Source organism: Pelophylax lessonae (assembly GCF_965119305.1).
Source record: "Pelophylax lessonae genome assembly, chromosome: 3".
Taxonomy (NCBI): Eukaryota; Metazoa; Chordata; class Amphibia; order Anura; family Ranidae; genus Pelophylax; species Pelophylax lessonae.
The window spans coordinates 46337237-46398184 of NC_138770.1; the positions used below are offsets into that span (position 1 = coordinate 46337237).

General features: G+C 46.1%; 1 protein-coding gene across 1 annotated transcript; it reads left to right on the forward strand.

Annotated features, from left to right (window-relative positions):
• The first annotated feature begins 24556 nt into the window (after positions 1–24556).
• LOC309551538 (uncharacterized protein) lies at positions 24557–58304 on the forward strand. The gene is made up of 4 exons (XM_082252162.1): positions 24557–24654; positions 40074–40241; positions 44395–44545; positions 58059–58304. The coding sequence occupies exons 1-4, from the start codon at positions 24591–24593 to the stop codon at positions 58078–58080; spliced, it is 405 nt and encodes a 134-aa protein (XP_082108288.1). The 5' UTR covers positions 24557–24590; the 3' UTR covers positions 58081–58304.
• The last annotated feature ends 2644 nt before the right edge of the window (positions 58305–60948 follow it).

The window sequence follows — 60948 nt, forward strand, 5'->3', positions numbered from 1 at the left end:
CCCCCCCCCCCCCACTCTCCCAATCCTCCTCCTGACCCCAATTCCAAGCTGAAGCCCTGCTCCAGATACTCTCTACTTACCAGCTGAATCTGGGTTCCCGACCTGGCCAGCAGGCGAGGTGTGGGGGAGCCGGGACAGCTCGGTTGGGGCTGGCTGGGGCAGAAGAGTCTCTAGTGGGGCATGGAACCAGCCTTCACTCAGACACAGTTTACACCATCCATCCTGGGGGGGGTTTGGGGAGGCTTGTGCTTTGTCCTTGTCTTCAACCTGCACTCAGTAGGTCAGCGGTAGGAACTCTTTACTTCTTTTCACCAGGAATCCATTAGACATGTCTTTGGCAGAAGTGGTGCAGCCTTTTTACAGGAAATCAGAGCGGCCCAGGGGGAAATTGCCCCCCTGCCCCCTGGCCCAGTCCTCCCCTGGGTGAGCTGATATATAAAAGCTAAAATTCTTACTTGTGACCTATAAGGCTTTGCCTCTTGGCCATGACTGCCTCCGATTATTCCTTTTGCTTCCCACCTAGTGCCATGGAAAAGGGATGGAAAATATGTGTCATTCTCTGGACTGCCTCTGCCTGAGCCACCAAGTACTATGTCTGCATATCACATATTGGGTCCATTAGAGGGGACATAGCAGGAAATTTGAGTCTGTCCAGGGGCGATTTTAGGTCACAGGTAAGTGTGACAAACCCACCTGGAAAAGAGGCTTTTGGAGGGGACTGCAGGCTAGCCTCTTGCCTATTGACTATGGTCCCTGGCTTTTAAGGGAACACTACTCTTTGTGAGGTGTATGCTGGGGAACCCTTAGAGCATGGGTGTCCAACCTTTTGGCTTCTCTGGGCCACATTGAGTGTAGAGAAATTTTCTCGGGCCGCATATAAAATATATACTATAGTTAAGGTAAATAAATAATAAAACGCCGCTGCGCCCTTCTCGAGCTGCTGCGCCCCACCCCCCTTCAGTAATTTAACACAACTAGTGGATGATCCCCTCCGAGGCAGCCTCTGCCTACAGTTCGTTAGAAGCCGTCGTGGCCGTGCCCCTGACTCAACTTCCTTCCTCCCCAGCAAAAACAAAATTGTCAGGGGGCAGTGGGCCGCATTGCCTGCGGTTCTGGGCCGCATGAGGCCCCCGGGCCGCAGGTTGGACATGCCTGCCTTAGAGTAATGTTACTTTGGATTCAAGTCCATTACGTAGCTCATATGGCCAATGTAAGCAGCAAAGTGTATGGTTATTGGACAGCACCAGTCGCCCGTATGGGGAGGTGTGAGGCGCAGTAAAAAGATATCATTAGGATCATATTCCTAAGTATGTCCACATTGTGTGAATCGCTCTGTGGTTTTAAAGTGCATCCACGGTGACCAAGTCATTGCGAAGGAGTGAATTAGTTCCTGCGAAATATGGATCAACTCCTCCATTTCCTCTATTTTGTAGTCTATTAAACCAGTCCGTGACAGTCGGAGATTTGGTAGAGTGCCAGAGCACCGGGATGCAGAGTCTCGCCGCTTTCACCATGCACATAGCTAGAGATTTACAGTAGGTCTTCCTAGGTAAAGATGTATGGTGCAAAAGATACTGGGCTGGTGTGTAGTCTAAAGAATAAGTCGTGACCTGAGCAAAAATGTCATGGATTTCCCTCCAGTAAGGCTGGATGTCTTCGCATTCCCACCATTTATGGAGCATGGTGCCATCTGCCTTTCCACATCTCCAACACGTCTTGGTGATAGAGGGGGAGAATTTGTGGAGCCGAGATTGAGTCCTGTACCACCTCGTCTCCACCTTATAGCAATGCTCCTGGATCGCGACATTAAGCAAACTTTTGTGAGAGTATTTGTGGATTGTGTCCAATTCCTCATCGGTCAGGGGAGTCTGCAGATCTCGTTCCCAGGCCACCCTGGCCGGGTCCACTGTAGTAGGAGTTGCGTCAGACAATAGAGCATATATTTGAGAAATCAGGTGCCGTTGCGGTTCTGTGCGGGTACACAGCGTTTCAAATGGCGTAAGGCGTCTCGTCCACATCGTTGAAGGTTGGGAGGAGAGGAAATGTCAAAGTTGTCTATAAGTCCAAAAAGAGAAAGACTTTGTAAGGGAGGCAGCTACCAGATCATCATGCTCTATTGTCGTACGCAACTCCTACTACAGTGGACTTGGCCAGGGTGGCCTGGGCATTAGTACCATTTATTACCCAAAAATGTCAAATGGAAATAAAAACACACTGTAAAAAAGTTCTTTAATAAAAAAAAAGTAAACAACGTGCTCCAATGTAACTCTATCATCAATCACATTGTCTAGCAATGTAAATCCCTGGGAATCATGATGCCCCAATGCCCAATGATGTTTCGTCACTTCCTAACTTCCTAACTTCTCCCTTCCCCTTCCACACTACCATTGCAATGAGACAGACCCCTGTCTTTTAGAATGTAAACCAACAGCCAGGGATAACCATTGACTGTATACACTATTTTACCAAAAGTATTGGGACACCTGCCTTTAAACGCACATCAACTTTAATGGCTTCCCGGTCTTAGACGTAGGGTTCCATATTGAGTTTGAAAATAGAGGGAAGAGGCCCCAAAGAAAGAAAGATCTATGTGGAGGAAGGGGACATCGCAAACTGCAGTATAAGACAAAATGAATACTTTATTGTGACAAAACTTCATAAGAAAGTAACATACATAAAAAAATGCAAATTGAGGGCAGACTATACACAAAGGGGGAAAGACAACATTGTCATAAAAAAACACGCAACCAAAACACATTGGGCCATCAATACTGAGCTAGCCCACCCTTTGCAGCTATAACATCTAGGGATGATCGAACGGTTCGGTGTGTATGTGTATATATACATATATGTGTGTGTGTATATATACCCCTACACAGAAGTTCAGATGTCATGCCTGCCTCCAAAGATGCCCAAAAAATGCACAATAAACACCTGCAACAAAAACGCCCAGGTGTGTTGTTGCAGGTGTTTATTGGGCATTTTTTGGGCGTCTTTGGAGGCAGGCATAACTTCATTAGCGCAGGGATAGGGTTCCGCTACTTTCACACCTATATGTATGTATGTGTATATATACATATATGTGTGTGTGTGTGTATATATACCCCTACACAGAAGTTCAGATGTCATGCCTGCCTCCAAAGACGTCCACAAAGGAGCCCAATAAACGCCTGAAACAAAAACGCCCAGGTGTGAAAGGTGCGGAGCCACATCCCTGCTCTACTGCAATTCTAAAACAAACAATCTTTTTTTTTTCTGGTTCTGGACATGCTACAGAGCTGAAGCTTCACAGGTACACTTTTTAGACCCCCCAGACAATAAATCCAAAGAAATCTCTTTTTTTTTTTTCAATAAGTTTTTCAATAATTGGCTCTCTATCAAAAATGAAAATTTTAAGAACTTTTTTTTGTGTGATTAAAAGTCCCTGGGGCATGACCCAGAACCCTAGGCACTTTTTAGGGGCATTTATTGGGTTTTAGGGCTTCAAAATGGTGTTTTTTGATTACAGAAGTTCGGGTCCCATTGATTTCAATGCGGTTCTGGAATCCGGACCCGAACTTTCGGGAATGTTCTGGTCATCCCTAATAACATATTAAACTTTTCTGGGAAGGCTGTCCACAAGGTTTAGGAGTGTGTCTATGGGAATGTTGGACCATTCTTCCCGAAGTGCATTTGTGAGGTCAGGCACTGATGTTGGAGTGTGAAGGCCTGGCTCCACTCTAATTCATCCCAAAGGTGTTCTATTGGGTTGAAGTCAGGACTCTGTGCAGGTCAGTCAAGTTCCTCCACCCCAAACTCATTCATCCATGTCTTTATAGACCTTGCTTTGTGCACTGGTGTGCAGTCATGTTGGAACAGGAAGGGGTCATCCCCAAACTGTTCCCACAAAGTTGGGAGCATGAAATTGTCCAAAATATCTTGGTATGCTGACGCCTTAAGAGTTCCCTTCACTGGAACCAAGGGGCCAAGCCCAACCCCTGAAAAAAAAAAACCCTACACCATAATCTCCCCTCCACCTCTGGTAAAAGCACCTCCCCCACAGTACACAAACACAGGCTAGGCACACAGTTAACCCTTTGATCACCCCTGATGTTAACCCCTTCCCAGCCAGTGTCATTGGTACACTGTATATTTTTAGCACTGATCACTGTATTAGTGTCACTGGTCCCCAAAAAGTGTCAGTTGGTGTCTGATTTGTCTTCCGAAATACCGCAGTCCTGCAATAAGTTGCTGATCATTACTAGTAAAGAAAAAAAATATTTAAATTCCAGTATATATCCCATAGTTTGTAGACACGATACATTTTGCGCAAACCAATCAATATACGCTTATTGGGATTTTTCTTAGCAAAAATATGTAGCAGAATATACATTGGTCTAAAATGATGAAGAAATTCGATTTTTTACATTTTTTTATTGTATATGTTATATAGCAGAAAGTAAATAATATATATTTTTTTTTTTTTTCAAAATTATCGGTCTTTTTTTGTTTATAGCGCAAAAAATAAAAACACAGAGGCAATTAATAACCACCAAAAGAAAGCTCTATATGTGTTGAAAAAAGGACATACATTTTATATGGGTACAGTGTCGCACCACTACGCAATTTTCAGTTAACCACTTTAATACTGGGCACTTTCACCTCCTTCCGGCCCAGACCAATTTTCAGCTTTCAGTGCTCTCATACTTTGAATGACAATTACACACTCATGTAACACTGTACCCAAACAAAAAAAAAATTAAAATGTACTCAAATATAACTTTCTTTTGGTGGAATTTAACCACCGCCCACCCGGCCACTGTACAAATACGGCCGGGTGGGAGTCTCCTCCTTCTGATCGGACGTTCCGGAACGTCCTGCAGAAGGAGAGAGATTGCGCCGCCGCAGGCACGCGCAGCGGCGCGATATTGATGTGCCTGTGTCCCTCGGACACAGAGCAACAAGCTGTGACAGGAGGGCCCTGTGATTGGCCCTCCTGATCACATGACGGCTGTGTCCAATCACAGCCGTCATGTAATGTAAATACAGCCGTTGTAACGGCTTTGATCTCTTCTTCTCCTCACACAGATCCTGTCAGTGAGGAGAAGAAGAGACAATCTGTGCTGCAGCCAGGGGGATCAGTGAGTTTGAAGCATTTTTTTTTCTAATCACACACTGATCACCCTGCTAGTGTCCCCAAAACATAGTGTCCCCAAACACAGTTTCCCCAAAACACAGTTTCCCCAAACACAGTGACCCCAAAACCGATATAAACATCTTTGGTGGTATTTAATCAACGCTTGGTTTTTTGTTGTTTGCTAAAAAAGAATACCAAACATTTTGGAAAAAAGAAACGTTTTTCTTAGTTTCTGTTAAAAATTTTTGTAAATAAGTAATTTTTTTCCTACAATGATGTGTGCTGATGAGACTGCCCTGATGGACACTGATAGGCTGCACTGATGGGCACTGATGAGGCGGCACTGAAGGACACTGATGAAGCAGCACTGAAGGGCACTGATGGGGTGGCACTGATGAGGAGGCACTAATATGCAGCACTGATGGGCACTGATAGGTGGCACTGACGGCCACTGATAGGCGGTACTTATGGGCAATGATAGGTGGCACTAATGGTCAGCACTGATTAGAACTGATGGGACCAGAGGCGTAACTAGAACCTTCAAGGCCCCGGTTCAAGAAACCATAAAGGGCCCCTGGACCCCTGGCCGGGGCCCTTCCCTTCAAGCCTGGGGCTCTTCCCACTGATCCTGGGGCCCTTTACTCTCATTGCGGGGCCCTTTATTACGGTCCCGCAGCAGGATCCTTTCACAAGTTCTGCAGTGGGCCCCCTTCCTGCCATCTTGGCGGCCTCCCCACGGTGGTGGAATGCCAGGGCCCGGTCCCAAGTGTGATTTTGCGATCCTGGAAGTTCACCCACCGGTGTCAGTAGTTTTTATTTTTTGGTATGTTAATTGTATTAGTTTTTATCATTTTATTTTACTTTTTTACAATGTCACTGACTATGACTCTGTCCATTCAGGAAAGGAAGGAGATGGTAAATTACATATTTGCCGACCCCTTCCTGGTTCTCTATTGTGACACATCCCCTGCAGCAGCCGGCAGGAGAGGGAAGGGAGCACAGTGGGGGGGGGGGGGGGCAGGGAAGCACACAGGGGCCCAGAGACAGCAGAACACAAGTGAACTGGATAGGAGGAGTGGCGGGGGCAGCATACAGAGGAACCAATCTCCTCCAGTTTCCTCCTGCAGCTAAAGGAGGAAAAAGGTGGACAGTGATTTCTCTACATGCTGCCCCTGCCCCCACCCCTATCCAGGTATCCAGGTGTACAGGGGAGCCACACGGGCCCCCTGGAGCATGGGGCCCGGTTACAATTGCAACCTCTGCAACCCCTGGATGAAACGGCACTGATGGGCATTGAAAGGCAGTACTGATTGGCTTCACTGATGGGCACAGACTTCTGTCACTGATGGGCACTGAGTAGCATCATTGATAACCATTGTTGGGGCTGCATTGTAACCAGGGCACTGATGATCAGTGCCCTAAATACCTTTACCGGCCGCGGCTCTTTGCTGAGATCACGGTCGCGCCGAGCCCCGGGAACAAGGTGCGCCCGCGATTGGCGTGCGTGATTGCGCCCTAACTAAGCGCCATCATAAAACTTTGTCCCAGAACGAGAGCTGCTGTCAAATGATGGCGGGGGGGGGGGGGGGAGTGGTTAATGTTAGATGCAGATTGCGGTAGTTCTTCTGCTCTCAGAGAATCCCCTTATGTTCACAGAGGTCCTGTCCTGGATCGAGGCACTGCCAACTTTATTATCAAACCCACTCTTCCAATTAGGGAAGGTACTTGTCCTTTTATTAACCTACAGGTTTAACGCAATATCTTGTTTGGGGAGGGCCATTTCTCATAACCCCCCCCAAAAGAGGGCTACACATACAGTAAATGGTGGTAATATCATCTTATATCCCAATATTCAACAGAAACGCACCAAACTATGAGGTATTAAATCAGACTTTATTTTGAAACATTACCTAACACATCATTTTTTTCTTTAAGAGAAACAATGCATGCATTCTTTGGTCAAGCACATGCTTAATGCAGATAGCATCTCCATAAGTTTCTACCTCTATACTGGTTATATAAACAAGCGCTAAAAGCAAAATCCTAGTTTACTAAACTGAACAAAAGAGTCACTCATCAATATTGCACAAGACAGACTCTAAATACACTTAAACCTGGGCATGCTGGTTATAGTAGGAAGTTACCTGGAGGAAGTTGGCCTGAACAAACTGAAGCCCCTTCGAATAAAAGACGACAAATAAACACACCCAACTTCTGCCAGGGTTGAGTAACACTCTGGAATGCTGTGTATCTACTTATCAGAAATGGGATACCCATTTCTGATTGGTAAGAGAAATTTCTCACAATCGAAAAGCAAGAATTCCCTTTTCTTATTCCTGTTACCTTTACATCCTCATTGAAGTACCCCATTTCCCCTTAAAACCCCCTTTTTCTATCCAAACCCTCCTGTTCTTCATCTTTTCCACTAAATGTTCTTCCCTCTTATTCTCTGTATTGATTCCCTCTCTTTCATTGTCCCCACCTTAAATGATTATCGCCTATGCCCTAAGACAATGATGAGGAACCTTGGCACCCCAGATGTTTTGGAACTACAATTCCCATGATGCTCATGCATTCTGCAGTGTAGTTGAGCATCATGGGAAATATAGTTCCAAAACATCTGGGGTGCCAAGGTTCACCCTCACTGCCCTAAGACTTTAAATATTTCATGCACCACTCAAGCAATATTGACTTTCAAAGCAGCACGCAACCACTTTGCATGGAGGTTGGACTAATACACTCTCCTATACTGAACAATAGGGATGATCGAACGGTTCGGGTCGACCATCGGTTCGACCCGAACATTGACTGTTCGAAATTCTGTCGAATTCCGAACTCTTTGCGGAAAAAGTTCGGAATTCGGCAACCAGAACCGACCAAAATGCAATGGGACAGGAACTGGTCTTTAAAAGCCCGTGATTGGACCAGAACCATCAGTAAAAGCCAATTGAGGGGGCAGGAGGATGCTAGGAATGTGATTGGAGTGACTAGGGGGTCCAGAGGCCAATCAGTAGTGAATATGCCCCCCATTATATAACATAGCCCCGCCAAATCTCTAGCACTGTAATACAGGGGCTGTGGAAGAGCGTGGAAGCAGTTCTGTTACTCCTGGTTCAAAAGTGTCATTTAGCAATTATTAGTGTGAGGAAAGGGATATGCAGTGTAGTTAGGGTACTATTTTCCACTATAGTTAGATTCAATAATCTAGTTTCTGTAGGGAAAGTGTTAAGTGTCAGGGTGACTGTAGTGTAGTGTAGGGTGAACTGCAGTGGCCGCCCCCCCCAATCATAAAAAAAAAAATCATCTTAAAAAAAATGTTTTTTTAATTTTATCCACTACAGGGCGCCAGACTCATTGCTGGCTATGGGGGGGGGGGTTGGCATAGGTGAGGTGCCAATTGGCGGCCATCCTGGGTGTCACCGGGGTGCAGAGCAATGCACTCCCCACTAGCCCCACTAGTCCAGACTCCAGCCTGGACCAATCATGATTCAGGAGTCAGGACATCCCTGGTGACGTAGTTGGGGGCGGTGCCAGTGCATGCATCAGTCACTGACCGTCACCGCCTGGTCACCTTCCCACCAAAAAAGAAGAGGAGTCTCAGAGAGGAGAAGCCACCCGCTCACCTTCCCGCAGCAGAAGAGGAGTCTCGGAGAGGAGAAGCCGCCTGGTCACCTTCCCGCCAAAGAAGAAGAGGAGTCTCGGAGAGGAGAAGCCGCCCAGTCACCTTCCCGCAACAGAGGAGGAGTCTCGGAGTCGGAGAGGAGAAGCCACCCGGTCACCTTCCCGCAGCAGAAGAGGAGTCTCTTAGTCGGAGAGGAGAAGCCGCCCGGTCACCTTCCCGCAGCAGAAAAGGCGTCTCGGAGTCGGAGAGGAGAAGCCGCCCGGTCACTTTCCCGCAGCAGAAGAGGAGTCTCGGAGTCGGAGAGGAGAAGCCGCCCAGTCACCTTCCCGCAGCAGAAGAAGAGTCTCAGAAAGGAGAAGCCGCCTGGTCACCTTCCCGCCGGTTCCCCCACCGCCGTCAGAAGAAGACTCGAGGAGGAGAGGAGCAGTGCGCTGTGGACGGTCGTCAGCAGGTAAGTGATTGAAGCTGCTGCCGCAATGCCATGACCTGTGACCTGACCTGTGACCTGACCTGTGACCTGACTGTGACCTGACCTGTGACCTGACCTGTGAACTGACTGTGACCTGACCTGTGACCTGACCTGTGACATGACTGTGACCTGACCTGTGACCTGACCTATGACATGACCTGTGACATGCCCGGTGACATGCCCTGTGACATGACCTGTGACATGACCTATGACATGCCTGTACCATGTCCTGTGCCATGACCTGTGACCTGACTGTGACCTTACCTGTGACCTGATCTGTGACCTGACTGTGACCTGACCTGTGACCTGACCTGTGACCTGATGGTGACCTGACCTGTGACCTGACTGTGACCTGACCTGTGACCTGACCTGTGACCTGACGGTGACCTGACCTGTGACCTGACCTGTGACCTGACTGACCTGACCTGTGACCTGACCTATGACATGACTGTGACATGACCTGTGACATGCCTGTACCATGACCTGTGCCATGACCTGTGACATGCCTGTGCCATGACCTGTGACATGCCTGTGACATGACCTATGGATTATAGGTTATACTTTATCAGCATGGTCTCTCCCAGGCAAAGATTTCAAAGCAGACTGGGGTTTCAAGATAAGGAAACAGATGGTTGGCACTCAGGACGACATCCAAAAATAGTATTCCATAATTCAAAAGACATGTACAACGCTGTGAATGTCTTTTCATTAAAGGAATGCTGTTTTTTGGATGCAATCCTGAGTGGTGGCCGCCCTTTCCTTATTCTGATATGTTGGAGGCGTTGGCAGCCTTGAGGTCTGAGCATTGGGCAGAGCTGTTTTGTAGGAGGGTTGTAGCGCCTACACACCTGTTTTCCCTTGGGGTTTCAAGATGTGCTGTTTAAGCTCTTTTGAAGAAACACAAAGGAACAGGCAACATTGAGGACCATAGATGCAGTGGTTGGCCAAGAAATCTTAATGCAGCAGATGAAAGACACATCATGCTTACTTCTCTTCCACATCAGAAGTCCAGCAGTGCCATCAGCACAGAACTGGTGAAAGCCAGTGGGACCCAGGTACACTCATTTACTGTCTGGAGAAGTCTTGCCAGAATTGGTCTTCATGGAAGAATTGTGGCTAAAAATACATACTTCTGACATGGAAACAAGTCTAAGCGACCCAACTATGCAGGAAAACATAGGAATCGGGGTGCAAAAAAATGGCAGTAGAGTCTCTGAACTGATAAGTCACAATGTGAAATATTTGGCTGTAGCAGGAGGTAGTTTGTTTGCCGAAGGGCTGCAGAGCGGTACAATATAGAGTGTCTGCAGGAAACAGTAAACCATGGTGGAGGTTCCTTGCAAGTTTGGGGCTGCATTTCTGCAAATGGAGTTAGAGATTTGGTCAGGATCAATGGTGTCCTCGAAATACAGGAAGATACTTATCCATCTTGCCATACCATCAGGGAGGCATGTGATTGGCCCCAAATTTATACCTACCTAGGAGGGTGCTACACCAGCAATCTGCTAGGTACCTCTATAGTTTAAACAGCTAAATGACCACCCATCAGGGATTCCACAAGTCCGGGCCCAAAGTTTTGATATAAATAGGTCCTGAATCTCATATAGCAGGGCTACAAACCTCATATTTTGTCTATATTCTGTTTAGATTGCTGAGGGGACTCTGGGCTATGTAGATCTGGCCCAAGACATTGTGCTGCCTGGGTCCAAGAATAAAATGCAGCAGACATTCCCCAGAGGAAAATCTTGGGCGTCAATTTTCTGCCCCTCTCAAAGGTCCGCCTGGGTCCAATGGACCCAGCGGGACCCATGGTAGGGCCGGCCCTGGGGCTATGATAAATATAGATTACAAACAAACCAACATTTCCCAGGGTTTCATTGCACACACTTGCAAATATATGTGGAAGCCGCAGTGCCCACGTCAAGGTTCCTCTGTATACTGTGTTCCTAACCCTATAGTTTTAAGAGTCTGCAAGTTGGAATACATATAGCAGTGGATAAATTAAGGGCAGGTTTGCCTGGAGGGAGCCCATGTCTCCTTAACCACTTGCCTACTGGGCACTTTCCCCCTTCCTGCCCAGGCCAATTTTCAGCTTTCAGTGCCGTCACACTTTGAATGACAATTGTGCGGTCATGCTACACTGTACCCAAACACAATTTTTATCCTTTTTTGAGATAGATAGAGCTTTCTTTTGTTGGTATTTAATCACCACTTGCTTTTTATATTTTATTAAACAAACAAAAAAAGACCTGACAAAAAAACTTCTTTGTTTCTGTTAAAAAAATGTAGCTTTTTTCTTCTTCACTGATGTGCGCTGATGAGGCTGCACTGATGGACACTGATAGGCTGCACTAATGGGCACTGATGAGGCTGCACTGCTGAGCATGGATAAGCTGCACTGATGGGCAATGATGAGGATACACTCATGAGGCTGCACTGATAAGATCGCACTGATATGCTGCACTGATGATTAGTGATGGACGAACATCGGCCGGGGCGGTTCGCGAATGCCAGCCGCAAATTTTCTCAAAAGTCCGCGAACCGCGAGTTCGCGGCGGGCCGCATTGACTTTAATGGGAGGCGAACTTTAAAAACCTTTAGGTCATATTTGCAGCCACAAAAGACGTACTAGCTGTGCACAAATAGTCCCAGCACATGAACAATGTCATAACAGAAGTATTGCAATTGAAAAAGTTGCCCTAAATTTTTTTTTTTTTACAGTTTTTTTTTTTTTTTTTTTACAGCAAAAAATATATATATTTTTTTCATAAATCAGCCAGAACTGACAGTAGCCGGTAAATACATTGTCTAATGCATATAGGGTCCATTCACACATCTGTAAAATGGGTCCGCATCCATTCCACAATTTGGCGGAACCTTTACAGACCCATTGTTTTCATTTCCAGTCTGAAAAATTAGGCAAGTAAGTGTCGGCCATTCCAGGCCCCAAAAATTTGCCCACATGCGTTAACCTGACAGCTAAGAACGTAGTATTCTGTGGCTGAAGGTACATTAGGCATTCACAGGTAACAGAAGTAAGTGTCGGCCAGTATTGGCCCCAAAAATTAGCCCACATGGGTTTACCTGACAGCTAAGAATGTAGTATTCTGTGGCTGAAGGTAGATTAGGCATTCACAGGATACAGAAGTAAGTGTTGGCCTGTATAGGCCCCCAAAAATTAGCCCACATGGGTTTACCTGACAGCTAAGTACGTAGTATTCTGTGGCTGAAGGTACAGAAGGCGTTCACAGTATATAGAAGTAAGTGGCGGCCTGTATAGGCTCCAAAAATTAGCTCACATGGGTTGAACTGACAGCAAAGAACTTATTTTTTGATGGCTAGAGTTACAGTAGGCGTTCACAGGATACAGAAGTAAGTGGCGGCCTGTATAGGCTGCAAAAATTTGCTCACATGGGTTTAACTGACAGCAAAGAACTTCGTTTTTGATGGCTAGAGGTACGGTAGGCGTTCACAGTACACATAACGGTAAGTGTCGGCCTGTATAGGCTCCAAAAATTAGCTCACATGGTTTGAACTGACAGTAAAAAACGTAGTTTTTGATGGCTAGAGGTATGGTAGGCGTTCACAGTACACAGAACCGTAAGTGTCGGCCTGTATAGGCTCCAAAAATTAGCTCACATGGTTTGAACTGACAGCAAAAAACATAGTTTTTGATGGCTAGAGGTACGGTAGGCGTTCACAGTACACAGAACCGTAAGCTTCGGTCTGTATAGGCTCCAGAAATTAGCTCACATGGTTTGAACTGACAGCCAAAAACTTACTTTTTGATGGCTAGAGTTACGGTAGGCGTTCACAGTACACAGAACCGTAAGTGTCGGCCTGTATAGGCTCCAAAAATTATCTCACATGGTTTGAACTGACAGCAAAGAACTTAGTATTTGGTGGCTGGAGGTACATTAGGCATTCACAGAGAAAATAATTGTCGGCCCTGAAAGGCCCCAAAAATTTGCCATTCAATGGACATGAAATGCCTTTTATGCCGCTGTATGTAGTGAAGCCAAGGACCAGGAATTGTTGTGGGTGGAGGAATTTCGATGAAACCTGGTCTACTGGTCACATGTGTTGAATTCCTCAGAGATCCATGCCTCATTCATTTTTATAACTGTGAGGTAGTCTACACTGTCACGAGCTAGGCGAGTGCGCTTATCGGTCACGATCCCCCCTGCTGCGCTGAACGTCCTTTCGGACAGGACACTGGATGGGGGGCAAGCCAACAAGCCTGCCCACCCAGTAGTCCAGGGGTTCATCACTCCTCAGAGCGTCCACATCGGCCGTTAACCCGATGTAGTCGGACACCTTTCGGTCTAGCCAGCGCACGGAAAAGCAGAATGCAGCATTTTCCTCAGCAAGGCCTGGAAGTGCTGCATTCTGACCACCCTCTGTGATTGTGGTAACATTTCCGCCATTTTGTGTTTGTACCGGGGGTCTAAGTACGTTGCCACCCAGTACTGGTCCTTGGCCTTTATGCGTTTTATACGGGGGTCCCCCTTAAAACACTGCAGCATGTAGACCCCCATTCCCACTAAACTGGAAGCGGTATAGTGGCCTGCTTCCAGCTCATCATCCAGGATAATGTCGTCCTCGTTCTCCTCCCACCATCCACGGATAACACCAGGGATCCCAGAAAGGTTTAAAGCATGCTCTTCTTGCTCCTCCTCATCCCCCCCCAGCACCATCCTCCTCCTCTGACTCCTCTTCAGACTCCTGCTGTTGATTTGTCTCAGATGGAGTAGCATCCCCTGGGAATTCATCCAACATTGCGACTTCCTGATCTTCCTTCTCCTTGACGGCTTGATCAACGACACGACGCAATGCACGCTCCAGAAAGGAGGCTTAAGGTATGATGTCACTTATGGCGCCCTGGCCGTGACTGACCAGTTTGGTGATCTCATCGAATGGCCACAGAAGTCTGCATGCGTCCCCCATGAGCAGCCACTAGCGAGGTTAAAAAAACCCAAGCTCCCCAGAACCTGTCCTGCCGCCGAGTTCGAACAGGTAGTAATTAACTGCACATTTGTGCTGGAGCAGCCTATCGAGCATATGCAACGTTGAGTTCCATTGCGTCGGGCAGTCACAAATAAGACGCCTGAGGGGCAGGTTGTGTCGGCGCTGAATCTCAGCAAGGCGAGCCATGGCTGTGTAAGATCTTCGGAAATGGCCTGAGATTTTCCTGGCCTGCCGCAAGACGTCCTGGACCCCAGGGTATTTGGCAACGAATCGCTGCACCACCAAGTTCAGGACGTGTGCCATGCATGGCACGTGTGTTATTTTGCCCTGTTTCAGCGCGCTCAGCAGATTGGCACCGTTGTCACACACCACTTTACCAACTAACAAATTCAGCGGTCTCAGCCACTGATCTGCCTGTGAACGCAAAGCTGAAAGGAGTGCAGGACCAGTGTGGCTCTTGGCTTCCAGGCACAACAGACAAAGCACAGCATGGCAACGTCTCACCTGGCATGTGGAATAGGTTCTGGGGATCTTGGGTGGCGCAGGAGAAGAGACGGTAGCAGCGGAAGAGGAGGAGTCAGCCGAGGAGGAGAGGGAGGATGGAGGAGGAGGAGAAGAAGAGGCAGGCCTGCTTGCAATTCGTAGCGGTACAACTAAATCTACACGGGTGCCACGGGTTACATGCTTAACGGCCATCAGAAGATTCACCCTGTGGGCAGTAAAAGTGATATACCTTCCCTGCCCGTGATTGCTAGACCATGTGTCTGTGTAGATAACACCCCGCTTCAATCTGTGGAATTGGGGGGCCACAGGTTTATCACACCAGTTCTACAAATAATTGGCCAGTATCTGTTGTCAATGTGTTTAGCACAGTTAACACAGCAAAAGAGGCCACATTTTTTCAGGACTAAAATACAATCTTAGAAAAGTATACTGTTAAATAAACCCCCCGCTTCAATATGTGCTATTGGGGGGCCACTGGTCTATCACACCAGTTGTTCAAAAAATTGGCCAGTGAGTTTGGCACTGTGTGTATCAGACTTCACTCAGCAAAAGAGGCAATATTGTTGCAGGACACAAATACACTTGTAAAAGTATACTCAGATAACACCCCACTTCAATATGTGGTATTAGGGGGCCACTGGTTTATCACACCAGTTGTTCAAAAAATTGCCCAGTGAGTTTGGCACTGTGTGTAGCAGACTTAACCCAGCAAAAGAGGCAATATTGTTGCAGGACACAAATACACTTGTAAAAGTATACTCAGATAGGCTCCAAAAATTAGCTCACATGGTTTGAACTGACAGCAAAGAACGTAGTATATGATGGCTAGAGGTACAGTAGGCGTTCACAGTATACAGAAGTAGGTAGCGGCCTCTATAGGCCGCAAAAATTAGCTCACATGGGTTGAACTGACAGCAAAGAACTTAGTATATGATAGCTAGAGGTACAGTAGGCGTTCACAGTATACACAAGTTGGTGGCGGGCTGTATAGGCCACAAAAATGAGCTCACATGGGTTGAACTGACAGCAAAGAACGTAGTATATGATGGCTAGAGGTACAGTAGGCGTTCACAGCATACACAAGTAGGTGGTGGCCTCTATAGGCCGCAAAAATTAGCTCACATGGGTTGAACTGACAGCAAAGAACGTAGTATATGATGGCTAGAGGTACAGTAGGCATTCACAGTACACAGAACAGTAAGTGTCGGCCTGTATAGGCTGTAAAAATTAGCCATTCAATGGACATGAAATGCCTTTTATGCCCCTGTATTTAGCGAAGCCAAGGACCAGGAATTGTTGTGGGTGGATGGCGGTCTTTCGGATATTTGTGTCCTGGCATGAGGAATTTCGATGAAACCTGGTCTACTGGTCACATGTGTTGAATTCCTCAGAGATCCATGCCTCATTCATTTTTATAAATGTGAGGTAGTCTGCACTGTCATGAGCTAGGCGAGTGCGCTTATCGGTCACAATCCTCCCTGCTGCGCTGAACGTCCTTTCGGACAGGGCACTGGACAGGGGGCAAGCCAACAGTTCCATTGCAAATTGTGCAAGCTCTGGCCAGAGGTCAAGCCTGCCCACCCAGTAGTCCAGGGGTTCATCACTCCTCAGAGCGTCCACACCTGCCGGACACCTTTTTTTACGCTTCAACATTTGAGCCACAGAAGCCTGCCTTTTTCCAGAACAACGTGACGACGGCATCATGGAAGGTGGAGTGTTGGACAACTGTGAGGAGACAGGAGAAGGAGAAGGGGGAGGAGAAGAAGAAGAGGCTGGACGGTGAGAGCATGGAGTGTGGCTTTGTGGGTTCTGACAGTTTTGCTCCCACTGGGCTTGGTGATGGGATTTCAGGTGCCTTCTTAAGGCAGTTGTCCCAAGGTGAGTGTTGGGCTTACCGCGACTTATGCGTTGACTGCAAAGGCTGCAGATGGCAACATTGGTGTCAGCAACGAACACATTAAAAAAAGCCCACACTGCGGAGCCATGTGCCGGCGTCCTGGGAGCGCCAGATGTGACTGTACATGGTTGATGGCTCGCTCCTGATACATTTGCAGTCTGCTTTCTACCTCTTCTGCAATGCAAGTTCTGCCTGCCTCTCCTCCCTATCTGCGGTCCGTCAGTCTGCCAGTTCTACAAATAATTGGCCAGTAACTGTTGTCATTATGTGTAGCACAGTTAACACAGCAAAAGAGGCCAAATGTTTGCAGGACTAAAATACAATCTTAGAAAATTATACTGTTAAATAACACCCCACTTCAATATGTGGCAGTGGGGGGGGGGGGGGGGGGCACAGGTTTATTACACCAGTTCTACAAATAATTGGCCAGTAACTGTTGTCACTGTGTGTAGCACTGTTTACACAGCGGGAGGCCAAGTTTTTGCAGGACTAACATACACTCTTTGAAAATTATACTGTTAAATAACACCCCACTTCAATATGTGGCATTGGGGGGCCACAGGTTTATTACACCAGTTCTACAAATAATTGGCCAGTAACTGTTGTCACTGTGTGTAGCACTATTTACACAGCGAGAGGCCAAATTTTTTCAGGACTAAAATACACTCTTAGAAAATTATACTGTTAAATAACACCCCATTTCAATATGTGGCATGGGGGGGGGGCATTGGTGTAGCACACCAGTTCAAAAAATTGGCCAGTGAGTTTGGCGCTGCGTGTACCAGACTTCACTCAGCAAACTAAGCAATATTGTTGCATGACACAAATACACTTGAAAAAGTTTACTCAGATAACACCCCACTTCAATATGTGGCATGGGGGGGGGGGGCAATTGGTCTATCACACCAGTTATAATACATTATAAGTGCTTTTGTCACTGTGTGTAGTGTTGCTGCAGAAACGCTCAGTCTCACCACCACACCTGTCACAATGCTGCACAGTGCACAATAATAGTACTAATCCACTATAATATGCTTTCTACAAAGTATATTATACCAAAAAATTTGCAGCCCTTTCCATGACTTTTGTGGACATTAACAGAGCAATTTGTGTGTGACTGAAGCCAATCTCTAACTGCCCCTAAAGCAACCACTGGATACCTGCCCCTATAGTAAAGAGACTGTAATAGATCCTATAACAACATTGGAGCTTTATAAATGACTTTTGTGGACATTGACAAAGCGATTTCTGTGTGACTGCAGCTGATCTCTAACTGCCCCTACAGCAACCACTGTATACCAGCCCCTGTAGTAAAGAGACTGTAATAGACCCTAAAACGACATTGGAGCATTTTAAATGACTTTTGTGGACATTGACAAAGAGATTTGTGTGTAACTGCAGCCGATCTCTAACTGCCCCTAAAGCAACCACAGGATACCTCTCCCTATGCTCAAAAGATACTACACCTATACCGAAATACCAGCCCTCAAAAGGACTTTTGTGGACATTGACAGAGCGATTTGTGTGTGACTGCAGCCGATCTCTAACTGCCCCTAAAGCAACCACTGGATACCTCTCCCTAAGCTCAAAAGATACTAGACCTATACCGAAAAATACCAGACCTGAAAAGGACTTTGTGGATCTTCACAGCGCTATATGTGTCTAGCAAACTCTACCTGATGAGCACAGCAGACCTCTCCCTACACTGGCAGAAAGCAGAATGTGAAATGGCCGCCAGATCGGGTCTATTTATAGGGTAGGGGGACTGTCCATGTGCTGGAATGTTTCAATTGGCTGTCCCATTCCACCTGACGGCTGTGTCACGGGTCAAAGTTTTCCCCAATGTAAACAAATATGGCCGCCGCGAACGACGCCATGTGTCCGAAAATTTGGCGGGTAGGGAACAAGCAAAATTTGCCGCGAACCGACCGCCGGGCGAACCGCAAGGCCATCTCTACTGATGAGCACTGATGAGGCTGCACTGATGGGCATGGATAAGCTGTACTGATGGGCTATGATGAGAAGACACACATGAGGCTGCACTGATAAGGTGGCACTGATAGGCGGCACTGATGGCCATTGATTTGCTGCACTGATGGGCACTGATATGCTGCACTGATGGACACTAAAAATCTGCACTGATGGTGCTACACTGGTAATCAGGGCACTGATCATGATCAGTGCCCTGATTATTAGTGTAGATGTGTGCTGTCACAGAATTTCTGGTTATCGGCTTTCCTTTCCTCACACAGTGACAGTGCTGAGGAAAGAAAATGCCAGGCTTGGTTACATGGGATTAGATATGATTGGACACAGCTGATCATATGATGAAGGGCAGTTGTGATTGGCCCTTTACCTTGATCTGTGATCGGCTGTGTTCAAAGGATGCAGGGGGCGCAGGAGGGTGGGGTTTTGGGAGGACATCAATAGATGTCCTCCCAGAACTGGAGGACCATGCTGTAGCTGTCTTTCAGCAATAGCACGCCTGGCAAGTGATTAAAGGCACAGGGACACTTCGGACACCCAGCAAGAGAACAATGGTGGCTGAAGGCATCATATGTGTTCCCACCCCAAATGTTAATATGCAATATAATACTGCATACTACTCGGATGATCTCCTATGACACCTTGGTAAACCCATTCCCCCTGTTGGTCAAAGCTTGTAAAGCATCCAATTTACTGTCAAATCCCATGCTGAAAAGGAGAGTCAGACTCCTTCTCGAGTTACTACATAACTGATCCATGACTTCCTATTCTGGCAGAAAATCAGACCCTAAAGATGAAATTCTTCCTCCCTTAGCTGCTTTTAGGTGAGCAATGTTTCTTGAATAGGATGATGTCATTGATGCCACTGCTTTGAATTTGGGGTCACCTCTTTTAAAGACCTGAGCAGACATCCTTGATTGTCCACCCCTACCAGGGTCCATGGTGACACAGGTTCTTCACTATACAGACATGGTCCATCTGGTTTTCATTATGGCTTTTTGTTCATCATAAGGGTAGTTTGTCAAGTAAAAACAAAATTATATCCACAGTAAAGTTCTAGTTTTGCTTTGTAACTCGTGATACTCAGGGATTTTTTTCAGCGGGAACATGGGGGAACACAGTTCCAGTACCTCCAGCTCTGAATAAAAAAAAAACAAAAAGCAGAGCGCCTCTAAGTGTTATCACTTTAATTAAAAGGGTAAGGCAGGTACAGAAAAACTGCTCACATTTAAAACAGTAAAAAAATGGCTCATGTCCAAGAGGTGGTGCAGGGGATGGTGAAGGAGGGAGATGCCTGGAGGTCCAAAAGGCCAGATAGTAGGATGGCCGGCGGCTTCAGGAAGGTGTTTTGTTCCTCAGGGAGACGCCTGGTTTGGTAGGATGGCCGGTGGCTTCAGGAAGGTGTTTTGTTCCTCAGGGAGACGCCTGGTTTGGTAGGATGGCCGGCGGCTTCAGGAAGGTGTTTTGTTCCTCAGGGAGTTGCCTGGTTTGGTAGGATGGCCGGCAGCTTCAGGAAGGTGTTTTGTTCCTCAGGGAGACGCCTGGTTTGGTAGGATGGCCGGCGGCTTCAGGAAGGTGTTTTGTTCCTCAGGGAGACACCTGGTTTGGTAGGATGGCCAGCGGCTTCAGGAAGGTGTTTTGTTCCTCAGGGAGACGCCTGGTTTGGTAGGATGGCCGGCGGCTTCAGGAAGGTGTTTTGTTCCTCAGGGAGACACCTGGTTTGGTAGGATGGCCAGCGGCTTCAGGAAGGTTTTCTGTTCCTCAGGGAGACGCCTGGTTTAGTAGGATGGCCGGCGGCTTCAGGAAGGTGTTTTGTTCCTCAGGGAGACGCCTGGTTTGGTAGGATGGCCGGCGGCTTCAGGAAGGTGTTTTGTTCCTCAGGGAGATGCCTGGTTTGGTAGGATGGCCGGCGGCTTCAGGAAGGTGTTTTGTTCCTCAGGGAGACGCCTGGTTTGGTAGGATGGCCGGCGGCTTCAGGAAGGTGTTTTGTTCCTCAGGGAGACGCCTGGTTTGTTAGGATGGCCGGCGGCTTCAGGAAGGTGTTTTGTTCCTCAGGGAGACGCCTGGTTTGGTAGGATGGCCGGTGGCTTCAGGAAGGTGTTCTGTTCCTCAGGGAGACACCTGGTTTGGTAGGATGGCTGAGAAGGGCACCCTGCTCCTCAGACCATCAGGCGCCGACAGACAGGGGAGTACTGAGGAGCAGGGCGCACTTCTGAAGCCGCATCTCCCTCTTTCACCATCCCCTGCACCACCTCTTGGAGCCACAACATCCAGCCGTGGACCCCTGTGTTCCTGCAGACCACCTAACAGATGAGCTATTTTATACTGTTTGCAGTTTTCCTGTACCTGCCTTACCCTTTTAATTAAACTGATAACACGTAGAGGCGCTCTGCTTTTTGTTTTTATTTCCACTTTCAGAGCTGACTTCTCTCTGCAGCTGAGCTGGCCCTGAGTGTCATCTATTTCAGCCATCAACTACACCAGAATAATGACTATACATGAACTGCATACCCCTTGATGCCATATAGGTATGTGTGATGCGCCAACTCCTATCCTGCTTGTTCCAGCACTGGCAAGGGGTGCTGGAGTGTGATGAAGAGTCTACTGATGCTGGCTGCTGGGGGATCAATTGTTGCTGAAGGGGATCTAATCTTGCATGGCGATCTACTGTTACTGGTGGGGGTTCTTTTGTTACTAGAGGGTCAATTGTTGCTTGAAGTGATTTACTGTTTAGGGAGGGGTCTACTGTTGCTGGCTACTGGAGATTCTATTGATGCTGGCTGCTGGGAGATCTGTTGTTGCTGGGGGAAGGGGTCTATTGTTGCTTGGGGTGTCTATTGCTGCTGACTGCGAGGGATCTATTTTATTGCTTTTCTTGTCATCAATACAAAATTCAATGCAAATTATTTAGCACTACAAAATTATACTTGGCTCTATATTCTCTAAAAGGGGCTATACTGGGAGCTGGGTAGGGGGGTGGAACCAAGGGTCAGTGCTACGAGGTGGGCGTGGGCGGAATCAAGGGTCGGTGCTTGGAGGTGGGTAGGGGTGGGAACAAAGTGTCGGTGCTCAGAGGTGGGTAGAGGCAGAACCAAGGGTTGGTGCTTGGAGGTGGGTAGAGGCAGGACCAAGGGTCAGTGCTCATAGGTGGGTAGAGGTGGAACCAAGGGGCAGTGTTTGGAGGAGGGTAGGGGGTGGAACCAGTGCCCAGAGGTAGATAGGGGATAGAACCAAGGGTCGGTGCTCGGAGATAGGTATGGGGTGGAACCAAGGGTCAGTGCTCGGAGGTGGGTGGGGGGGGGGGGTTGAACCAAGTGTCGGTGCTCGGAGATTGGTATGGGGGGTGGAACAAAGGGTTGTTGCTCAGGGGTAGATAAGGGGCAGAATCAAGAGTCGGTGCTCAGGAGTGGGCAGGGGAAACCAAGGGACGGTGCTCGGAGGTGGGTAGAAACGGAACCAAGGGAATGTGCTTGGAGGTGGGTAGGGGCGGAACCAAGGGTCGGTGCTCGGAGGTGGGTAGGGGCGGAACCAGAATGTGCTTGGAGTTGGGTAGGGGCGGAACCAAGGGTCGGTGCTCGGAGGTGGGTAGGGGCGGAACCAAGGGTCGGTGCTCGGAGGTGGGTAGGGGCGGAACCAAGGGTCAGTGCTCGGAGGTGGGTAGAAGCGAAACCAAGGGAAGGTGCTCGTAGGTGGGTAGGGGCGGAACCAAGGGTCGGTGCTTGGAGGTGGGTAGAAGCGAAAACAAGGGAAGGTGCTCGGAGGTGGGTAGAGGCAGAACCAAAGCACTAGTGATACCAACAGACTGAAAACAACTCTAACAATCAAAGGGCAGCAAAACACATTGGAATAATGAAATCATGGAGCCCAACTTATTCATAATGGTATATAAAAACACTTGCTAAATTTGTGTGATACAGTGCCTTGCGAAAGTATTCGGCCCCCTTGAACTTTGCAACCTTTTGCCACATTTTAGGCTTCAAACATAAAGATATAAAACTGTAATTTTTTGTGAAGAATCAACAACAAGTGGGACACAATCATGAAGTGGAACAAAATGTATTGGATATTTCAAACTTTGTTAACAAATAAAAAACTGAAAAATTGGGCGTGCAAAATTATTCAGCCCCTTTACTTTCAGTGCAGCAAACTCTTTCCAGAAGTTCAGTGAGGATCTCTGAATGATCCAATGTTGACCTAAATGACTAATGATGATAAATAGAATCCACCTGTGTGTAATCAAGTCTCCGTATAAATGCACCTGCACTGTGATAGTCTCAGAGGTCCGTTTAAAGCGCAGAGAGCATCATGAAGAACAAGGAACACACCAGGCAGGTCCGAGATACTGTTGTGGAGAAGTTTAAAGCCGGATTTGGATACAAAAAGATTTCCCAAGCTTTAAACAACCCAAGGAGCACTGTGCAAGCGATAATATTGAAATGGAAGGAGTATCAGACCACTGCAAATCTACGAAGACCTGGCCATCCCTCTAAACTTTCAGCTCATACAAGGAGAAGACTGATCAGAGATGCAGCCAAGAGGCCCATGATCACTCTGGATGAACAGCAGAGATCTACAGCTGAGGTGGGAGACTCTGTCCATAGGACGACAATCGTATACTGCACAAATCTGGCCTTTATGGAAGAGTGACAAGAAGAAAGCCATTACTTAAAGATATCCATAAAAAGTGTCGTTTAAAGTTTGCCACAAGCCTGGGAGACACCAAACATGTGGAAGAAGGTGCTCTGCTCAGATGAAACCAAAATCGAACCTTTTGGCAACAATGCAAAACGTTATGTTTGGCGTAAAAGCAACACAGCTCATCACCCTGAACACACCATCCCCACTGTCAAACATGGTGGTGGCAGCATCATGGTTTGGGCCTGCTTTTCTTCAGCAGGGACAGGGAAGATGGTTAAAATTGATGGGAAGATGGATGGAGCCAAATACAGGACCATTCTGGAAGAAAACCTGATGGAGTCTGCAAAAGACCTGAAACTGGGACGGAGATTTGTCTTCCAACAAGACAATGATCCAAAACATAAAGCAAAATCTACAATGTAATGGTTCACAAATAAACATATCCAGGTGTTAGAATGGCCAAGTCAAAGTCCAGACCCGAATCCAATCGATAATCTGTCGAAAGAACTGAAAACTGCTGTTCACAAACGCTCTCCATCCAACCTCACTGAGCTCGAGCTGTTTTGCAAGGAGGAATGGGCAAAAAGTTCAGTCTCTCGATGTGCAAAACTGATAGAGACATACCCCAAGCGACTTACAGCTGTAATCACAGCAAAAGGTGGCGCTACAAAGTATTAACTTAAGGGGGCTGAATCATTTTGCACTCCCAATTTTTCCGTTTTTTTATTTGTTAAAAAAGTTTGAAATATCCAATAAATTTCGTTCCACTTCGTGATTGTGTCCCACTTGGTGTTGATTCTTCACAAAAAATTACAGTTTTATATCTTTGCTTGAAGCCTGAAATGTGGCAAAAGGTCAAAACGTTCAAGGGGGCCGAATACTTTGGCAAGGCACTGTATAACATTGAAGAAAACACCACAATCCCTGGTGGCCCACAGTTGACCTCAGAAGAGGGAAACCTTTCTCACTTTTTATGGTGCCACCAAGTGGCTGTATAAGGGGTGTAGTAAAAAAATATTTTATCTCAGCAGAGTGTTATTGGAGTTATTTATTTCTTTGGGTTTCTCTGTCTGGTTAGTTTTGCTGCGCTGGAACTAATTTGAGGAACAAGCAATTGTTGCTTCAACTGCAGCCTAATCACCCGGGTGTACCGTGACAGATTTTCTTTGAGTTCTTGAACTAACTGTGACAATGATCTCAGAAATGTGTAGGCTGAGGAATCCTTAGGGGGAAGGTTGTCTGAGGGCTTTAGAGTCATGGTGTCACCTGTAGGAGGAGGAATGTGTGTCTCATTATTTACTGTCTGTCACTAATACTGAATGACTACCATCACGCTGTCTCATCCCTTACCATCAATGACACCTGCAGGACTGCAGTCACAGCACTGATAATGAACATTGTGTTTGTTCTTATTATTCTGCCTTCTTTTGCCTACTGTAGAGTCATCCCTGAAGGTAAGTAGTTGGCCAATGGCCTTAGTTGTGTCAGATGAGGTTGTAGCAGCAGCTGCAGAAGACCTGACGCCTGCTATTTGTCCCAACTGCCTAGGAGTAGAGTAGTCTGTCTGTATCATGTTTTATCAAGGTAGAGATATCTGACGGGGGGGTCATTTAGAATAGATGCAGACCAGGCACCTGCTATGTGTCCCAACTGTCCAGGAGTAGAGTAGACTGTCTGTATCATGTTTTATCAAGGTAGAGATATCTGACGGGGGGTCATTTAGAATAGATGCAGACCAGGCACCTGCTATGTGTCCCAACTGTCCAGGAGTAGAGTAGTCTGTCTCATGTTTTTATCAAGGTAGGGATATCTGACGGGGGGTCATTTAGAATAGATGCAGACCAGGCACCTGCTACGTGTCCCAACTGCCCAGGAGTAGTGTAGTCTTTCTGTATCATGTTTTATCAAGGTAGAGATATCTGACGTGGGGTCATTTAGAATAGATGCAAAACAGGCACCTGCTATGTGTCCCAACTGCCCAGGAGTAGTGTAGTCTTTCTGTATCATGTTTTATCAAGATAGAGATATCTTATGGGGGGTCATTTAGAATAGACGCATCCAAGCATCTGCTATGTGTCCCAACTGTCCAGGAGTAGAGTAGACTGTCTGTATCATGTTTTATCAAGGTAAAAATGTTTGATGGGGGGTCATTTAGAATAGATGCAGACCAGGCACCTGCTATGTGTCCCAACTGCCCAGGAGTAGAGTAGTCTGTCTCATGTTTTTATCAAGGTAGGGATATCTGATGGGGGTTATAGAATAAACGCAGACCAGGCACCTGCTATGTGTCCCAACTGCCCAAAGTAGTGTAGTCTGTCCGTATCATGTTTTATCAAGGTAGAGATATCAGATGGGGGGTCATTTAGAATTGAGACAGACCAGGCACCTGCTATGTGTCCCAACTACCCCATGAGTAATGCAGTTATCTGTTTCATGTTTTATCAAGGTAGAAATAACTGATTGGGGATAATTTAGAATAGATGCAGCCCAGGCACCTGCTATGTGTCCCAACTGTCCAGGAGTAGAGTAGTCTGTCTGTATCATGTTTTATCAAGGTAGAGATATCTGATGGGGGGGGGGGGGCATTTAGAATGAACGCATCCAAGCATCTGCTATGGGGCCCAACTGCCCAGCAGTAGAGTAGTCTGTCTGTATCATGTTTTATCAGGGTAGAGTTACCTGACAGGGGAGTCATGTAGAATTGATGCAGACCAGGCACCTGCTATGTGTCCCAACTGTCCAGGAGTAGAGTAGTCTGTATCATGTTTTATCAAGGTAGAGCTATCTGATGGGGGGGGGTATAGATTAAACACAGACCAGGAACCTGCTATGTGTCCCAACTGTCCAGGAGTAGAGTAGTCTGTATCATGTTTTATCAAGGTAGAGATATCTGATGGGGGTTATAGAATAAAGGCAGACCAGACACCTGATATGTGTCCCAACTGCCCAGGAGTACGGTAGTCTGTCTGTATCATGTTTTATCAGGGTAGAAATATCTGATGGGGGGTCATTTAGAATAGATGCAGACCAGGAACCTGCTATGTGTCCCAACTGCCCAGGAGTAGTGTAGTCTTTCTGTATCATGTTTTATCAAGATAGAGATATCAGATGGGGGGTCATTTAGAATAGACGCATCCAAGCACCTGATATGTGTCCCAACTGTCCAGGAGTAGAGTAGACTGTCTGTATCATGTTTTATCAAGGTAGATATTTTTGATGGGGGGTCATTTAGAATAGATGCAAAACAGGCACCTGCTATGTGTCCCAACTGCCTAGGAGTAGAGTAGTCTGTATCATGTTTTATCAAGGTAGGGATATCTGATGGTGAGGTCATTTAGAATAGATGCAGACCAGGCACCTGCTACGTGTCCCAACTGCCCAGGAGTAGAGTAGTCTGTCTCATGTTTTTATCAAGGTAGGGATATCTGATGGGGGTTATAGAATAAACGCAGACCAGGCACCTGCTATGTGTCCCAACTGCCCAAAGTAGTGTAGTCTGTCCGTATCATGTTTTATCAAGGTAGAGATATCAGATGGGGGGTCATTTAGAATTGACACAGACCAGGCACCTGCTATGTGTTCCAACTACCCCATGAGTAATGCAGTTATCTGTATCATGTTTTATCAAGGTAGAAATAACTGATTGGGGATAATTTAGAATAGATGCAGCCCAGGCACCTGCTATGTGTCCCAACTGTCCAGGAGTAGAGTAGTCTGTCTGTATCATGATTTATCAAGGTAGAGATATCTGATGGGGGGGCATTTAGAATGAACGCATCCAAGCATCTGCTATGGGGCCCAACTGCCCAGCAGTAGAGTAGTCTGTCTGTATCATGTTTTATCAGGGTAGAGTTACCTGACGGGGGAGTCATGTAGAATAGATGCAGACCAGACACCTGCTATGTGTCCCAACTGTCCAGGAGTAGAGTAGTCTGTATCATGTTTTATCAAGGTAGAGCTATCTGATGGGGGGGGGGGGGGGGGTATGGATTAAACACAGACCAGGAACCTGCTATGTGTCCCAACTGTCCATGAGTAGAGTAGTCTGTATCATGTTTTATCAAGATAGAGATATCTGATGGGGGTTATAGAATAAATGCAGACCAGACACCTGGTATGTGTCCCAACTGCCCAGGAGTACGGTAGTCTGTCTGGATCATGTTTTATCAGGGTAGAAATATCTGATGGGGGGTCATTTAGAATAGATGCAGACCAGGCACCTGCTATGTGTCCCAACTGCCCAAAGTAGTGTAGTCTGTTTGTAGCATGTTTTATCAAGGTAGAGATATCTGATGGGGGGGCATTTAGAATGAACGCATCCAAGCATCTGCTATGGGGCCCAGCAGTAGAGTAGTCTGTCTGTATCATGTTTTATCAGGGTAGAGCTATCTGATGGGGGGGGGTATAGATTAAACACAGACCAGGCACCTGCTATGTGTCCCAACTGCCCAGCAGTAGAGTAGTCTGTATCATGTTTTATCAAGGTAGAGATATCTGATGGGGGTTATAGAATAAATGCAGACCAGACACCTGCTATGTGTCCCAACTGCCCAGGAGTACGGTAGTCTGTCTGTATCATGTTTTATTAAGGTAGAGATATCTGATGGTGGGGTCATTTAGAATAGATGCAGACCAGGCACCTGATATGTGTGCCAACTGCCCAGGAGAAGAGTAGTCTGTCTGTATCATGTTTTATCAAGGTAGAGATATCTGATTGGAGTGGGGGGGTCATTTAGAATAGACACAGACCAGGAACCTGCTATGGGGCCCAACTGTCCAGGAGTAGTGTAGTCTGTCTGTATCATGTTTTATTAAGGTAGAGATATCCCATGGTGGGGTCAGTTAGAATAGACCCAGACGGGGCGTGGCCTGGCGCAGCATGTGAGAGGACGTGTGTGAGAGGAGCTCCGCCGGACCGATATCCTTTACCGCTAATCCTGCAGCCCTCCGGGCACGATAATCCTCCCTTCACCTCCCGCACACCCGCGGCACTGACCTCCGCATGTCTCCGCCGAAGAAAGGCTCTGAAGCTGCGGCAAAACTAGCTGCATTCCGGAGGCTGGAGAAGGAGGCCCCGATTCAAGATGGCGCCGGCCCGTCGCTTGTGGTGGAGGAGCCTGAGAGCCCTGCTACATCCAAGGTTTTGGAAGCGATTGCCACTTGCCAGACCATGCTGACAACTAAAATCGAGGAGGTGAAGGTAGATATATCTTTGATGCGTCAGGATATGCAGAAGCTAAGGGACAGAGTTGGTGAGGCTGAACACAGAATTAGCGAGGTGGAAGACTCCCTCCCCCCATTGCAAAGCTCCTCAGACAGGCTGCAGCAACAAGTACACCTTATCCTCCAAAAACAAGATGACATGGAGAATAGGCTGCGCCGCTGTAACCTGCGGTTCATTGGCCTCCCGGAGGGCTCTGAAGGTGCAGACCCCTCATCCTATTTGGAACAATTGCTCACTCAGACATATGGCAGAGAATCCTTTTCACCCACTTTTGTTGTGGAACGTGCACATCACCTCTCGGGGCGTCCCCCCCCTCAGGGTGCACCCCCCCGCACATTCATCGCTAAATTCCTGAACTATCGGGACAGAGATGCCATATTACGCCTGGCCAGAGTTAAGGGGAACATTCCATTTGGAAATCACAAAATAGCGATTTTCCCCGACTTCTCTGCTGAGGTCCAGAGGCGCCGCAAGAGCTTTTTGGAGGTCAAACGCAGGCTGCGTATCAAGAATATTAAATACTCTATGTTGTACCCGGCCCGTCTTAGAGTGGAGGGTGAGGACCGAGCCCACTTCTTTGAGGATCCGGAAGCCGCCATCTCCTGGTTAGAAGGACTGGAAGTTAGAGCCTGACCACCTTGCCCTGGCGACTTCATGATACTTTCTCCCTGATTGCCTATGCCTTACGCTGCTGCAGAGGTGGAGGGGGTTTTGTAGATCCTGCGGAACTCAAGACTTTGCATCCCCCTTCCCCCCCTCCCCCCTCATTTCCCTGCACTACTGCTCCTGTGTTTGACCGGCGGAGCGCCCTAGCTCCACAGATGGAACTGATTTTTCTGTTCTCTTCCTATGGATTTCCACCTGCCCATAGGCTTTGCTACCCAGCGATACACCTGTTGGTTTTCGCCCCCTACACCCGCTCAGGCGTGTGTTTGTGCCCAACTCCCCTGTTGCCCCCTGCGACTTCTGTTGGACCTGGGCCCCCGGGCCCCCTTGCTTGTCCTAGTTGTATTTTGCTGTATTTTTGCTGACTATCCTGGGGGTCCCTGGCCTCCTGATCTTGCTCTTTACCAGTCGCATGTGGGCCTGTTCTGGTTGAGGCACTTGTTTGGGAACAAGCCCGCACAAGTTGGGGTTGGTGCAGGGCAGGGAGGGGGGATTGGGGTATTACCATTGTTTACAGTTTATATTTGGTACAATCTCTATACTGTTTCTGTTCTATGCACATTGACCTCAAGTAATAACTACCTGCTCTTTTGCTGCCGTTTATTAATGCTAGTGTATGACCGTGGACTTGTTAGTTCTGTGGCCTTATTGCCTGAGATCCTGGGAGCCTCCGCTCCACGCTCCGTATTACCCCTGCCATGGCCGCATTGAAATTGTTGACGTGGAATGTCAGGGGTATGCGCGATAAGATTAAACGGACGGCTGTCTTTAATGTTTTACGCCGTGTACGGGCTGACATTATAGTACTGGTGGAGACACATTTGGAGGGCCGCGTACAACAGTCTCTCAAACGGCCCTGGGTTGGCTGGGTGCAGCACTCTGCATATAGCTCGCACTCCAGGGGTGTGGCGCTTCTGGTGGCCAAATCGGTACATTTCCAGCTCCTAGGATCTCAGGTTGACCCAATGGGTAGACATGTCTTTCTCAAAACGTCAGTCTATGGGGAATTGATGCTGCTGATGGCTTTCTATGTGCCCCCCCCTTACTCTGCTGTGATTATAATGGAGGGATTGGCGTTTATGGCACAATGCCCGGGGGCCCCGGTGATCTGGCTGGGCGACTTTAACAATGTGATGGACTCGGGTCTGGATAGATCCGGTGGCGCCTCCCAGGCGCCGCCGGGGTCGTCCCCGACCAGGTTCTCCCGATTGTTGGAGAGCTTTGGTTTGGCCGACTCTTGGCGCAGCAAATACCCCGCTCAGCGTGCGTACTCCTGTTTCTCGGCTGCACACCATTCTATGTCACGCATTGATCTGATATTGTTGTCTCGAACCCTGCTCCCCAGGTTACTGGCGGCAGGCTTCGCCCCACGGACTCTGTCTGATCACTGCCCTTATTGGATACTGTTGTCCTTGCCCTGCAATAGACCTCCCCCGGCCTGGCGCCTGAATCCCGCCTGGCTCCCCTTGGTGTCTGATGGGAACGACATTGAGGGGACCTGGACACAATTCTTTTCTGATAATGAGGGCACTGCCTCCCCGGCTGCAGTGTGGGAGGCATTTAAACTGTTCGCCAGATCCACTATGATTTCCAAAATCAAAGCTGTTAGAGCGCGGGCTGCTGAGGAGATCTCCAGGGCAACGACAAATCTAATTGAAGCTGAACAGGCCTTTATGGCGGACCCGACTCCGACACATGAATCCCAGTATAAATTGACCTCTAAAGTCCTTTCCCAACTTGAATATGAGAAGGCGAAATCTAAGATGTTTTTTCAGAAGCAGAATCTGTTTGCACATGGAGAGCGGGCGGGGAAACTCCTCGCATATTTAGTCCATTGTGAGGATAGGCCCCCGGTAGTTATTACTTTAAAGGATGACCTGGGTAATGAGATCACTGATCCTGCTGCGGTGACACGGTGTTTCCGATCATTTTTTAGTACACTTTACACCTCTAGGGCCCCCGCTGACTGCACTGACATGCATGACTTTCTGGACTCTATTGACTTTCCCACTTTGACACCCGACCAGTTGGCGACCCTCGAGGCACCCATTTCTGTGGAGGAGATTGCAGCAGCCGTGTCCAAGTTCCCTAGATCTAAGGCCCCCGGCCTAGACGGCCTCCCGATTGAATTCTTCTCCCAATATTCGGAACTCCTTTCTCCTAAATTATTTGCTTTGTTTCAATCTCTATTCAAAGATGCAGCCCTACCCCCTTCTATGCGGGAGGCGCTAATTGTGCTCATCCCCAAGCCGGGCAAGGACTTACACGCCCCAGAGTCTTACCGTCCCATCTCTTTGCTCCCAGTAGACACTAAAATCCTTGCGAAAATTTTATCCCTCCGTCTTAACAAGGTGATCCTTTCACTCATACACTCGGACCAGGCCGGGTTCATGCCTGGGAGGAACACCTCATTTAACCTTCGCCGGTTATTCATGAATCTCCAGGCACAACATGACGGAATGGGTGGCAGGGTGGTGGTCTCCTTGGACACGGCTAAAGCATTCGACTCGGTAGAGTGGCCATTTCTATGGACCTGCCTGGACCGATACGGCTTTGGACCTAATTTTATTAAGTGGGTCAAACTTCTATATAGCGCCCCGGTGGCTAGGGTCCTGGCCAACGGCTGGCAGTCGACCGCCTTCCCTTTATCCCGTGGCACTCGACAGGGGTGCCCCCTCTCCCCCCTGCTGTATGCCCTGGCCGCGGAACCCCTGGCGATGGCTATTAGAGCACATCCCGGGATTCGTGGCCTACGTAAGGGACCGCTGGAGGAGAAAATCAGCATGTATGCTGATGACACTTTGTTATATTTGGAAGACTCTCGAGAATCCCTGCTCACAGCCCTTTCTTTAATTGAACGGTAGGGACGATTCTCCGGTTTTCAGATAAACTGGGATAAGTCACAAATTCTCCCGCTTGACGAGAGCCCGCAGGCGATCGCCCCCGCAAACCCGGCCCTACAATGTGTATCCCGCATTAAATACTTAGGGATTTAAGTGACAGCTAGCTCAGCAGATTATGTCCCGGATAACGTTCAACCCTTGTTCCCTCTGCTTAAGGCTAAAATTCAAGTATGGTCCAAATTACCTCTGGGAGTGATGGGTAGAGTCAATTTAATTAAAATGATTCTCCTTCCCAAAATTCTCTATGTTGTATGGCACTCTCCTATTTACCTGCCACTCAGGCTGTTTAAGCAGATGGAATCACTCCTCAAGACCTTTGTTTGGGGTGCTGACCGGCACAAGATCTCCTGGCGCAAACTCAAGAATCCTACAAATCTAGGGGGGTTGGCCCTGCCGGAATTTAATCTGTACTATCTGGCAGCTCAGTTGTCCCAGTTCTTTCACATAGATAAAACAGATAGAGAACGCTTCTTGACCCTGCTCTGCCCTGGGTGGGCTCATCCCCTCGGGGACCCCCTCCTAGTTATCCTTAGGGGCGTCAGGGGCTCGCCGGAGCCCCTGTGCCCCAGATCTCTTCTATACCACTATTGTCAGATCTGGGAGGTGGTAGCGTCCAGGCTTCGGTGCCCTCCATTCCACACATTCACCCCTCTGTGGCATAATAGTACATTGCGTGAGTTCCTCTCCATCCCTGACCTGTCGGTATGGAGTGGGAGGGGTATTCTTCTCCTTAGCCATATCTCCACGACCATTACGGTCTTACGAGACCTTGCGAGACCAGTTTGCGCTCCAGGGCCCCATGCACTACAGATACTTACAGCTCTCCCATGCCTATAGATCTCAATTCCCTGACGGCCCTCCTGAGATAGAATCGGTTACCACCCTTGAGATTGTTAAAAGTACAGAACCCAGTCACCTCATTTCCATGTTCTACTCTGAACTTCACACACCTTCCTCGACCACTTTAGCTTTTGCACTTAAGACCCGCTGGGAGCGCAGTGTGGGGGCCATGGAGGATGAGGAATGGGAGGATGCCCTGGAGACGTGCCGCAGAGTGTCGCCAAAACTGTCGGATCGCCTAACCCAGACCTTTATAATACACCAGGCTTATCTCACCCCACTTAGACTGTCCAAATATCACCCTGACTTGGTCCCCTCTTGAACTATGTGCGGAGACCCTGATGCTTCCTTCTTTCATCTATTGTGGAGCTGTCCCCAATTACAGACTCTATGGCAACAAGTAGTCACATTTCTGCATGACAAAATGGGGTCTCCTCTACAACTCTCTCCTAAGGAGTGTCTCCTGGGGGTCTATCCGGATGGAGAGATGCCCAAATCCACTGTCATATTTCTTCAGGAAACTTTGTTTATAGCACGTAAATTGATAGCCAGGCGGTGGATGAGACCTACTCCTCCTACTCTAGGATTGTGGATTAAGGAAATTAATAGTGTCATCCCATTTCATAAACTTTTATATAAACATAGGGGGTGCCCTCAGAAGTTCAACAAGATTTGGGACAAATGGGTGCAGTGCCCTGATACGGCTCAGTAGTGAAGTGGGTAACTACTTTATGCTGACCGCCCCTGTTAAACCAATATTGTCTGCTTGAGTGTTGGGCCGACAGAAAGTAACTGACTACTGCCTTATTGTTACTATGTCTGTTCTGTTTCTAAGTGTTAATCACTGTGTATATTTGTATTTTTGTACCCCTGTGTGTTATGAATCTGATCGCAGTTTCAATGCACGGTTTATTTTTGTATTGTACCAAAAGTTTCAATAAACCTCACTGTTTTAAAAAAAAAGAATAGACCCAGACCATGAACCAGCTATGTGTCCCAACTGCCCAACTGGCTGGCTTTCTTCTGCTGTCCCCCAGGTGGGTATGGCTCATGGACGTCTGCAGGTAGGGGCAAGTTCCCCCCCCCCCTGGGAATCTCAACTTCCCATTTAAACTGGTTGTTAAGCCACTGTATACCATCCTTTTACTCTTTACCAGTTTTCAGAGCGCCGAGCACCGCTCACGTGACCCGTCGGCTCTCTCCTCTCCCCATCTGACAGCTGCCTGCAGCGGTGGGGTCGAGGATTCCTCGCTGCGGTCAGTCGGAAGGGGAAGAGGAGAGGAGGGGGAGAGGAGGGGGAGAGGAGGGGAGAGGCAGCGCGTCACGTGAACGGCGACTGGCGCTGTAAAAACTTGTAAAGAATGGCTTATTTTTTAAAAAACACATACATAGGGGCACACAGGATTAATAAACAGACTGTAGACAGGATATGAAACTTTAAGGCTACATTCACATGTGGGCGTAGCGGATCGCAGGCAGAATCACGCGATTCTGCCCGCGTTCCGGAAATCGTTGCAAATCGCGGGACGCCTGTGCGATGCCCGTGATTTGCAATGGCACCCCAAATTCTGTGTGATGTTGCCGTGATTTCCGCCTGCCGAATCGCGGTAACATCGCGCAAACAGAATTGCGGGACGCATGATGCCCAAAAAAGGTACAGGAGCTTCTTTTGTGCGTCATGCGTCCTGTGATTCTGTTTGCGCGATGTTACCGTGATTCGGCAGGCGAAGATCGCGGCAAAATCGCACAGCGTTTGGGTGCCATTGCAAATCACAGGCATAGCACAGGCGTCCCGCGATTTGCAATGATTTCCGGATCACGGGCAGAATCGCGGGCAGAATCACCGTGATTCTGCTCGCGATCCGAAAATCATTGCAAATCGCGGGACGCCTGTGCTATGCCCGTGATTTGCAATGGCATCCCAAACGCTGTGCGATGTTGCCGCGATCTTCGCCAATGTAAGGAGCCTTTTTCCCACTGATCACCAATGTAAGGAACATTCTTCCCACTGACCACCAATGTAAGGGACATTCCTCCCATTGACCACCAATGTAAGGAGCCTTTTTCCCACTGACCACCAATGTAAGGAGCATTTTTCCCACTGATCACCAATCTAAGGTGCATTTTTTCCCATTGACCACCGATGTAAGGAGCATTCATCCCACCAATCTCCAATGTAAGGGGCAATCTTCCTACTGATCACCAATGTAAGGGGCAATCTTCCCACAAACAATGTAAGGGGCATTCTTCCCATTGACCTCTGAAGACAAGACCTGAAAATTACTATATTTTAGAGGTTCCGCTTTAGCAAAAGGCTACCTTACAAGAAGAAATTAGGATTTGAATGGTCTCAAAAGAAAACTATAGGTAAATAGATCTCTAAGGAATGTTTTCACCCTGACCACCAATGTAAGAAACATCCTTCCCACTGATCACCAATGTAAGGATATTCTCCCCACTGACCACTAATGTAAGGGGCATTATTATCAACAACCATCAATGTAAGGAATGTTTTCACCCTGACCACCAATGTGAGAAACATTCTTCCCACTGATCACCAATGTAAGGGGCATTCTTCCCACTGATCACCAATGTAAGGAACATTCTTCCCACTGATCACCAATGTAAGGGGCATTCTTCCCACTGATCACCAATGTAAGGGACATTCTTCCCACTGATCACCAATGTAAGGAGCATTCTTCCCACTGATCACCAATGTAAGGGGCATTCTTCCCACTGATCACCAATGTAAGGAGCATTCTTCCCACTGATCACCAATGTAAGGGGCATTCTTCCCACTGATCACCAATGTAAGGGACATTCTTCCCACTGATCACCAATGTAAGGAGCATTCTTCCCACTGATCACCAATGTAAGGAACATTGTTCCCACTGATCACCAATGTAAGGGGCATTCTTCCCACTGATCACCAATGTAAGGGACATTCTTCCCACTGATCACCAATGTAAGGAGCATTCTTCCCACTGATCACCAATGTAAGGGGCATTCTTCCCACTGATCACCAATGTAAGGAGCATTCTTCTCACCGATCACCAATGTAAGGAGCATTCTTCCCACTAATTACCAATGTAAGGAACATTCTTCCCACTAATCACCAATGTAAGGGGCATTCTTCCCACTGATCACCAATGTAAGGGGCATTCTTCCCACTGATCACCAATGTAAGGGGCATTCTTACCACTGATCACCAATGTAGGGGGCATTCTTCTCACCGATCACCAATGTAAGGAGCATTCTTCCCATTAATTACCAATGTAAGGGGCATTCTTCCCACTAATCACCAATGTAAGGAACATTCTTCCCACTAATCACCAATGTAAGGGGCATTCTTCCCACTGATCACCAATGTAAGGGGCAATCTTCTCAATGATCACCAATGTAAGGGACATTTTTCCCACTTATCACCAATGTAAGCGCCATTCTCCCCACTGATCACTAATGTAAGGGGCAATCTTCTCAGTAATCACCAATGTAAGGAGAATTTTTCCCACTCACATCAACCAATGTAAGGAGCATTTTTCCCACTCACATCACCAATGTAAGGGGCATTTTTTCAATTGACCACCAATGTAAGGAGCATTCTTCCCACCAATCACCAATGTAAGGAACATTCTTTCCACTGATCACCAATGTAAGGATCACTAATGTAAGGGCCATTCTTCCCATCGAGCACCAATGTAAGGGGCAATCTTCTCACTGACCACCATTGTAAGGGGCAATCTTCCCACTGACTACCAATGTAAGGGGCATGCTTCTCCCTGACCTCTGAAGACAAGACCTGAAAACTACTGTATTGTAGAGGTTCCGCCTCAAGAAAAAGGCTACCTTAGGAGAAGAAATAGGGATTTGAATTGTCTCAAAAGAAAACTATAAGTAAATAGATCTGGTTCGCATGTAAATTATTATATTCTTCTATTGTAGAAGACTCCCACTTGCTGTTTTTTAAGGTTTATTGAGCCATATAGGTGCCATTCCCAGGATAGGGGGAGCCTAACTGAAGGGCCCAGGTTACCTTAAAGTACAAAAAATGAAAATACTGTAGTACTATCGTAAAATACAGGGCTGGCCCTACCATGAGTCCCGCTGGGACCATTAGTTCAGGCAGAACTTGGAGAGTGGCAGCAATTTGACTCCCAAGATTTTCTTTACCAGCAGTTTTGTGTCATTAGTGTGCGGCGCGTTACGGCCAGCATTTCCCCATCTCATACTGCTGCCCATAGTGCAAACTGATGAGTACGAGGAGGTGGAGCATCTCCTCTGGGGGAACATCCCTCACTTGATCGTGGTGTGCGCAATGGCGTTAGACATCAGCGCACTCCATCTCACGCAGGGCAGGCTGGATCTTCTAGGGCGGTGGGCACGGCAGACACAGAAGTGACAGGAGGACTGAGGACAGACAGCGGGTGTTTGGCGGACCGGTCCGGTGGTGAGTTATGGAAGAAGATAACAGTATATATAATATTTTCTAAATTTATATTTATATAAAATAATTGTTGTGGGGGCCTTTTGTTGGGCATGATTTTTTTTGTTGGGGGGGGGGGGGCAGCATTTAATTCATGGACCCAGGCAGTACAATTTCTTGGGCCAGTCCTGGTAATATACTCTACACTATACTATATGCTTTACTAAATGCCTTAGATGTAGGGGCTGCTTTCATTTTGTTTTGTCAGGCATTTGTGTACAGAAAAATACCTGTTGATTCTGCCCCAGATCCAGTGTGCTTACAGCTATGTTATTAGCTTTCCCAGATTTATTCTGAGAATTACAGAACATATTGTCCTCAGTTAACGGACATGAGGAGGTCAAGGATGTTTGTAGTCCAAATCAGGAGAGCAGCCTAAGTCACCCTAAGACAGAAAGTGTGCTACTAGCAGAATTATCAGGTAAAAAAAGGCACCACATCTAAGGACTAGTAAACTGCAATTTATTTATTACAGGTACTTAAATGAATAGCACCAATAAATTACACAGGGTGATACAAATTTTTTGTACATTCACATCAGTCCTTGCTCTCAAGGAGCTTACAGACTAAGGTCCCTAACTCACATTCATAAATACACATACCAAGGGAATTTTACGTATCGGCATACCTTTGGGGTGTGGGAGGAAACACATGCAGGCACATAGAGAACATGCATATTGCATGCAGGTAAGTGCCATGGTTGGAATTTGAACCGATGCCCACAGTGCTACTGGTTGGAAGAGTTAACCACTTTACCACTGTGCTGCCCAATATATTTTATTTTTCTCCTGGATTTAAATGTATAATAATTCAGCACCACTTTGAAGAGGTAAGGGTGGGTCGGGGTGAGACGAGCAGTAAAGGGGAAGGGTCGGCTATTGACAAAGCAAACATGGCATATTGTTTCCTTTATCTCAACTCTACGTATATGTCAGAGTTTATGGCCACGGTTGACTTCTCTCAAACAGGAAAGCCGCATTCTCCACACTGGTAGTACAATGGTTTGACATTGAAACTCATCATTTTGGCTACATTCCATGATGACACACCATCGTTGAATATGAAGAAGTGCTGGGGTGGTTCTGATTGCCGTTGATAGGAAGCCTCATTCTTGCTGTCATTGTCTCGCTTCGGAACTGGAAAATCCACTATGAACCAAGAATATAAAGAGAATCTTGCCAACCGTTCATTGTGAAGTCTGACAACAGGTTCAAGACAAATGCTAAGAGAGATTTTTTTTTTTTTTAAACCATAATGAACTTCATGGCCCATGAGCTATGACCAGCAGATGTAGAAGGACTAATAAGAAGGCTTTTGGATAAACCAGACCCCCCATTATAAAAGTGGGGGGCATGGGACAACCATAGTGTCAGAGTATATTAGAACCCATGGTAGTGAAAGCTGACAAACTGCATACTGAAGGATTAGGATCAGTTCGGAAACTGTACTTCAATTATGATTGCTAGCTCTCTAGGCAACCAATCTTTTTGCTGCCTTTTTATCTTATTATTGGGGCTTGTTAGTTTTATTTTGTGGTTGATTTATGATCAGCAGTTGCTTGAGCTGCTGTCCTGTCCATAGCAAGCTTATTTGCTTCCCTAAAAAAAATAAAAGTGGCTTTTGTATAAGAGGTGTTAATGTGAGGTTTCATTTATTCAAGGGGTTTATTTTCTTTTTCTAATTTTATTTTATTGTTTAATATTTTTTGTTGAAAGGGCCTTTATTGTGTCTGCAACTTTTTTTATTCAGAAAGGCTTCCCATAGGATTTTGATTCACGGGTTTTGGGGTTTCCTTTTTTTTTTATATATATAATTTATTATATTATATATATATTATATTATATTACTTTTTTATTTTATGCTGAATGGATCTTTTTCCAAAGCCTTTTTACTTTACAGCATGCCACAGCATCATTTAAAGATGAATAAACATTAAAAAACTAGAGGGCAAGAACAATTTCACCCTAAACCAACTCACATTACATGACTCACATTCACTGCAACACCACCTATTCCCATAGATAAAATGAAAGTTATGTATACACCAGTTAGGCTTATTATCCCTGATAAAAACTGTCCTGCTGATACATTTTACACTGCTGTATCCACTGCAGTATGTTTAATTTTACATCAAATTGGCCCCACTAATGTTTAGAAAATTGAACAAAAATTCTCGAAACTCAGGTGGTCTTTCCTTGTGTCAGGTCTTCTTATTGAGGGTCACCTGGCTAGGGACTCTAAGAGGTGGAGCCACTGTGAATGTCTACATTCTGCTCCATGCTCTTTGAATTATGTTTTTCCTGGCAAATATTAGATGGCACTGACTTTGGCCGCAGCTGCCACGTGCTAAATATGTAAAGTGTCTGTGATATGCCAGAAAATACATAAATACATAAATACCTATATAGCAATAAACAAATAATTGTTCACATTGGGCTGTTGGTGTAGTTTGGGTTATTTGATTCTCTTGATTATCTACATGAAGACTTGTCAAGCCTGCAGAGAATCGTATAACTCAATATTCGTCATAGCCTGAATTTATACATTTAGCAATTCTCTGTGTAGGATGCTAACTGCATTGTCCAACATGAAGAGATTAAATAGAGGGAGCTCTTACTAATCTGTATAGGGGTAAATTGTCATGTAAATACGGCACAGCTTGTACTACCTGAGAATATGCTGCAGACATTTGTACAACATCCATGTAGAGTTCTCCTCTAGTGATGATGAATCTGATGTGCTGTTCTTTGATTGCAGAGCCAGAATACCTGGTAGTGGAGTCCGCTAAATGTCCTCTAGATGTGGATTACCCAACATGTGGGTCTGTACGGGAGAAAGATGAGTGTGAGAAGGACACTGACTGTAAGGGGGGCAGAAAATGCTGCACTTCTGGCTGTAGGAGGCGCTGTCTCATGGCGCTGCAAGGTATGGGAAGAGGAGGGATGACCTTAACAAATTATCTCATCCCTCACAGCTAGGTAAAGTAGGTCATCAGGTGTTTCTTCAAGCAGTCTGCAGGCTATGTTTACCCTAATGTACCAGACTGCTCTAATAAAGTGTACCTAAAATTCTACCAAAGGTGGAGTGCAGTACAGCTATGGTTAAAAAGCTGTACTTTCCACTCCAGAGCCCCCAGAAATCCATAATAGGACATGCTAAGGTTGGCTTACTCCAAAGCCCCCAGCAGGAGGCTGTAGGAGGTGTTAGCTCATGCGCTGAAGGGTATAAGAAGAGCAAGAATGACCTTTACTAATTATCTCATCCCTCACAGCAAGGTAAGACCAGTCCACAAGTGTTACTTCTGGCAGTCTGCAGACTATCCCGCCCGCTGCTCATAAATAGTGTACCCGAAATGCTACCAAAGATGGAGCGCAGTACAGCTATGGTTAAAAAACTGTACTCTCCACTCCAGAGCCCCCAGAAATCCATAATAGGACATGCTAAGGTTGGCTTCCTCTCTCCTTTCTTATACATCCTGGCCATGGAGCCTCTGGCACAAGCAATCTGCACCAACTCCAAAATTTGTTGTGTAGAGCTTGAGAAACGCCTTCATAAGATGGGTTTACTTGCTGACAATCTGCACTACACCCCCTCCCTCTATGCCCATGACCTCTGAACTACCTGGTATGGTGTCCCGTCTTAAACAAGTCTGCAGCCTTGTCCAGGAGACCCTCAAGCAGGTATCAGATGCCCATCTTGACATAGGAACACCAACATGGTTCCACAATAGGTGTGTTCATTAAGTGTTGGACCAAAAATTGGATGGACAAGACTTAAAGCGGATCTTCATCTGATTTGCTTTAATATCTAAATTTTCAAGGTAGCCCCCTGGAGTGTCCGTGGGGGTTTCCAGAGTAGTCTAAGAAGTGCAGAGAGAGAGAGAACACCCACCATGTAGTGTGACTACTTGGTATGGTGTCCCGTCTTAAACAAGTCTGCAGCCTTGTCCAGGAGACCCTCGGGCAGGTATCAGATGCCCATCTTGACATAGGAACACCAACATGGTTCCACAATAGGTGTGTTCATTGAGTGTTTGACCAAACATTGGATGGACAAGACTTAAAGCGGATCTTCATCTGATTTGCTTTAATATCTATATAGCCCTCTGGAGTGTCCGTGGAGGTTTCCAGAGTAGTCTAAGAAGTGCAGAGAGAGAGAGAACACCCACCATGTAGTGTGACTACTTGGTATAGTGTTACTTCTTAAACAAGTCTGCAGCCTTGTCCAGGGGCCCCTCGGGCAGGTATCAGATGCTCATCTTGACAGGTTCCGACATAGGACCACCAACATGGTTCCACAATAGGTGTGTTCATTAAGTGTTTGACCAAAAATCAGATGGACAAGACTTAAAGCGGAGTGTTTGACCAAAAATCGGATGGACAAGACTTAAAGCGGATCTTCATCTGATTTGCTTTAATTTCGAAATTTTCAAGATAGCCCTCTGGAGTGTTCGTTGGGGTTTCCAGAATAGTCTAAGAAGTGAAGAGAGAGAGAGAACACCCACCATGTAGTGTGACTACTTGGTATAGTGTTACTTCTTAATCAAGTCTGCAGCCTTGTCCAGGAGACCCTCGGGCAGGTATCAGATGCCCATCTTGACATAGGAACACCAACATGGTTCCACAATAGGTGTGTTCATTAAGTGTTTGACCAAAAATTGGATGGACAAGACTTAAAGCGGATCTTCATCTGATTTGCTTTAATATCTAAATTTTCAAGGTAGCTGTGACGAGACCCTTGCTCGCCCTGTCCGCTCTCCCGACACTCCTCTGTTTCTAGTCAGTCAGCTTGCAGATCGCAACGTCTGATGGTTCGGTCAACCAAGGCTCCGGGATCCGAACTACAGCTATGTGCCGTTCGGAATCCATTAGAACAAAACACCAGGCAAGCTGTATGTAAGTTCAAACAGGAAGACAATTTATTGGAAGAACACAGCACACTTTATACAGAAAGTGGAATATCCATGCAAATGAGGGCTTGAAATGAGTCAACAGGGATTGGTCAGATAGCTTTGACCAATGCAAATGAGGGCTTGAAAATGAGTCAGTAGTGATTGGTCAGATAACTTTGACCAATGCAAGGAGACAGAAGCCCCAGGGGGCAATCAATGTACACAATAGTCAGACACAGAACAATGGTTGTCTAACGAGCCCTGAATACACATTACTCTGTGTCAATACCTCCCTTAGCAGACAACAGGTGCGGTCATTAGCATTAGCCCACCTGACAATAGTTGAATGGGGAGCCACCCCAGACAGTCCGGCTCCTCAGGACTTCCTGGGATGACCATATTAGGAGTGGGCTTCCTGCTCAGAAACCTCATGGCAAAGGGAACAAAAGTCTTCATGGGCGACATTATTCCTGAATATTACTGTCCCATTTGTAGTAGTCCACCCATATTTTCGGTGTTCACCACCCTCCTGGTCACCCTGCATCCATAACAGATGCAGGGTGATTTAAACATAAGAGAGCCCCATAAGGCTGGGCATGGTGCCCCCCAACCTCTCTAAAGGAATTTGGGGTCCACAACCCCCATGCCTAAAGTGACTCCCGTCACAGTAGCCCTCTAGAGTGTTCGTGGGGGTTTCCAGAGTAGTCTAAGAAGTGCAGAGAGAGAGAGAACACCCACCATGTAGTGTGACTACTTGGTATAGTGTTACTTCTTAAACAAGTCTGCAGCCTTGTCCAGGAGACCCTCTGGCAGGTATCAGATGCTCATCTTGATGGGTTTCCAACTTAGGACCACCAACATGGTGGCACAATAGGTGTGTTCATTAAAGCGGAGTTCCAGGCACAAAAACAAACTTTTTTTTTTGTGCCCATCCGCTTGGTCTCCCTCACCTGAAAAGGAATTGGATAGTTAGGCATTTTTTTTTTCACTCAACTTGTAATTGGAGATTGAATATACTCCCCTATTCTCTACTTCCTCCCTCGGTGCCGTGGCTCCGACGTCACTTCCTGTCTTGCGATGATTTCTGGGAGCTGAACGTCATCGCTCCCAGGAATCAATGCGACGGCACCAAACCCGCTCGTCACTTCCGGGGCGACGCCGCATTCCCCGCTAAACAGCTTCTGGGCATGCCCAGAAGCTGTGGAGGAATGCGGCGCCGCACCGGAAGTGACGAGAGGGGCCGGTGCAGGCGCATTCTGGGACAAGAAGACGCGGAAGAGGACGCGGAAGAGGATCGCGCCGGCTTCAGCTGCCCACAACAGAGATGGCAACGCTGGAGAAGAAGTTTTAAAAGTGAGTATTTCTTCTAAAAGGTAAGTGCGAACCGGGACAGATCAGAGGCTAGCCATTGTGGAATGTACTAACCCCTACTGTCCCGGGGGTATGTTTGTTGAAAAATGGTTTCTGTGCCCGCAACTCCGCTTTAAGTGTTGGACAAAAAATTGAATGGACAAGACTTAAAGCGGATCTTCGTCTGCCCCCCCCCTCCCTTTTTTACCCTGCCTACTGGGGGATAGACCAGTGTGTACATTTCCAATACTCCCCCACCTCTTGTCTTCTGACACCTCTTGGTTCTACAATGCCATGTTGATTGTGACATTATCAAGATATTTGAGTAACAGAAAAAAAAAAAAAAGCCCTATTCATGTAATAGAGAGGAGGAGGGCTGGATAGGAGTGTAGTCTTTTCTGAGGGTGAACATCTGCTTTATTATCTACATTTTCAAGGTAGTCCTCTGTCAATTGGAGTGTCCATGAGAGGAGAAGTGCAGAGAGAGTGAGAACACCCACTATGTAGTGTAAAACTTTAATTTGTGTGACAAAAAAAATGCAATGCGTTTCGGAGGCTCAATACTCCCCGCCATCAGGGTTTGGGTGCTGATAGTAAAAAGAGGATACTGGACAAGTTCTAGTATAAAAGATTAACCTGGTCCAGGTCACCGGTCAGCTGCCAGTGCTATAAGCACCCAAACCCTGACAAAGGAGAGTATTGAGCCCCCAAAACAGGTTTGATTTCCTTCGTGACTTTCCGTCATGCGAAATTAAGATTTACTGGACTTTACATCTGTGACTACAAGATATAATGGGTAATTTCTCCTGATCTAATGAAATCAATTTTTTTCTGCAGTGAAGTCCGGCTCCTGTCCTGCGTATGAGCCAAACCTGTGTGGCAATGAGCCGCTACCACCCCATGAGTGCCACAAAGATGACCAGTGTCCCGGTTCACAAAAATGCTGCTACCAATGCTGGCTTCAGTGCATGCTGATACTGCCATGTGAGTTTCCGAGGATGACACCATCCATATTGTACTGACTTTGTCTATTCTGCAACATGCTGTTTACTCTCCCCACCACACTAAACAAGGTGACACCACTATTGAATACTGAAGTTGTGTGTCCACTTTCTAACTCCAGGTTTAGTATCAGACAATACTGTATGTGCCTAGGAATGGTCTTTATAAAAAGGCCAAATACAGCGCTTGCTATATCAATACTAACTAAGATTCTATAAATTACCAATAAAAGTTAATCTGTGCTTGTAAAGTGCCAATATGTCTCCATAAATACCACTTAACCACTTAAGCCCCGGAAGATTTTACCCCCATTCCGACCAGGGGGTATTTTGCGATTCGGCACTGCGTGACTTTAACGGACAATTGCGCGGTCGTGCGACGCTGTACCTAAACGAATTTGGCGTCCTTTTTTTCCCACAAACAGAGCTTTCTTTTGGTGGTATTTGATCACCTGTGCGATTTTTTGATCACGCGCTATAAACAAAAAAAGAGCGTCAATTTTGCAAAAATAGCAATATTTTTCACATTTTTTTATATGAAATTCCCCCCAAAAAAATGTAAAAATCAAAATTTTTTAAAATTTTCGGCCAATTTGTTTTATGCTACATATGTTTGGTAAAAAAAAATCGCAAAAAGCGTATTTTGATTGGTTTGCGCAAAAGTTATCGCGTTTACTAACAAAGGGAAAGATTTTTGTCATTTTTGTTGTTTTTTTTTTTAACGCATAATGGCGGCGATCTGCGATTTTTTTTGCGGTACTGCGACATTGCAGCGGACAGATCGGACCCTTGACTGACATTTTTGACACTTTTGGGGTTACCAGTGACATTTCTACAGTAATCAGTGCTATATATATGCACTGTTACTGTAAAAATACACTGGTAGTGAAGGGGTTAACTTTATTTGGGAGGGAGGGGCTGTGTGTGTCCCTAGGGGCGTGCTTTCTACTGTGGTTGGCTGTGGCTTCAGCTGTAAGGACACTGATCAACGGATCTACATAGTAGATCCATGTGATCAGTGTCTTTGCAGCGAGGAGAATGACAGGCAGCTTGTTTACACAAGCTGCCTGACATTCTCCCTCTCCCCCGCCGATCGCCGAGTGGCCGGCGGACATCGGGTCCGCTGGTCACACGCGCGGTGGGGTCCGTGACCACGCGGGAGCGCGCCTCCGGGGGCGCGCGCTCGCTCCCTAGACCCTCACAAGCAAGCAACGTAGCCCTACGTTAGTTTGCCTGTGAGGGGCTGACCGCCGACGTAGATAGTCGTGCGGCGGTCGGCAAGTGGTTAAACAATAAAATTGTGTTAAATAGCATGAAATTGAGTGTGATTAAATATTAAAAGACATTAAAATGACAGTGATTAATATTCTGGTATAAATAGATGACTGTGACTAGAATAAATATATATATAATCAACAGTATAAAATATATATATAAAAGTCCAATAATCGTGATTGATGCTCAGGCAGTTAATGTCCTCAGTGGGTGTTTATCCATAAAAAGTGCAAGTGCTCTGGCTTGATCGTTCAAAGTGCTTGTTCCAAAATTGAATAAGATGGGTCACTTACCAGATGACGTGGGTCTTTTTTTTTTTTTTTTTAATTTTATTTATTTATTCAAAAGAGACAATGAAAATATTCCAGTACATCATTTCAAGTCCAATCTACATTATAAAACATTCAACACAAGATTATTTCCAGCGTCATCTGTTAAATTAAATTCAATCGAGGTTGTAGGACTTAATTGATACAATTAACTAAAGTCATCGGTACTCTCCATGGTCCCTAATATTTTCTAACATTATTTAGTAAAACAAGAAAAAGAAAGAAGAAAGAAAAAAAAAAAATATATATAAATCAAGAGTCTCTCCCTCTCCCCTCCCCCCTCAAATGTTATCACATGAATACTTTAGCTCTTTATCCTTTATATCATCAATTCCTGTCTCTACATAATACTCCCCTAAATTCGTAAGTTAGAATCCCTAAATGGGGTTATACATATATGTCCTCTTCTCATTTTATATTCCCAAAGGTCTCTGTTTATAAGCTTCCTCTTTTTCTTCTCTTCTATTCATTTCACTTTCCCTTTTATATTTCCTTCAAAGGTACTCTATGAACTGCTCCCTTGAAGGAAGGAGATGTTCTTGGGAGTAATGTAAGGGGGGTTCCTCGGTCCACGGAGAGTTCTCCTAAGTTTAGTAATCCCCTCGCTCTAATCAACCTCCCCCAAATCCTATTTCTAAGTGTCTTCCCCTTCCCTTGGTGTTCCCTATTGTGTTTCCTTATATTCCTTGTATCTGTGTAATCCTGTGTCATGTGATACTGTGTTTATTTAAAATTATCATTAGTGTTCCAAGGCTACCTACAATTAAATAGTCTCGTTACCCAATACCTTTTAAAATGGTGTTACTATGTGTTTAATATAAGTATTGTGCCACAACAGTAAATATATTTCCACTGAATATGTGACGTGATTAACTGTGATAAAAAAAAAAAAAAAAAAAAGGAAAATTTAGTTATGGGGAGGAGGACAAACCCTCCCATCCACTTGTGCCAATTAAATCTACTCATGACCCATCCACACCCCTTGTGTAAAAAAAAAAAGGAAAGAAAAAAAAAAAAATATATAAAAATATATAAAAAAAAATCCCCTCCTCCATTTGGGGGAGTGTCCATTGATGCTCCTGTTGTATTCTCCGTACTATCACGGTGTTGTCTAATTATTTCTCCCTATGAGTCTGGTATCCTCCCTTACCCGCATTTATTTTCTACTAACTAAGGGGAAGTGAAATGGGCTCTCCCTTCATCTGAAACTATAAACTGATTCCATAATGTCCATGTTTTAGTGTATAATTCGTGTTGGCCTCGTGTTGATAGAATCAAGTCTTCATATTTATTCATTTCTTCTACTTTGTTTATCCACATGTTAATAGTCGGCGAGTTAGTTTCTCGCCAGCACAGGGGTATGCACGCCTTTGCCGCATCCAATAGATGGCGAATGATAGAATGTTTATATTGTCTATCCGACATATCCGGAGCGTGAAAAAGAAAGAAAACAGGTTCGTCCGGTATTATGTGTTCTGTAAATTTCTGGGAAATCTCTCGCACCTGTTTCCAAAAGTTATCAAGTTTAGGACATTCCCAGAAAATATGTAGTAAAGTCCCCTTTTCTTCTTGACAGCGCCAGCATCTATCTGAATTGTTCGGTGAAAATATATGTAAGCGTGTTGGTGTGTAATACCATCTAGATATCAATTTATAGTTTGTCTCCTGTACCCGTGTACAGATGGAGGATTTAAATGTAAATTGTAAAATATGTTGTAATTGTCTTAATGAAAACGTATAATTTAATTCTTTCTCCCAGTTATCTATGTAAGATGGCCTATAGTCTGATGTTGGCGTGACTATTAGGGAGTAAACCTTTGATATTACATGAGATATCATTCCTGTTTGTGTACACATCTTCTCATAGGTGGTTAGTGGCCTATCAAATTCCCGTGGGGTACGCTGTGATTGTAAAAAATGATGAAGTTGGAATGCTTTCCAATAGTCTAATCCATACTCCTCTTCAGGGGAGGTCAATATAGCCACCGACACCCAAGAGCCTGATCTCAAAAAGTGGGATGCCTGATAGATCCCCCTGTCTCTTAATCTACAGAAAGTTTTCTCCTGATATCCCGGGGCAAACTGTGGATTCCCTAAAACAGGCATTAATGGTGAATGCCTTGTCGAGAAAGCCGGGTTTTGAAGAATTTTTGAACATATCCGGATCGTTGTACCTACAGTCGGGTGGCGTGTCATATTTCGTGGTAATGAGCCAAAGCACCATGGTGCTCTATTAAGCGGTATATCACATTGCGCCTGTTCTATACTAGGCCATAGTTTAATCTCATTATGACGGTTCCAGTCTATAAGTCTGCCTAGGTGAACTGCGTGGTAATATCTTAATATATCTGGAACCGCTAATCCACCATAGTTTTTAGGAAGATAAAGTATCTGTTTCTTAAGTCGCGGTCTCCGTTGGGCCCAAATAAATTTTGAAAATACTACCTGCACCTGTCGGAAATAGTTAGATGGAATCAAAATAGGTAAAGCCTGAAGGAGATATAGGAATTTCGGTAAGATGTTCATTTTAATTATATTACTGCGACCAAACCAGGAACTAAGTCCTGTACGCCATCTCTGTAATTGGTCTCTTATTTTATTCAATAGTGGTGGAAAATTCATCTTAAATATCTGAGAAGGCACAGGTGGTAATAAGGTCCCCAGATATTTCAAGGCCGAGTCTGTCCATTTTAAATTAAAATTTGTATATAGTTGTGCCTTCAGAGATTGTGAAATTCCTACTCCCATTGTTTCAGACTTACTCAGGTTGATCTTTAGATTAGACACTATACCATATAGACTAAATTCCTGTAGTAAGTTTGGTAGAGAAATCAGAGGGTTGGTAAGATTAAATAACATGTCGTCTGCATAAGCGGATATTTTCTGTTGAGTGCCTGCCAGTTTTATGCCACTGATATCGGGGTTATTTCTAACAGTGCACAGAAAGGGCTCCAAAGTGAGAGCAAATAATAGGGGTGATAACGGACATCCCTGTCGTGTGCCATTTGAAATACCAAAGCTCTCAGATAGAACCCCGTTTACTTTAATTCGGGCCGAAGGAGCTGAATATAACTGTAGTATCAATTCTCTCATCCTTTCTCCCACTCCTACATATTTCAATACCGCGGACATAAAGTTCCAGTTGACCCGGTCGAATGCTTTTTCCGCGTCCGTCCCGACAAATATACATGCTTGTTTAGAGTTATACGCTACATGCAGAAGATTTAAAGCCTTTACAGTGCTATCCCGTGCCTCTCGGGTGGGAACAAAGCCCACCTGATCTAGATGTATCAAAATAGGTAAGTGAGGTTGTAGTCTATTGGCAAGGATTTTTGAAAATAATTTCAGATCTACATTTAATAATGAAATAGGCCTGTAGCTAGGGCATTTTGTAGGGTCCTTCCCTTCCTTTGGCAAGACAGTTATGTGTGCTCTTAACGTATCTCTATGAAACGGGGTATCTGTGTGTGATTTATTAAACATATCTATCATTTGTTGGCCGAGAATTTGAAAAAAGGTCTTATAGTACTGTATTGGCAGCCCGTCCGGCCCTGGTGCCTTTCCTGTTTTTGTGTTTTTAATTGCTGTTTGTAATTCCATCAGGGAGATAGTGGTAGATAATTCTTCTCTTACCTCCTCTGTTAATCTTAACATACCTGATTTAGAAATGTAATTAATCACTACTTCCGGATCAATGGGCTGCGGAGACAAATTATAGAGTGACAGATAATATTTTCGAAAGTCCCGTGCTATGTCTTCAGGTCGTTCAGCTTTCTGCCCTGCTTGTGATATGATCTTAGGAATATAGGTTCTCGTTTGTGTGTCACGTAAGGTTCTCGCTAACACTTTCCCACACTTGTCCCCTGATTCATACATCACCCTACGGGTTCTCTGTAGTGCTGCTTTGGCTTTATATTGTAATATATCCACTATCTGTTTTGCGTATTGTAGTAAGCTCTCTCGTCAATTCTGCTGTGGGTGCGTGTTTGTGTCGTAACTCTAGATCATGTAAAGTTTGTAGAAGTTCGTTCATCTGCTGTATACGTTGTCTCTTCAATCTAGCTCCATGTTTGATAAATACCCCCCTAATTACTGCCTTGTGAGCTTCCCATATCACCCCCGGACTTAATTCTTCATCTGAGTTAGTTCGAAAATAATGTGTGAGTTCCTTCTCCACTTCGCTAATCACCGTCTTATCTTGTAGGAGGCTCAAGTTCAATGACCATGTCTGTGATCTGATTAGGGGTGTATCTGATAATGTGTATATTAGTGTCAATGGTGCGTGGTCGGACCACGTAATGGAACCGATTGTTACAGACTGTACAGATTGTAGTTGTGCATGTGGGACTAAAAAATAATCAATCCGCGAGTATGATGTATGTGGAGGGGAGTAGAAGGTATAATCCTTTTCTCCAGGATGTAGTAAACGCCATACGTCGATCAGCTGTTTTTTATGTAATTGTGTCGCCACTCGCTTTTGGATTCTGGGGGGTAAAGAAGTAGTTCCTACTGATGTGTCTTCAGATGGAATTAGGGCCATATTAAGATCCCCTCCAAGAATAAGCTGACCCTCCTGAAATTCCTGAAGCTGGTTCAAACATCTTACTAGGAAAACATCCTGCTGAATATTTGGTGCGTATACTGAGGCTAACGTTACTCTGATACTCCCAATATTTCCTTTCAAAAAAAGGAATCTACCTTCTGGGTCGGCACAGACCTGTGAGCACGTCCATGGCACCTTTCCTGAAATCATTATTGTCTCTCCTTTGGTTTTGCCATTCACACAGGTTGAATGGTACACCAAGGGGAAAAATTTATTTTTAAGTAATGGTGTTCTTACTTCCTTAAAATGTGTTTCCTGTATATAGGCTATATCTATATGTGCATTCTTTAATTCAGAGATTAGCATCCGCCTTTTCTCCGGTATATTCAATCCCTTGACGTTTAGTGAGCATATTTTAATAGTATTCATGTTGTGGATAGACGGTAAATAACCAGGGGAGAGAGAGAGAAGAAGAAAGAGAAAAAAAAAAAAAAAAACACCCAAAAAAGAACCCTAAAGTCAAAAAAAAAAAGAAAAAAGCAAAAAATTGGGCAAATATGGCGTCTAGTGGTCCTCGACCCAAAAAAAACCTAGACGCGTGCCCTAATAGGGTGAAGGTTGGAAGACGCCGGTGAGGACTCTCCAGACTCCCTCCCCTAACCCAACTCACTTCCCCCAATCAGGGGTCTTTTATTGAAAAACATTTTATTATATATATACCTGCATTTTTTAGGTGTCATATTTCCAAAAAAAAAAGAAAAAAAAAAAAAAAAAGGGGAAAAGGGGGGGGGAAAGGAGAAAACTAAAAACCAAAATACCCAAAAACCCTCACGGCATTGTTCCATTACTACCATTACTATGTGACGTTATTTACTATCAACCTCCAAGAGTGATGAAGGTATCCCCCTCAAGACCCCTAGGTGTGTCCTTATTACGTGCTTTCACCTTCGCCTCTATTCGGGGCATTGGCTCTTTCATATGTTCTATGCTATTAACCTCCTAACTCAAGTGGCATCCAGAGGAAGGGGAGGGACCCTCAAAAAAAAGAAAAGGGGGGGGGAAGGGGGATGTGACGGGGCTACACTCCCCTTATCATTCCCTCCCTCCTCCTCCCCGTCTAGCTACCTTGAAGTCTGGGGTCCCCCTCTCCAATAAGATTCTAATCATGTATAATCATGTGTAATATTCCTCTCTGATCAATTTCTCTTTATTTATTTAAGATGGTTCTACTGTATCATGAATTCCATAAAAATAAGAGGTTCACTATTTTCACCTAAATACCCTCCCCTCTTCATCACCCCTCATCACCCTGTGAGGTACCATATTTATTAATTAACATATATGCAAATTCCAGACAAAAAAAAAAAAAAAGAGGGGGGGGGGGATGATGTCATAAAGAGCGCAGTTCCCTACTGAGGATTTGGAATACCAACCCTTCCTTCGTTCCCCTCTCTCTCCACATCCCAAAAACAACAAAAAAAGAAACACACAAAAAAATAAAAAATCCCATTCAGGATGAACTAAGTTTCTGAGCTCCTCTTTCTCATCCATCTCATCCATCTCCTAATGTCCCTATGAAGTGAGTAGGGAGAGGACTAAGAGAGAACCGGGGGGGGGGGGGGGGCTCGTGATCCCTCCCCCCATCTCCCCCCAATCCCCTCCAATCCCCCTCCCCTCACCCACAAGATCACCCCCCCCCTCACCAAGGGGAAAGCCATTATTTACATATTAACATATATGGATGGGATGAAGGCTTCTCTCTTAGAGTACATATTATACCCGAGCCATATCTGTCCTCATAGTCTATAGATAGTCTGTAGATAAGAGAGAGATATCTTAGACTGAAGGGAGATAAGAGAGTGGGCAAGCCGGTGGGGGAAGCCCCCCCAAAGATCCTACCCCCCCAACCCCCCCCCCCCCTCCTCCCCTCCAGTAGTCAGTATATATATACACCATCTTCTCATTTCTCCTTGATTTCCATCCACTTCTGCATTTTATATTATTCTGATCAGAGTCTTCAGGGGATCTCTTTTTCCACATGTACTCCCATATCACTTACGGCAGGTCTAAATGAGCTATTTGTAGCATTTGCTAATCCCCCAATCAGAAAAAAAAAAAAAAAAAAGGGGGGGGGGGTACACAAAGTAACAGTCAATTATATGTTTTTTATGACTCACGCGGTCCCTCCACTCGATTGATGTCACGCTCCCTCTGCTGTCCCTGGGATTGAGGGTCAGGTCTACCACGGTATGCTTCAACTGTCCCCCTGTTTCCAGGTCGCGGTAGAGTAATCAGCCAATCCGGGATCTGACTTGGGGTGGCTCCTAGAAAGGAAAAGAAGGCAGGCAGCTCTGTTGGATTTCGGAGTGTAAATGTTGTAGTATTCTTTCGAAAAAAAAATGCTAATGGGTATCCCCATCGGTATGTACAGCCTGCTTGACGGGCGACATCTAACGCTGGTCGGAGAAGTGCTCTGCGTTGTAGCGTGGCTTTGGAAAGATCTGGTAAGATTTTTATAGATGCTCCATCAAAATCTACTGCTCTAATGTCCCACGCCTTATGCAGGATAGCTTCTTTTTGGAGGTAGTGGTGCACGCTGCACACCACGTCTCTAGATCTTTCCGAGTTGGTGGATCTTGGTCCTGGCGCTCTGTGAACTCTGTCTAGTTCTACTGCTTCCAAAGGTTCCGAACCTAGGACTTTTTGAAATATGGCTGCTACTATCTCTCGCAGGTCTTCTTTGCCTGTAGTCTCCGGGATACCACGGAGCCGTAGATTGTTCCGACGGCTCCTGTCTTCCAATTCCTCTATATGTAGCTGTATGGAGATGGCTGTATCTGCAGATTCCTTATGGGTATTCTCCAGGGATACCATTCGTGCTTCTAGTACCTTAACAGCCTGTTCCCCCACCTGCAACCTATCTGAGACTGTCTGCATTTCATTTTTCATTGCCTGATAGTCTCTGCGGTGAGCCTCCTCTATTCTGAGCACTAATGTCTCTATCTCTGTGCGTGTTGGGAGTGCTCTGAGTAATGCCCGGATCTCTGGATCCATCTGTAGAGGAGTGGAGAGCTCAGGGCTGCGGGGGGTCGTCACCTGCTGTTGCATACTTGCTGTGTCTGTAGCAGTCGGATCCACCGTCCCGGATAGAGATGCCGCACTTGCCTGTGTAACTGGGCTGCTCAGCTTCTCCTCTGCCTCTCGCATCTGTGCTCTGCTCCCCGCCGTCTCGGATGTCAGGTCTGTAGCCGCTGTATGTGTCTGCGGTTTGAGACATTGTACTATCTCTCCCCTGACGTGGGTCTTATGTGTCGTATGACACTAAGACCTTTCAGGCTTTGGTGGCCCACTGGGCCAAGTGGCTTTTCCCTTGTAGGTGGTCCTGTGGGCTAGTAATGGCTCCTCTGGACTCTGGGATATAATAATCAGGGATGATGAAAAGGAGAAAAGAAATGCTCCAAATAGCGTAATAAAGTCTTAAAAATATTTATTTCCCATCCATCGGATTCAAAACGGTTTTAAAAAGCATATACCCGCTATCCCTGGTGGTCAGCGGTGCGGGCTGCATGTCCTCCTCGCGGAATCACGGCTAACTTCCAGCTTGTGTTCCAACTAGGGTAGCGTGATGACGTTATGCACGTTTTGGAACAAGCACTTTGAACGATCAAGCCAGAGCACTTGCACTTTTTATGGATAAACACCCACTGAGGACATTAACTGCCTGAGCATCAGTCACGATTATTGGACTTTTATATATATATATTAATAATTGATAAATGATAGGTGGTGCGCTATATCAATATATTGAGTGTATTCCAATCAATACAAAAAACAACCTCAATTAAACAAAATGTATAGGTGCAAAAAGATAAACGGTGATAAGGTCCCAAAACACAACTGTGTTGATAGTAGGACCACCAACAGTGGTGTGTTGGTGACAGGTGAATATGTATTCCAAACAATACCAATCAATACATAAAATAAATATAGGTGCAAAATTATATGATGCAAGAAGTCCTAAGACACAACTGTGTCAATAGTAGGACCACCGACGGTGGTGTGTTGGTAGCAGCATATCACAGACCAGCGCACTTTTTTCTTTACATCATATATATATATATATTATACTGTTGATTATATATATATATTTATTCTATTTACAGTCATCTATTTATACCAGAATATTAATCACTGTCATTTTAATGTCTTTTAATATTTAATCACACTCAATTTCCTGCTATTTAAAACGATTTTATTGTTTAAGTGGTATTTATGGAGACATATTGGCACTTTACAAGCACAGATTAACTTTTATTGGTAATTTATAGAATCTTAGTTAGTATTGATATAGCAAGCGCTGTATTTGGCCTTTTTATAAAGGCCATTCCTATTCATTTTATTCATTTTTACAGCAGCTGCTTATTTTAGCTATTCTCACCCATTTTATATTAATATTTTGTTTCTTAACCACTTAAGCCCCGGAGGATTTGGCTGCTAAACGACCAGGGGGTATTTTGCGATTCGGCACTGCGTGACTTTAACGGACAATTGCACGGTCGTGCGACGCTGTACCTAAACGAATTTGGCGTCCTTTTTTTCCCACAAACAGAGCTTTCTTTTGGCGGTATTTGATCACCTGTGCGATTTTTTGATCACGCGCTATAAACAAAAAAAGAGCGTAAATTTTGCAAAAATAGCAATATTTTTCAAATTTTTTATATGAAATTCCCCCCAAAAAAAATGTAAAAATCAAAATTTTTTAACATTTTCGGCCAATTTGTTTTATGCTACCTATGTTTGGTAAAAAAAATCGCAAAAAGCGTATTTTGATTGGTTTGCGCAAAAGTTATCACGTTTACTAACAAAGGGAAAGATTTTTGTCATTTTTGTTGTTTTTTTTTTTAACGCGTAATGGCGGCGATCTGCGATTTTTTTTGCGGTACTGCGACATTGCGGCGGACAGATCGGACCCTTGACTGACATTTTTGACACTTTTGGGGTTACCAGTGACATTTCTACAGTAATCAGTGCTATATATATGCACTGTTACTGTAAAAATACACTGGTAGTGAAGGGGTTAACTTTATTTGAGAGGGAGGGGCTGTGTGTGTCCCTAGGGGTGTGATTCTAACTGTGATTGGCTGTGGCTTCAATTGTATGCAGAGTGATCAACGGATCTACATAGTAGATCCATATGATCCTCTCTCATACAGAGGGGAGAATGACAGGCAGCTTGTTTACACAAGCTGCCTGACTTTCTCCCTCTCCCCCGCCGATCGCAGAGTGGCCGGCGGACATCGGGTCTGCCAGTCACACGCGCGGGGGGGTCCGTGACCACGCGGGAGCGGGAGCGCGCCTCCGGCGGCGCGCGCTCGCTCCCTAGACCCTCACAAGCTAGTGACGTAGCCCTACGTCACTTTGCCTGTGAGGGGCTGACCGCCGACGTAGATAGTCGTGCGGCGGTCGGCAAGTGGTTAAATTTTCATATTTATTGGCTACCCTATATTTGGCGCAGGGAATATACTTTGTATATATTTTCTACAATACTGTATGTGGGCATCGCTACACAGGTAGGGCCTACCAATCTTTCACCTCCTTTATACACAGACATTTATTATACTCAGAAGAATCTTCCATCTGTTCTCTAAAATCAGGAGACATATTAAATCCAAGAAACTGCTCCCGGCTTTAAATACTATTTATGTTACAATTTATATCCTCCAGGAAATAACTGCGCCATACAAAGTAGAAAACACAACTTGAGACCAGGGGGAATATGACAGGCAGCCATGGAGAGGAGGGATGGGGGGCATGGGACAACACAGGTGGTCAAGGTGGAAGAAGGAGGACAGCCAGGACTGGACACGACAGGTGGCCAAGGAGGGACAAAACAGACAGCCAGAGCTGGACAGGACATGTGGCAGAGGAGGGACAAGACAGGTGACTAGGGAGAGTCAAGACAGGCAGCCAGTATGGGACAAGACAGGTGGCCAGGATGAGGCAAGACAAACAGCCAGGGTGGGATAAGACATGTGGCAGTGGTGGGACAAGACAAAAAACCGCTGTGGGGCAAAATATGGCTGTGGTGGGACAAGATAAACATTCAGGGTATGACAAGACAGGTGGTCAGGATGCGACAAGACAAACAGGTGGGGTGGGACAGGACAGGTGGTCAGGGTAGAGCAAGACAGGTGGTCAGAAGAGGACAAGACGGGCGTTGGGGATAGAACAAGACAGTTAGTCAAGGTGGAACAAAACAGGTGGTTAGGGGAGGCATGACAGAAATCTAAGATGGGACAAGACAGCTTGTCAAGGGAGAACAAGCCAGGCATTCGGGATGGGACAAGACAGGTGGTCAAGAGGAGACAAAGCAGGTGTTTGGATGGGACAAGCCAGATGTCCAGGGTGGGGCAAGACAGGTGGCCAGGGGTGAGACAAGACAGGCATCCGGGATGGGACAAGACAGGCATTTGGGGTGGGACAAGACAGGTGGTCAGGGGGAAGCAAGACAGGCGTTTGAGGTGGACTAAGTTAGATGGCAAGGGTTCGACAAGACAAGCGTTCAAGATAGGACAAGGCAGATGGCAAGGGAGGACAAGACAGGCACCCAGGATGGGACAAGAAACGTGGTCAAGGGGAACAAGATAGGCATTCAGAATCTGACAAGACAGGTGGTCAAGAGGAGACAAGATAGGTGGTCAGGGTTGGATAAGACAGGTGGCTGGGGTGGAACAAGACAGGTGGCCAGGGGGAGGCAAGACAGGCATTTGGGGTGGGATAAGACAGGGGGTCAATGTGGGACAAGACAGGTGGCCGGGGTGGGATAAAATAGGTGGTTAGAAGAGGACAAGACTGGCATCAATGAGGCAAGCCAGGTGGTCAGAGAGAGGCAAAACAGGCGTTCGGGGTGGGACAAGACAGGTGGTCAGGAGGGAACAAGACAGGTTGGTCAGGGAGAGGCAAGATAGGTGTTTGGGTCAGGACAAGATAGGTGGCCAGGGTGGAATAAGACAGGTGGCCAGCGGGGGCAAGACAGCCATCTGGGATGGGACAAGTCAGGCAATTTGGGTGGGACAAGACAGGTGGTCAGGGGGGACAAGAAAGGTGGTCAGGAGGAGGAAAGACAGGTGTTTGGGGTGGCACAAGACAAGTGGTTAGGGTGGGACAAGACAGGTGGATGGGGGACAAGACAGGCATTTGGGATGAGACAAGTCAGAACGGAAAAAGACAGGTAGCCAGGGTGACACAAGACAGATGGTCAGGGGGGACAAGATCGGTATCCAGGATGGGACAAAACAGTTTTATTCACACCAACATACACTTTAATGTATTTTTTTTTATTTCCCAGTTCAGGAACCAGTGGAATTTTGAGTGAGTTGTCATCAGAAAACCAAATGTGGATCTTCCCAGTTGTCTTCTCTAGTGGACGGTGGACAGAAGGATCTTCCAGCTGGCCTTTGGATGATATTCAGTATTTTTGGCTGAGACTTTGTGGACGGCTCATATTGCCCTCTGCCCCGACTTGGCGCCATCCATGGACAGCTTAGCATTTCAATAAGACACAGAAGTTGATCCAACACAATTGTATGCCCAATAATTGCAGCAGAGAGGATGTTTTCCAGTCTTTTGAAGTGTAAGAAGACAATGACTTTCCTAAGCCCTGTGTCTGCAAAGACTAACATTGATTATGGGAACATGGAGGAAATAAGGAGAATCAAGCTAAAATTGAACTAACTAGTACTAAACAGGAGGGGAAGACAAAGGAAGATACCAAAAATCACATAAGTAACCAAGGTGTAGTGACCCTAAACGTCCACTAGATGTCAGCATACAAATGAACAATAACAACCTGATACATTTCAATGCAATAATATAAAAAAAATACATACAAATGGTGTTGAACAGTCTCCCATCTATATTGGAATAGTCAGGAGATTGGAGGACATCTATTATTTATTGTAATGTTATAGAATAGCTTGTTGGTAATAAAACAGAACAGATGGAACAACGGAGTGTCTATGTGCTTTGAGTCATTATAACTACCAACTCTGTTTCCTGCTCAGGAATTCTGAATAGTGATTGTGTTTAAATCTGACCTCCAACCCTCCCTTCAGTCTTGCACAGTTGTACCGGCTCCTCTCCTGGACTAAAATGGCTTACTCTGATTTTACTGCACACTGTAAGCTTCTCACAATGTGCATTAGAAGCTGCAGCAAGGAGACAGGAAAGGTAATATACAGGCAGATTCAGCTTCAACTTTAAAAATCTCTTCTCCATGTGAGTAATTCATGTAATCACACAGCAGGGGGGCAGTCACACAGCAGGGGTATTGAATAGAGTTGAGCGAACACCTGGATGTCCGGGTTCGGCCGAACTTGAAAAAAAAGTCCGGGTTCGTGACCCGGACTTAACCCGAACTTGACCCCGATCCCGAACCCCATTGAAGGCAATGGTGACCCAAACTTTTGAGCACTAAAATGGCTCTAAAAAAAAAAACATGGAAAGGGCTAGAGTGCTGCAAATGGCAGCAAAAGCTTGTTAAGAGCATGGCAAGTGCTCTGCAAACAAATGTGGATAGGGAAATAACTTAAAATAACATAAAAAAACAGAAAAATAAAAAAGAATCATCTTGATCTAGGAGGACGAGGCCCATATAGAGTAGGAGCAGGGCCATCTTTACCGCAGGGCAAAAGGGGAAGCTGCCCAGGGCCCTGTCAATCTTTAGGGGCCCAAAGCAGAGCTGCCCCTTAAGCCGCAAATCGGGAGCCCCATCGGCGCTGACCGCTGCGTCTAGACAGTCACTTTATGTGACAGAAGCCGACATCCGGCCGGGCCTGGCATCGGCTCCCCCGCACTGCTCTCTAGCAAGGAGCGAGGAGTGGGCGGGGCCGTGAGCTCCACTGACGCTCTGGCCCCGCCCCTGTCCGTGAATGGTGTGTGGCGGGATTCCTCGAGGTAGGAGCCAGGACTACACAGTGGAGCCGATAGCCTGTCAGCATCACAACCACAGCCACTGATCAGAGCGGAGCTGGCCAGGACGGATCGGACCGGACCGGACCAGGTAGGTCATTCTCCTCCCTAGGCTCCCAGGCTCCCCAATACATGAACTGGAAACTTTTAGAGATTCTCCACCAGTTTCACAGATACAAAGTGGGGGTGGGAGTTAATGCACATGACAGCATTTAATCCAGTTAGTAAATCCTGACCATTCCAGGCTCGCCACTGCAGCCTGGAATGGTCAGGATTTACTAACTGGATTAAATGCTGTCATGTGCATTACGCCCACTCCCCCTGGGAGTAGAGTGGGGGGGGTGGGGGTAGTTCCAGCCTGGAAGGGGGCACGCTGGTCTCTGCATTGAAAGGGGGTACGCTGGTCTCTGCATTGAAAGGGGGTACGCTGGTCTCTGCATTGAAAGGGGGTACGCTGGTCTCTGCATTGAAGGGGGCATGCTGGTCACTGCATTGAAGGGGGCACGCTGGTCTCTGCATTGAAAGGGGGTACGCTGGTCTCTGCATTGAAAGGGGGTACGCTGGTCTCTGCATTGAAAGGGGGTACGCTGGTCACTGCATTGAAGGGGGCACGCTGGTCTCTGCATTGAAAGGGGGTACGCTGGTCTCTGCATTGAAGGGGGCACGCTGGTCTCTGCATTGAAGGGGGCACGCTGGTCTCTGCATTGAAGGGGGCACGCTGGTCTCTGCATTGAAGGGGGCACGCTGGTCTCTGCATTGAAAGGGGGCACGCTGGTCACTGCATTGAAGGGGGCACGCTGGTCACTGCATTGAAGGGGGCATGCTGGTCACTGCATTGAAAAGGGGCATGCTGGTCTCTCTAAATTGAAAGGGGGTACGCTGGTCTTTCTGCATTGAAAGGGGGCACGCTGGTCACTGTGCATTGAAAGGGGGGCACGCTGGTCACTGTGCATTGAAAGGGGGGCACGCTGGTCACTGTGCATTGAAAGGGGGGCACGCTGGTCACTGTGCATTGAAAGGGGGGCACGCTGTGGTCTCTCTGCATTGAAAGGGGGCACGCTGGTCTCTCTGCATTGAAAGGGGGCACACTATACCTTAATTACTGAAGGCCCCTTTCACACTTTTGTGACCTCAAAGTCACGCAATTTTTTTTCAGCGTTTTTTGCCGCAAAGCAATGCCTACTACATTTTTCTTTTTTCGCCCCCTCCCCCCTTAAACACCAGCCGCCACTGCCAGGCTGTGTCCAGAAGGTTTTATTTATTAGAGAGCACG

Coding starts and splice junctions, on each gene's coding strand:
- LOC309551538 (XM_082252162.1), top strand. CDS start 24,591: ATGAACATTGTGTTTGTTCTTATTATTCTGCCTTCTTTTGCCTACTGT. Junction 24,655..40,073: donor CTGTAGAGTCATCCCTGAAG/GTAAGTAGTTGG, acceptor CTTTGATTGCAG/AGCCAGAATACCTGGTAGTG. Junction 44,546..58,058: donor ATGCTGATACTGCCATGTGA/GTTTCCGAGGAT, acceptor TTCCCAGTTCAG/GAACCAGTGGAATTTTGAGT.